Source organism: Eschrichtius robustus, chromosome 7 (genome assembly GCF_028021215.1).
Source record: "Eschrichtius robustus isolate mEscRob2 chromosome 7, mEscRob2.pri, whole genome shotgun sequence".
NCBI classification, from domain to species: domain Eukaryota; kingdom Metazoa; phylum Chordata; class Mammalia; order Artiodactyla; family Eschrichtiidae; genus Eschrichtius; species Eschrichtius robustus.
The window spans coordinates 127,864,502-127,928,555 of NC_090830.1; the positions used below are offsets into that span (position 1 = coordinate 127,864,502).

At 41.0% G+C, this 64,054-nt stretch overlaps 1 protein-coding gene across 6 annotated transcripts; it reads right to left on the reverse strand.

The window, feature by feature from the left end:
• Window positions 1-780: 780 nt before the first annotated feature.
• TIAL1 (TIA1 cytotoxic granule associated RNA binding protein like 1) lies at window positions 781-21,169 on the reverse strand. Of its 6 annotated transcripts, none has more exons than XM_068548657.1 (13): window positions 20,968-21,169; window positions 18,237-18,298; window positions 13,854-13,950; window positions 8,330-8,428; window positions 8,036-8,090; window positions 7,791-7,878; window positions 5,816-5,891; window positions 3,792-3,900; window positions 3,025-3,120; window positions 2,832-2,916; window positions 2,475-2,598; window positions 1,998-2,137; window positions 781-1,158 (listed from the first exon to the last, which is right to left on the reverse strand). In XM_068548657.1, exons 3-13 carry the CDS (start codon window positions 13,863-13,865, stop codon window positions 1,032-1,034), a joined length of 1,011 nt encoding a protein of 336 aa, XP_068404758.1. In that variant the 5' UTR covers window positions 13,866-13,950; window positions 18,237-18,298; window positions 20,968-21,169; the 3' UTR covers window positions 781-1,031. The 6 variants fall into 6 exon arrangements, with proteins under 6 accessions (XP_068404758.1, XP_068404757.1, XP_068404756.1 ...); XM_068548656.1 differs by having other exon boundaries at window positions 8,330-8,479; XM_068548655.1 differs by lacking the exon at window positions 18,237-18,298.
• Window positions 21,170-64,054: the final 42,885 nt, after the last annotated feature.

Genomic DNA, 64,054 nt, shown 5'->3' on the forward strand with positions numbered 1-64,054 from the left:
TTTAAAATGTACTAATGCATCAAAGATTTGTATGAAATTAAAATTAAGGCTTTTTCTGTATAGTAATTTGTATAATTTTAATTTTACATAGTAGCCAACCTTAGAAATGTCAGTCTTAAACATTCTTATTCATCCACTGCATTCAATGCAGTGGAATGTGTTAAGTGTTACTTCAAATAATTACATTGCTGCTACTTCTATGTTGAAGCATGCTTTTTAAACACTGTATTCAATATTTACAATGTATATCATTTAAACTTCATGTAAAAGCATAAGTATGACTGTCTGACTTTAATACAAACACCATACTTGGAATTTTCCCCCCAAAATGAAATGTAATTTACTACAGTTTTAATAATCAACACTTTTTAAAGTTTTAAAAATATGTCTTAATCTGGATCACCAATATTTGCTCAAGTAAGTCAGACAATGCTGTTCCTTATTTAGGTTGCAAAATTTCTTTTATCAGTCTGGCTTCAGTTTCTTTAGGCACAGAGAAAGTATTTCCTCCAAAGCGACTCCAAAATCATGCATTTCTTCTCAATATCACACTTTTTTTCTGCTGACTTCAAATGTGTTCCACCTTGGGGGAGGGGAGGGGAGTATCAAGGTTCAAGATGAACTTATTTGTGATTCCCAGTTTTCCATGATCCTCCCTTTTTTGCTCTTTTAAAAACACAGTGAGTTAAAATACTGAACAGCAAGATAAAAATGGAATAGTATCTAAGAATCAAAATGTATTACCCATTTCTCCTATTATATCAAAATTTGTAGTCAGAATTGTCTTAATTGACTTTATTGTAGTTTTTGTACACAAAGAAAAATCATGTTCATATCCATCATGAACAAAAACTTAAAAAGGCAGAACTAGAAGACATGTGTCCTTCACCAAAGCAAAGCTGTGCTAAAGGTTCCAAACATTTCAATTTTTAAAATAAATATTTTCATTTTCCGATGTCTACTTTCATGTCTTCAGAGTGTCACAAGGAAATTGAAGCTATCATGAATTACATTTTGTTTAGAGTCCCAGCTCACTGTGTTTGGTAACTGGCCATGCCATATCCAGCCTGGTTGGGAGGAGGTATTACAGGGGGAGGGGCTTGTCCTTGGGGAGGCTGAGCACCAAATCCACCCATCCAAGCAGCTGAAGGTGATTGACTTGGAAGAAAAAAAAAAAAAAAAAACTTCAGCAAATGCAAAGAAAAAATTATCTATACAGTTATACAAAAGTCAAGCAGAGCCTAATCATAAACAAGAAATCAACATACTTACAACAGAGAGCAAAGAAATAAATGATACATATCCACATATGCAAAATATATATTCCAATATTAGTCTTAAATTTTTGCTAAGATAACATATGACTTCTCTGAAAAGTATCTCAAAACTGATTTTTTAAAAAATGACAAATGATTCAACTCATCATCTACCCATCATATACTGCACACATGGTATATCAATTTATAAACAATTTTAAATACACAAGTTTACTTTGTAAACAGGAAGAAGAACTGGTGAAAATAATAAAGGTTTGGGCTGGCTAGAAAAAGCACAAGGGACCAACACAATCTAACAATAAAGGAAAAAAAGTGAGCTACTTTATATTAGATAAATTTCAGAGACTTCTCACACAAGCCAACAGGCATAAATCATTAAATTTCTGAACATATCCAGACAAAGATCTTTTCCATGCAAAAATAAACAAGTAGATAAAACAGTATATTAGAAATGTAAATCAAATTCTACCAACTGCTCATAGAGATAGGAGGACACATCAAATGTTACCCCAAACTCCCTTTCCACCTAGATAATAAAAAGCAAATTTTTAGCATTACAAATCATTTTTCATAACGTTTCTACAATGCTTATAATGCCACATAGTTAATGCCATAGTTCAATGTATTTAGTTTAAATAGATTCTCCCTAGGAAAACACACTTTTTAATTCCTTTTGTCGGAACTATATGTTTCTATACTGGAAAAACTCAAACAACTTACTCTACTCCAAATCCTTGTTGATTCCATGGTTGCCCATATACTCCATAAGGTGGTACTTGCCACCCATTTGCCATATACTGTCCATACTGTTGTGGGTTTCCATAAACTTGGCTCCACTGGCCCCACTGACTATAGTCGACCTAGGAAAAAGCAAATTACTGTTTTAGGGAACAAGAAAGAAACACAGTATTTGAAGAAAGTGGGAGACAAGGAAGAGAAAAACTAAGCACCCTTATGTGAATAGGACTCTGTTATTTATCATTGTCTAAGTTTATTGGGGTGGTGACACCTGTGAAAAGAAAGTATTAAGATTCAGTTAATACCGCAAAATAATCACTTTTGAAATAGCATTAATAAAATCAACTGAAAGCAGCTATATGCTTTACTTTTTTGTTTGCTTTCTTTTACAGTTTCTAAAGCTTTTATGTAGATATGTAAGAAGGAAACCTTAAAAAGCGCTATGAAAAATTGAATTACCTGTTGGAAGTTTTTAGTCATATCAGGAGATTCTTTACCCCAATAGCATTTAACAACATGTCCTTCAATTGTAGTACCATTCACCGAAACAATGGCGTGGGCCGCACTTTCATGGGTAGAAAATCTAAGAGAGGATGAGAATGAAGTTTTTTGTTTTTTATTTTTTTAAGTACTTAGTAAGTAATACAGAAACTCCTTAATTTATAACTATCAACTTGGTATTTTCCTAAAGTACATCATGTAGGAGTTTAAAGTTCTACATTGCAAAGAAGTACTAAAATAACAAACTCTGATACCTGAGGGGATATCAATTAATATAACTGAAAGGAATGGATCAAACGTAAGGTAGGATTTTACCTGACAAATGAGTAGCCCTTCTCTGGAAAAACTCTGATTTCCATAATTTGCCCAAATGGTGAGAATGTCTGTCTCATAAGCTGATCTGAAAAACAAACATACAAATAAAATATTTAAGGTTCATGTTATCATGAAATTGCTGCTAATAATGATGAAGCTCCAGAGAAGGGGATTAGAAAACCAGACACTATACCTGTTAACCCAGAAGCAATTCCTCCACAGTACACAGTACAATTTTTTGGACTTGATTGGTTTACTACATCTTCAAATCTCAACTGCTTAGTGTTATCTATATGCAGAAAGAAAACAAAAATGTTGATGGGGCCTCCCTGGTGGCACAGTGGTTAAGAATCTGCCTGCCAATGCAGGGGACACAGGTTCGAGCCCTGGTCCGGGAAGATCCCACATGCCGTGGAGCAACTAAGCCCATGCGCCACAACTACTGAGCCTGCGATCTAGAGCCCAGGAGCCACAAGTACTGAGCCTGCGTGCCACAACTACTGAAGCCCACACGCCTAGAGCCCGTGCTCTGCAACAAGAGAAGCCACCGCAGTGAGAAGCCCGCACACCACAACAAAGAGCAGCCCCCGCTCGCCGCAACTAGAGAAAGCCTGCGCGCAGCAACGAAGACCCAACACAGCCAAAAAAAAACACAAAAAACAAAAAAAGTTGATGGTTATACAGCATTATAAAACTGATTACCATATACTATTAAGATATGCCTCATTGTGGGGAGAAATAGAATTTTTTCTCCTTAACACTATGATTTGACCTATAAAATCACCTGGTTCACAGCTCCAAATATACTCGCATCAAAGCTCAGTTATTTTCCCACAATTATATTGAAGATAAAATGAGTCTTGAAATGCTAATAAAATTTCAATTTTAAGAAATTAAGACTAAACTAATACATGATTTTGTGAAGTATCCATAAAAACATATAAAGGAGACATATCTTACTTTCTTGTGTACTTTTAGGTGCAGGTGGTTTACGTGTGGCCCAATTGGTTCTGATTTGACGACCACCCAACCACTGACCTCCCATATGCACAATTGCATTTTCTGCATCCTATGGAGAAAAAGGAAAAAAAACAGCAATTACAAACACAGAGAAGAGTGGTTCATAAGACTCATTAAGATGAAATAAAACGTTGGCACTTCTGGATCCAATAAATCTTATCAGTAAGTGACTCATTAAAGCAATATTTATTTATAGATTTTAAAATACCAGGATAGGGACTTCCCTGGTGGTCCAGTGGCTAAAACTCCGCTCTCCCAATGCAGGGGGCCCAGGTTCAATCTCGGGTCAGGGAACTAGATCCCACATGCCGCAACTAAGATTTCGCACGCTACAACTAAAGATCCTGCATGCTGCAATGAAGATCGAAGATCCCGCGTGCAGCCAAATAAATAAATTAAAATATTAAAAAAAAACCCCAAAAAACCAGGATAGCATTTAAGCATCAAGGGGAATTATAATTCAAACATAAAAGGAGAAAATTACAATCCCACTGATCACCAAAAAAAAGGACAAAGTTGTTTTCAAATATCTTAATTTTATGGTTGATTTGTAATATGACTTTTACTGAAGAATATCTAAAAACTCTTGATACTATGGTCTAAATATCACCTAACCCCCCCAATCTACATTCTAATAGCAATGGACTATGACACAAGATTTAAAACTTAAGACGGAAGACTTCTGCATTATGATTTAGAATGCTGTAAAACTGAGTTCTACAATAAAAACTGAGTAAGGTATGGAACACATGCCGCCTACAGTGGAAGTGAGGAGTTGTAACCACTGGACTGCCAGGGAATTCCCAAAAAATGAATTTAGGAAGTAATGTGAATTTGCAATGAATCTAAGCAAAAAAAGGATACAACTCCTGCCCTTTATCTTACTGCTTCAATAAAATATAAATAATTTAAGTTGTTGAAACTGTTCCAAAACATTAATACCAAAGCCCATTTTATTATCTGATGTTACAGTTAATGCAAATGCTTAGATATTTGGTACCTCGTTCTTAAATACATGCAAAAATCAAGACGAATTGCTTAAAATTTCATTTACATAACTTGCTGTAGTCATTAACGTCCCAGCTACAAAAATATGGATAATAATTAAAAAGTTAAGGGACATCCCTGGTGGTCCAGTGGTTAAGAATCCGCCTTCCAATGCAGGGGATGCGGGTTCGATCCCTGGTCGGGGAAACTAAGATCCCACATGCTGCGGGGCAACTAAGCCCACGCACCACAACTAGAGAGCCCACGTGCCCCAGGTACAGAGCCCCCGTGATGCGTTACAACTGGAGAGAAGCCCATGCGCCACAACTAGAGAGAAGCCCACAAGCCACAACTAGAGAAGCCTGCATGCTGCAACAAAAGATCCTGCATGCTGCAACTAAGACCCAACGCAGCCATAAATAAATAAATAAAAGCATTTAAAGAAAGTTAAAATTGAGATTTTCATGGTTAAGACAAATATAATTTTTAAGAACATTTATTTATTTTATTATTTATTTGGTTGTGCCGGGTCTTAGTTACGGCAGGTGAGCTCCTTAGTTGCGGCATGCGAATTCTTAGTTGCAGCGTGCATGTGGGATCTAGTTCCCTGACCAGGGATTGAACCCAGGCCCCCTGCGTTGGGAGTGCGGAGTCTTAACCACTGTGCCACCGGGGAAGTCCCAAGACAAATATAATTTAACTTCCCTTCAAATTCTGAGATTAGCTCACTTGTCCTAGTTGTGAGTTCTACTTCTAACACATCTTACCCTTACCAAGTCACAAATGCAAGCTTTAATATACTTCATTATAATCAGCCTATTTTTCCCAGTTATTTCCAAGCTTATGAAAAAAAAGAACGAACTACACCCTATTATTAAAACAAAATTACACAATAGTTGTGTTTGTAGTCAACATCCAAAAATATTCATTAATAACTAAATTTTGCATTAAATTCAAATTGAGTTGAAAGAACATACCAGTTTATTATAAAAAGATACAAAGCCATAGCCTTTGGATTTTCCAGTTGCCATGTCTTTAACTACTCGGGCATCCCTGTGAAAAGAAGCACAGCTAAATGAGGGAAGTAAAAGTCATCCTCAAAATAAAAACTAAAAGGAACCACACACACTGTATTGTGAGCATTTTTTTAAATAAAATTCCAGTTAGCCCTAATTAACTACAGCCATTCCTGAACTCTCCCTAACGCTTCTTTACCTGTTAGAAAAAAGCAGTAGGACAAAAACATGTAATAAACATGCAACCTAATCAAATAGCCTGTGCTTTCTAAACTAAATGCTCAAATTTGAAGATTAATAGGAACAATAGTTTCCTTTTCTAATATTCTATTCGCTAGTGTCCTCTAAGGTTTACTGGTTCTATAAATTACTGTAACAATGCTAACTACTTTACCATGCAATCTCTAAATAGCTAAATGTCTTCTGCCTAGTGATACAAAATATATGAAATATTAAAAAATTGAAAAAGAGGAAAAAATAGGAATTAAAAAGGCATACATGGCCTGTTAACAGATTTCTTTATTTTTCTTGGTCAATTCTCTACCATCATTTTGGAGTTTGGGCAGCTGTAAATTTTGAAAAATTGACATTTTCAGAAATTTAAGAAAGAATAAAAAACTAACAACAATGCTAAGCACACCAGTACGAAAACAACAAATTTACACAGAAATTTTAGTGAGTAAGTTAAAATGATTGGAAATATAGAACTCCACTGAATATAGAATGTTAAAATGTAAATACTAAAATATGTATATATAAATAATGTATAATAAGAATAAATAGAAATGAGAAAAAAATCTACAACTGAGTTCCAGTGTGCACAGTTCCTTGCAGTTAGCCTTCAAGATCCTGTCCATTCTTATGAGCAATTCTGCAAAATAACCAGAATGCTATTACTTTTAATTGTGACTTGGACTTTAGAAAAACTGCAGGTCTCAGGTATAAATATAGATTGAAAAACAGCAACCTGTATTATTTTTTATACTGATTTTTAAAACAGTACTACTTACCACATCTAGATTAAAAAGCAAAGTAAATATCAAAATAGAAAATTAAGAATTAAATCTATCAAATAAATTAAATCTATAGAACAACAAATTGTAGAGAGAAATACTGTTGTTCTTAGGCGAAACGTATTTTTGTAAAGTAGTACTAAAACATTTAACTTCAATCTATAGGAAATAAATACATAAAATAAAGTGATTTTAAGCAGATAGATAAATTGTGATTCACATTTTATAGAACTTGTAACACTTTAAATTTTCCAATATATTTGATCAAGTAACATACAGCAAAATCTGAGCACCAACTTTGTTTAAAAAAAAAAAAAAAAAAAAATCAAACCACAATTGGGCCCTACCCTAGCAGAATCAAATACCACTAACAAAAAAAATCTACTAATTAATCCCACATTTATGGCTCAGACATTGAAACATTTTACTACTATAATAATGCTACTTTTCAGCTAAAATATCAAAACACATTTATCATTATAATTAAACATGTACATTTCTAATTTCACAATATATCCAAGGATTTACCTACTTTCCCCATTTATAAATTCCTCCCATAGAAGTTTAACACACAGTATAAATCATTTATTTTTGGTTAACCCGTATCTTTAACCACCAAATTTTGAAAACATTTGACAAAAAGCTGGACTTTATAATAAGTTTTACCACCCAAACATCTGCTTTAAAGATAACAAACAGAATCACTTAATTTTTAACATGTTATACACAGGATTAGATGAAAACAAGACCCCAAAACACTGAAATGACATTAACATTTTCAACAACATCTACTAATCAAAAAAACAAAACAAACAAACAAAAAATCACACTAACTAGGGAAAGAAAATCTTAATTCTGATGCAAGTTAATCAAGTACAATTTTGCCTATCACTATTGAATATAGTATTGATTATGATACTTACGATATTTTACCAAAGGGGGCAAATGCTGATTTGATATCTTCTGTTGTAATTTCTGGACTCAAATCCCCAACAAACACGTGGAAATGATCTGAAATCAAAGCATTTGGTAATCAAATACTTAAGAAGTCAGGTAGTAAACCTTTTTTAGGCAACACTAAAGGAAGAAAAAAACCTATTTGAGCTGGTAATGCTGCCAAGGATAATTTCAGAACTCTTCCACAGTAAAATGCAGCAGGAGTACTTACTGGAAGTATCTTTTTTCTGGCTACTTGGTGTTGTTGCCCAGTTTACTTTGACCTCCTAAAAATAAAGATTATATTTAATAAAATTATTAGGCATGTCATTATGAGTCACAACACTTACCACTTATTAAATCATTTTATCAAGCAGGATCATTTTGGTAAAAGCACTAGGCTGAATAAAGCAAAACCATCACTTGGCAGAGCTGAATATTTGTTAAAAACTTGCTAAGAAAGAATACAAACTAATCTGACATGCAAATATATGTACTCATAAGATGCCATCATTTATTATCTTACCTTTCCCAAAATTTTTCTCCCATTCATAGCAGCTAATGCAGCAGCTGCATCTCTGTGTTCATAAAATTCCACAAAGCAATATGGGTCATTGCTTGTATGCTGCAAAACAGAAAATCCAACAGAAGAGTTGACCCTTCTGCTATCGGGTTGCTGAGAAGAAAATCCAGGAAAAAACATTACTGATAGCTAGGCATGTACGAGGTGAGATTGCATAAGCTTATGAAAGCCTAACACTTTAAAAATAAGATTTACACCTATACCTGACTTTGCACCTCAGAATACTGTTGTACTCAAACAGAACTACAAAGCAGTACAGAATCATGACTACCAGCATTAAATCAAAATATAGAATTCTGGTGAAGTATGTTAAATATAAAACAGAAGTTTATATTAGACCAAACAAAACCTCAAGTTCAGATTTGAGAGATAAGGACCACTCCTTACCACTGCTCTTCTCTCCCAACATTATTTTCAAAGGGATGAATTCTATTTATGCATCATAATCCTTCATAAACTGTATCCCATGACTATAAAAAAAATACAGAAATGAACCAACTTTACAAACTTTACTCCTGATCGAAACTAGGATTAGTACTATTGATACATATAATAAGACGAGATTATGTATTTCTTTTCTGTACAAGGAAGGAATAAGAATAAAAAAGAAAAATTTCAGATTTATAACCAGCTGTTGAAATGAAATCCCTACCTTTCAAAATCTTCTGAAGCTCTGGAGATTCTATACACTTTGAATTGGTCTTCCAAAGACCAGAAAAATATACTAGTGATTAAGAAAAAATTTTCTGAAAATGTGTCTGAATAAAATATTCCACAACAAAGCTAAAATTTTATATCACAAAACACCAATATAAGAGAGTGAATACCTAAAGAGTGGATATAAGTATATGTATAACTGATTCACTTTCCTGTACACCTGAAACTAACACAACATTGTAAATCAACAATACTCCAATAAAAATTAAAAAAAAAAGTGAGTACCTAATATGACACCAATAAATATAAAACACCAACATAAGATGAGAAACTACCTAAGATATAACAACTGTAACACCTATGAACCAAAATGGAAATGAATTTTATAAGATTGCAACCTATATTGAACAGCTATACAGTTGTACAAATATATTTTTTACATAAGGTTAAAAATATCACTATTCAATGTAAAATATCTAAAAATAATGTTTAAAATGTGGAATTCCAGTTGCACTTACAAGGGATTAAAAATACCAGATAAAATAAAGCTCTTTTCAACAACCACTGTTTTTCATTCCAGGAAAGTTTTAGAAGAAAAATCCAAAATAAGACGTCTAAAACAATAGTGGTGAAGCAACCAGAAGGCATTTCCTTGAGGGGAAAAAAGCGTAATCATTAATACTGACAAGAAAACTACTACGGGCTCTCATACAAAATCCTATTGTTGTAGCCAAGTGAATGCTGTTCTTACGAGGCAGAAAAGGAAATAGGGAAACGACTCCAAACAGAAATACGCACTCAAATTCCTCCTGTAGAAGAGTTAACGTTTACCAGTAACACTCACTGAAGAAAAGGTTTAAAGGTAAATAAGAAGCTAAAACTGTGCTAGTCATCAACTTTTCCTTTTACTCCTACCTCTTCTGCCCTGATGGTCTCTAAGGAAAACACTGTTAACCGCAGCAAAACATACAGGAGTCCAATGGTAGAACTATGATAACAACGGGCTTCAGTAAACTAGTCTACTCATGCATACTGACTTCAAATTTATCTAACCAGTAGTAGGCCAGATCCCATTCAATGTATGTACATACATGTACACACACACACACATATATATTCACATCACACTGCATTTCATCTAAGACACCATTTTTTGTCACTGTCAGAGATGTTAAAATTTTTTAACATTTGCCTTAGAATTGATAATATACATTTATTATAGTATACAGAGAAAGCTAGAATCTACGATAAACAGTATCTAAAGTAAAACATCGTAAAACTAAGGGGAGGAAAGGGATTTCATATGCTAAAATGAAATTTATGAAAGGAAACTAATAGTCTGTACTAGAGTTCATGAGTTCATGCCCTTTGAAAGCTTCCCATTTACACCACCACCAAGTGACACTCTGAAATCAACTGTGTCCTTACCATGGTGTTGTCACCAGTTTTTGCTGGATGACATAAATGTCGAGACAAAGAAATATGAGATTTTACAACTATTTACAAGTTCAAATGTAGGAGTTGTAGAATATGGATAAATTATGAAAGTTCATTTCAAACTCCTCTACCCCTTCATATGGCTGACTGTGCACACAGGTTTTAAAAAATATATGTATCAAATGTTTCTCAAAAATTTTCTAGCGACTCTCCACTTTCTCACATTTCATTCTTTCCTAAACCCACTCCAGTCAGTTTCCAAACCAACCATGGCAAGGAAACTTCATGTTGAGCTCACCAATGACCTCCCTGCCATCTCTGTGATCCCTTTTCTGTTCTCACCTTGACTTTGAAGCAGAATTCAAAACTGTTGACAACTCTCCTTCTCTTCTAAATATTCTCCTGTAGATTCCACCATACTCTCTTGGTTTTCCTGTTTCCTCACTGGAGGATCTTTCAGAAAGTATTTCTTCCTCCTTAACTCAAACTATAAATGTCACTTAAGTGTTGATATGCTCCCGGGCTCGAACCTAGGCCCCCTCTACTCTCTTCTCTCTCAGCGCTCTCTCTAGATCTAGGAGCTAGATCTTATCCAGTCCCATGGCTTCAAATTATCACTGCAAGCTAGTATCATCAACACTGGTCTCTCTAGAGTTCCAAAACAGTTTATCCAACTGCCTACATATAATGTCCATTTATATGTTTAATGCACATCTTAAAATTAACATTGCCAAAACAGAGCTCGATTCCCACCACTCCCCACCCCCCAATCAATCCTGTGCCTCCCTCAGTCATGCCATGCCCATTTTAGCAAATAGCATTACCATACACACAACTGCAAACAAGAATCTAAGGGGTCTTTCTTGATGTCTTCTTTTATGTCCCACGGCCAATCCAGTCCTACTGATTCTACCTCCAAAATGTATCCCAAACTTATCTACCTCTATTTCTATGGCTACAACTCTAAAGAACAAGCTCCCCCCACCCCACATCATCTCCTACCTAGGCTAGTGAAATAAACACAGCTGGTTTCCCTATCCTTCCACTCCTGCCCCCTACAATCCATTCTGCATACAATAATCATTTTCCAAATAAAGTGACGTTAAAAATGCAAATAAGAATACTTCATCAAGAGGACTTCCCTGGCGGCATAGTGGTTAAGAATCCGCCCGCCAATGCAGGGGACACAGGTTCGAGCCCTGCTCCGGGAAGACTCCACGTGCAGCAACAAAGCCCGTGCGCTACAACTACTGATCCTGCGCTCCAGAGCCCGCGAGCCACAACTACTAAAGCCTGCGTGCCTAGAGCCTGTGCCCCGCAACAAGAAGCCCGCGCATTGCAACGAGGAGTAGCCCCCGCTCGCCGCAACTAGAGAAAGCCCGCGCGCAGCAATGAAGACCCAATGCAGCCAAAAACAAACAAACAAATAAATTAATAAAAAAGAATACTTCATCGCCCTACTTAAGACCCCCACTGCAACCAGAGTAAAATCCAAACACTCTGTCACAGCTCATACTGCCATATGTGATTCGAAACCCCGACTGCCTACTCCATTATACTCATTTCCCACCATTCACCAGGTTCCAGCCACCTTGGTCTTTGGTTCCACAAATGCACCAAGTTCATTACCAACTCAAGGCCTTTGTATGGACTGTTCCCTCTGCCTCCAGCTCTTAATGTAGATGGCACCATCTTGTTATTCCTATCTCAGCTCAAAGAGGTGATTTCTGATAGTAGTCATTACCATGTTGATCCCATACCAAACATCCATAGTCTAAAAAAGACTCATTTGATCTTTTAAAATTTGGTTGAGTCAACTGCCCACTGATCAGAGATTTCTAGATCACAGAGCATAACCAAAAAGCCTCAACATTCAATTAGGCAACTTCAGTTCCCATCTCCTTAAGAACCTACATTATTACTTTCACAAAATAGATGCCAACTGCAGCAAGACGTCATCCCTCACCACCTAGCCTATACAGCACCAACACTGCAATCATCATCACAGAACTGTTATATTCTCTTCAAAGCTCTTATTCCTATCCGGAATTATCTTGTTTACTTGTTATTTACAATACTCTCACTAACATGTAAACTCTTGTGAACCTCACTGGTCTAGCTCTGCATTATATCCCCAATGCTCTGAACAGTGCCTAGTACAAAGTAGATTTTTGATTAATTAAAGAAAGAATGAATAAATAATCAAAGACAGGAAGGAAAGAAGAGATAATATACCAGAACAGAGTGATAATTATCCTTATTAGTTAAGAATGAAGATCAAAAGGCCACTCTGCTTTACATATTTTTAACAGTTCCCCTCCGTCTCAGAATATAACACAAACCCCTTAGCACAGCTCTGACCCCTGCTGAACACTCCTGCCTCATCTCCTAAGACTAATCCCTTTCGAAACTCCAACCATGTTATGGTTTCTATCTTTCCCTCTATCTCACAAGTACTCCCGCTCTCTGTCTACCAGGCTTGATCAACATTCTTCTCTCTACCTGGATTCCCTTCTTTCTCAAATTCCTGTCTAGCCAGTTTCCATTACTATCCTTTTTGGTTTCAGCCTAGACACTGAATCCTCCCCTGACTGAAGACTGTATGGACCTATAAGCTCCTACAGCACTTGAAACTGTCAACTTCCACAGTATTTATTATCCTATATCATTAGTGCCTATTAATTCCTCTGTCTCTCTCATAGACTGGAAAATTCTATCGGGCTAGGAACCGTTTTATTCACCACTGTATCCCTAGCACTTACCGTGGTATCTGGTACATACTAAATAGTTGAAAAAAAAAAAAAAGTGTTAATAAATAAACTGAAACCCGAGTCATTGGGCACTGCTACAGAGTCTTAACCAGGAAAGTATAAAAAGTAAGATTTTTTTGAAAAAAAGGAAAACAAATTATCCTAACAATTTAAATTCCTATCTACATAAAGTTGTTCAGTCAGCATTTACTAAAATTGCTGAAGATGCTTGGGTGGCCCTATGCTCATGATAACCTAATGTTCTTCTACACACACCAATTATTATTGGAAATATTTGAAATATAACATTCTTATTGGAAATATATGAAATATAACCTAGTTTTTCAACATTCTGAGATAAGCTCTAACAACTTTTTACAAGTAGAATCACTTGAAGATAACTACATCATGAAGGACCCTTTGAAAATAACAGCACAGAAACTTTGTCCTCTCAAATAAAACTCCATTCTAAACCTAGTTTGTCAGTCAAATCAAATAAGTCAACACAACATGAATCTCTCCATCTAGTAACTTGAAACTTAAAATGATACTAATCAACTCATGTATCTCAAAATGTCAAACATTATGCTAATTGTCAGCACAGGGAACTGGGAAGATCTTACCTCTGTTATCATTTTACAGCTTTTACAGGGTCCAATCTGACTGAATAACTGAAGAATAAGAACTTCTGTCACATCTCTGGAGAGGTTACCTACGTATCTGTACAGAAAGAAAAAAAAATCAGCAATTTCCCTTCAGCTCTGGCTCTAAAGCATTATCATCTACTCATCACCTTTTATTTCATTTTAACTTCCTCTGTCTTCAATAAAATTTTTCCAATTAAGCCTGATCCTTTGAGTGTAAGATTAACTCTCATTTAGGAAAGTAATAATTGTTCTTAGGTCACTAAAATATCACTTCAAAAGACTCTATTAAAAACAAATCAATATGACCTTGTTTACCCCCCAAAGCATATTATCCTGTACCTATATATCATTTTCTCATCTTATTTGTTAGAATAAAAATAATAAAAATTTAAATCAGTCTCAAGACAACTACAATTTTTAGATATGAAACACAATTCAAAATAATGTATAACACACACACATAATACCACAAATATTGATTCATTAAAACACCTGATCATAGAAGGATATCAGACACAAGGTGAGTTTATCTTAGACCTCCAACCAAAGCAATTACATGAACAAAGAAAAAAATTAAAGTTATAGCAAAACACAAAGATTGAAGGATTTTGTTCTTTCTGTCTTGCTAGTAAGATTGTTATCGATGGTAGGTCTTCTTAGTTTTGTTTTAGGAGAGCAGGGTAAAATAAAATTCATACTCAAAAATGCATCAGAATCAACAAAATACATCTTTATGTAGATAACAAAGCAAATATAAAGATTTCTCTAGAAATTCAGAGAAAATTTAAGACAAATCCAGGTATACTTTTGACTATAACATATCTAAAGATTCGGGATTTTTTAAAAAATTACAAATTGAATGTATGTATTTTGTATAAGAAACTTAAAATACACATTAAGTTTAAAAGAAAAGAACACCACCACCCAGAGATGACCACCTTGTATCATGGATCTTTTTTTTTTTATTGGAGTATAATTGCTTTAAAATGTTGTTAGTTTCTGCTGTACAGTGAAGTGAATCAGCTCTATGTATACACATATCCCCTCCCTCTCCCCCATCCCACCCATCTAGGTCTTCACAGAGCACAGAGCTGAGCTCCCTGTGCTATATAGCAGGTTCCCACTAGCTATCCATTTTACACATGGTAGTGTATTTATGTCAAACCTAATCTCCCAATTCATCCCACCCTCCCCTCCCCCCCCACCCTGTCCAAACATCCGTTCTCTACGTCTACCTTTCTATTCCTGCCCTGCAAATAGCTTCATCTGTACCGCTTTTCTAGATTCCACATATATGTGCTAATATACGATATTTGTTTTTCTCTTTCTGACTTTCTTCACTCTGTATGACAGACTCTAGGTCCATCCACATCTCTACAAATGACCCAATTTCATTTCTTTTTACGGCTAATATTCCATTATATATATGTACCACATCTTCTTTACCATGGATCTATCTTAATTTAGCTTAATAAACTTTAAGTCTTTCTCGCACTCAGCATATAGTTCCTAAAACTCACATCTGTTATGATCCTCATAAACCAAACAACATTTATAAAATTTAACACATTTTCTTCTGGAAAGTAAAAGGACATAAGTTTTATTTTCCTAACTATAATATATAACATCTGGAAACAATGTACTGAGACCAATATAAGCCTTGAATCTACGGTTGCCATAGTTTAAGATAGGATACTCTGAAAGGGAAAAATAAGACTGAGAAAGGTAAGGTTAAGTGTTAAAAAGAAAAAAAATTTTGATTAAGAATGAATAGCAATTTTCTTTTCACCTAAGAATTTCACTGCAATGGGTGCTAATAATTTTAACACACTCTAAAAATGAAACACAAGTCCAATGTTACTTAAATGGAAGACTAAACCAGTGACAAACTGGTTTAGGTCCACTATGCCACCTTTTTGTTATATTTAAAGTAGAGCAGACCCATCAGTAGGCTGTGCAGTGACATACTTTTCCCAGCAGTAGTGAAAGGTTATAGGCTTCTGAGCTAGCCAGACAATTGCCTTTTTTTTTTTTTTTTAAACTCATAGGGGTTTGTGAACCTGTATCCATGGAATTTCTTTTTGTACAAGGTAGACCTATATGTAAAGAAAATGAACAGTGACCTTGGTCTCTGAAGTGTTAACACTCAACTAACCTAAAATGCTAATAGTTAGCTCATTTCTAAGAGAATAGGAGTGGATAAAACTGATTTTCACATATCAAAGCTAACTAGTAACAAAGTTAAAATTATCACTTGAATGTAACAAATTGTAAATGATTTAAATAATTTTAATTTGTATGACTGTTTAATGATTTTTCCAGGAAAAAACTGCACGGGCATTAATTACCTTACATCCCTAACAGTCACAATTAAAGCTGTTAACTGTTTCACAGGATTTTTATTCCAAGTCAACCTATTTCTAATCAATTACAGATTTTGAAGAATTTCTAGAGGCACATTTAGATATATTAATTTATATTTCAAGCACTGATAACAAAGAGCAAAAGGTTAATGTAAGTTTAGAATGTCAGGAAATACTCAGAGGAAAACTTTAGTTTTAAGGTTTCCTATTTTTCAAATATCTCCACGAAAAGTTCAGTTGGTAAAGCAGCAAACTCCAAAAACTAATATAAAAATGGCCTTCCATAACAACATGTAGAACATCTTAATTTGCCAGGATAAAAAGGATATAATTCACCATATAGTTTCACCTAAATTATACCCAAACCTGAGACTGCCTTTTCCTTTACTCAGAGTTCTGTAATTCATTCACCTACATTTGCCTTCATCCATCATAACACTTAATACAGAAACATTTTATAGCTTTTAAAATACTACACAGCTTAAGTACCTTTACGTTATCATAAAATTATCTGTCCCAAAATAAACACTAACAAAAATATTCAACTCTTGACCTGGTAAAAACATCATCTCTTGGTAGCATATAGAAATATTTCCTTTTTCTTTCTAAATCATCTACGCTTCACTTTCTTTCTGCTTTAGTTATAAAATCATCAATATATTCTAAAGTTCCAAGGGTTTAAATATAAAATTTCTACTTGAAGAACATATACAAAATAACAGAAAAAGACAAATGGCTCAAATTCTTGTATTGAGATCAATTCAAAGAGTAAACACTTAGGAAATTCCAAAACGATTTTTAACTCAAGGGGGGAAAAAAAGCAAACCTTAGGTCCATTTTGTCTTCTAAGAACAGGAACTGTAGGAACTAACGCATTAAAAACGGAAAATGATGTCTTTATCCCTAAAGTCAGGGTTAAAATCAAATTTGAGACTAGAACTTGGCAGTTTCACAGTAGGCAAAAGTTCACATTGCCAAACTACTTCCTATGTACAACCGGGCAGAATTTTAAGTTAAGAACATCATGCCTTTCAGAAGACTAATCACACTTTTCAATATTGAATGTGCTCTCACTCTGAAAACATTAGCCCTACGAAGGCTGAAATTACCAGCACTTTTACACAAGACACTATGGCTAAGTAATATTTTTACTTTTGTTCTTGCAAATTCCTATATAAGAGAAGATTTTGCAACAATATCCTTCAATGGGCCTCTAATGTGCTGATCAATTTGTTGATATTTCATTTTAGGAAGGAGGCAGGGTGGAGGAAAGGTGCAGGAGGTACAAGTGAACTGACCAACTATATAAGGAATATCAACACACATACACATACATTTTAAAGAAACAGAGAATATGATTAAATTGAATGAGAGGCTTAATTACAGCCACAATATAGCCAAATCTATGGTACAGCTAATCAATTTTATAATGGGATTTAACAGTATTTACTGCTATTGCCCTTAGATGTTCAGATTATACTCTAAATCAATGGTTTATTTCCTCCTTTTGACTGAGTCTCTATCGGGAAGAAAACAGCCTTAAAGATGGCATTGCATTAACATGGTATAATTCCAGATCCACAATTCCTACTCATTTTGGTGCGAGTAGATGAAGAAAAAAAAACTACAATAGAACACCATTACAATTTAATGTTGTATAACAGATTCAGATATACCATGGATCAAATCACTGCACTCAAAGCTACACACAACACAAACCTGAAATGTGGGTCCTACAAGGTAGGTGTCATGCAGTTCACTTCCAACACCAGTGTTATACAGCATGATCTCATTTGTTTTTTTGGATCCCAAGATACCCAATACATTTACCCCCCAATACAAAAAATGTCAAATGGGAACAAAGAACATCAGAAAACAGACCTTCAAAGAAACTATATGACAAATTTTAGGCTCAACATCAAAGCAATTCTATATCACTTTAAATACCATCAAATAAATTAGTAATACTGTAGGTAATGAATATTTAAAGACCTACCTAGGCTATAAACACCATATTGTTTTCTGATGATAGAACCATATGTCTTAGCTTGTGTGTGTCTGCAGGAAAAAAACCTCACTAGTAACACACAGGCATATTAAGGAAACAGTTTAAGATAAGCTTTGTTAAGAGTACATTCTTTTAAAACATACGAGGCACTTGAAAGCCTAATCCAAAGATCACGATGTAAAATAAAAGAAGGATCTCCATAAATAAACAAAAAAACCCTACTAGGTATCAACCTCTAAAGTCACCTTCAAAGTTTTTATCATGTTACTTGTATCTAAAAGATCCTTTTGAGAAGAAATATGTAAAATGAACACTTTAAAAAAATATGCATTTTTATTAAAATCTGACAAAAATCCAATTGTGAAACATTTGCTTTTATCTCAAAATTTTACATTTCAAATTTTAAAAAAATATATAAAAATCAAGACCGCACCACATATGACCATCATGTCTGCTTATATAATTTTAAATCAACCAGGACTTTTTAAAAAAACGGACTTAATATTAATTTAATGAAAGGAAGTATACAGTAATCATTGTAAAATATTTGAGTACCTCTTACGTTCCAGGCAGTGAACTAAGTGCTGCAGGGGTAAGACCTAGGAAGATGTAGCAGTCCTTGTCTAAAAAAAAAAAAAAAAATCCTTCCCATGGAGAAGAGTGGGAGAAGGAAAAAGGAAGACAGAATAGTAAACATGTACTGACATACAGGTACAACGAAGCTCAAGATATTTCTTTACTTATATGTATACATGTCCCACTTTTAGATAACTGTAAACATAGACAACTTAATTGTGTTTCTGAGAAAGAACAGGAGACTGGAGAAGGTAGAGGTAAGAAATAAGTGACAAAGAAGTTAGCTTACTAGTCTATGGGTCTAAGATCTGATGGAGATGAGAAGGCAGATGCAAAGTGCTTATATGAATTAAAGGTACTGCAATAGCATTTTGTTTAGCATGACAAAACAGGAATTCTTCATAAGGAACAGATAGATACAGTTAATGAGAAATATGCCTTGAGGATTTACCAATTATTCAGTAGCTATTATGATGCGATGACATTTCAGATTTTTAAATACAATGTAACTGTTATCGTTGTTAAATACATGCTTGCTAGGCCTAAATCCAGCTTTCCCAGATGCTTCCATCAAAGAACACATTGCTAACTAAATACCAAGTCTTGGCTTCAACAGATGTTAAGAGGACAAATTTCAAGTTTGTCCCAATTCTCTTTTCTGGGAAAAGAGAGCAGAAATGGAAGACAGCACAAAACATAAATACTGATACAAAACTTCCTACTAAGCAGACTTCCCATTCAAGCATTTGATGTACTTAAGTTGACCTCAAATTCTCAAAAGGGATAGCAGATACTTTAGTGAGACATTAGAGAAGTAGGAATAAAAAAGTGTAAGCCCCCCCCCACCAGCCAAAAAAACAAACTTGTATCAATATTGAACATAGACATCTACCTTCTTTACTGAGCAAACTTTCTTTGGTAGGACTAGAGATGAGAAACTAGTCAAACTTCCTAAGTACCCATTCACCTTCATCTGTTCCCCAAAAAGTAATTTCCCCATCAGACAGCAGAGCCAAGTGAACTATGATCATATCAATACCAGGCAGAGGCAAGAGAAAACAAAGCAGCGACCTGACTGACTCCTTGCACCCGAGGCAGGTGTGCTGAGCTTCGAGAGGCTAGGAAAACCCAAGGGGCCCAACTTAAACATTTAATTAGAAATCACACTTAAAAAAAAAAATGCAGGAGAAAAGAAAGGAGTGCCACACTATTTGGAAAGGAATGCAAATGCTGAGTCATCACTCTTCATTAGGAAGGAAAGGAAACTCGAATAAGCGGTTCAAAGACGAAATTCATTCATTACACTGGGCTTCAGAGTCAAGAGCAACAGCAAGATAGAAGAAAAAGCGCTCAAAAGACACATCGAAGAGCTGATAAAAACATCATTTTATCCAACCCTGAAGGTCTCGACCCACAGATGAGGAGGAGGTAACACCACTTTAACAACTGGTTGTCAGTTTAGCGCAGGTAGCGCTCAAAGTAAACTTCTTCATCCAAGAAGGGAAAGATGCTCCGGCGGCAAGAGGGATCCCTTTTGCACTTTGAAAGTAGCGGGCGCTGGGCGAGTGTTTCTGACAGCGTGGGCGGGGGCACGTGGGGCAGAAAGACAGTAGGGGCTTGAGTGGTGTTAGAATGTCCGGCTTCCTCGGAGAGCTCAACTTGGGATAAGAGCCGGGAGCGACTGGAGACTTGGAGGGCGCGAGTGCTAATTCCTCGCGGCCCGCAGGGGAAGTGGCTGCGGTCCCACCCCCAGTCCCACCCCCACCAGGCCCAGCCCCCGTGGGGGACCGGCAGCTCCCGGCCCAGCCCAGGGCCCCCAGAGCAGAGGGAGAGCAGGAGCTCTCCTGGGCCTGACAGGCTCTGCCGTGCAGAAACCCGGCTTAGAAGGAGGATGCAAAGAAGGGCGCGAGAGGAAAAGGTCGAAATAAGCCCCGGACCCCAGGAAGTGACTGTGTTTGGGGGAAGGGAGGGCTTCCTTTCTAAGGAAAAATGGACAGATGAGGAATGCACTTCGCGTCCGCGCCACCGCGGCCAGGGAGCCGCCGAGAGTCCCGCCTTCGGCCCCGCTCTGCTGCTCCCTCCCACAGCGTCCCGCGGTGCCCGGGCCTCTCGGCGCCTGGCACCCCTCGTCTCGGGTACTCACAGAGTCCGGGGCTGCCCGTCGTCTTCCATCATGGTGGGTGCGACGGAGCGATCCCGGGACAAGGGGGAGGGCAGGGCCGGGGAGGGGAGGGGGTGGGGAAGAAGGGGAGGGGGGCTACGGGCACCGGCTGGGGACAGAGGAAAAGGCACCGAACCCCGCTCTCGGGCTCTCTCCCCCCAGCCCGCTCCGGACACTGCGCTCCAACCAGGAGGAGCAGGAGGAGGAGGAGGATGAACAAAATGGCCGCCGCCACCAGCCAGGCAGGAAACGGGGCAGAGCGCAGGCGCGGCCCGCCAGGTCACCGCTCAGGCCAGCCGCGACAGCCTGAAAAGGGGATAACTGAGTGAGGAGGAAAACGAGCCACTGAGGAAACCCTGTGCCGGGTCACGACGGGTCACGTCGTGGCTGTGCGCCGGCTGGTCGGCGAAGCCCAGCCAGCTCAAGAAGAGATAGAGTAAAAAGAGAACCGCCAGGAAGCTGAAGTCTCTGGGAATTGTGGTCCTGGAAATGAGAGAGGGAAGCACTTCCCCAGAGGGCTTCTGGGAACTGCAGTCCAAAGAAGACGGCCGGCGCCCGCTGCGTGCTGGGACGCGAAGAAGAGACTTCTGGGGAGTGTAGTCGTACGTGGGATGTGCGGCAACCAGGAAGCCGGCGTGCTGGGAGGGGAGGGGAAGAATCAAAGCGACGTTAAAAGGCGGGGAAACGAGACGAGAAAAACTGCTGTCCGGGAGGTAGACTACGAGTCCCAGAGTGCCTCGCGCTGGGGGCTGTCCTAGGGCTGTTCCAGGCATTTTAGGGCTCTTCTGTTGGCTCAACCCAAGCTGCTGCTCCGCCTCCGTCCAGCCCGAGAGCGGTTTCTTCAACTGCGGCTAAGGCAGTGCTTTGGCTCCGCGTGGTGTCCGAGCCCTCAGGCCCTTGCGGCCCTCCTGTATTAATCAAAACGGTCGGCCCGCGGTCATCAACCGCCGCCCCGCGCGAAGGGCGGAGGGGCTGGGGTGGATCTCAGGCCCGCGCTGAGCTGCAGGCTGCGCTCGCCGGGCCTCCTCCCGCTTTCCCAACGGCCGGCAGCGTCCTGTGGGCGCTTTTTCCCGCAAATAGGTATTCTAGCCTGGGTAGGCGGCTTGTAGATTGCTTTACAAGTTTCAAAGGTTTCCCCATCCGTTAACTCATAGGATAAGAGGGTAAGAAGGGCAGCCCTCAATTAAAATGACTCTTCGAGTCAGTGTACAGGGGGTGATAATGCTCTCCTACCCCCTTATTTAGTTCTTAGAGAGGAAGTCTTTGGGCAGAGACGTGCACAGACTTAAGATTATGTTTACAGACATCCATCATGTGGACGGGGAACGAAGTCTTGTTCGAACATGTGGGAAACAATGTTCAAACTGGCTACGTAACACTGTAGAATTTGCTTTGTCGCCCGCAGCAGTTCATGGTATGCTTCCATCCCCACCCCACCTCCCTCTCTAAGCATCTTTAGGAAAACGTGATTGAGTTCGTACCCGCTCTTGTAGCCTAGTGAAGGGTAATGGTGAAGAAAGATTTTTCAGCCTGTTGCCGGAGCTTGAGGGTCCCAGTTAAACAGTGCCTTGAGAGCTGGTTTTACAAACACTACCAGTGAATCCTAATCCTGTAAGGGGAGTGAACCGTGCAAGAAAAGCGTTGTAAAGTCAATATGGGGAGGAGGGGGGATTTCGCTCTGGGAGGCTTCATAGAGACCGTGAGGAGAGAGTTGAGCCCCATGAATCAATAGGAACAGCAAAAGGGCACAGAGGCCAGGACCCATGGCTAAAATGTATGGATTTTGGGGGAGGGAGGTGTGGGGGAAGACATGGAGTAGGGATATTGAGAGCTAAGTTAGAGAAGTGGACAGGGGCTTTATAGAACCGTGTTGTTAAGGATTGATACCAGGCTGAGGAGTTTGGGCTTTGTCTTCCAGTCAATGAGGAGCTATTCAAGGGTTTTATTTTTTTAACTGGACCTGGGTATAGAACTGTATTTATCATAATCCAGTTCATCATTGATCCATGCCTGGCCCGCTGTATTAATTTCCTATTGTTGCTGTAACAAACTTAGTGGCTTAAAACAACAGGAATGCATTATCTTAGTGTTCTGGAGGTCAGAAGTCCGAAATCAGTTTCACTGGACTAAATCCAAGGTGTTGGCCGGGCTGGTTTCTTCTGAAGTCTAGGGGAGAATGGTTTTCTTGCCTTTTCCAGCTTCTAGAAGCTGCCTGCATTCCTTTGCTTTTGGACCCTTTATCTTCAAAAACAGCAGCATAACGTCCTCTTTCCTCTCTGACCGCCTCTCTCCTTACCTCTCTTTCTGACTGATCATCCTTCCTCCCTCTTTGACTTACAAGGACCCTTTGTGATTTCATTGGGCCAGGATAATCTCCCCACTTTAAGACCCTTAAACACATTAGCAAAATCCCTTTTACCATAACATAATAAATTCACTGGTTCTGAGGATTAGGACATAGGCATCTGTGGTGGGTCATTATTCAGCCTACTTTTAAAAATGTAATAATAACTGTGAGCCCTCCACCCTAAAAAAAAGTTATTAAGGCAGCAATTTACATCTAACTCTTCGGTTTGCCTCACACACACACTAACTCATCCTCCTGCCTCCCCTCACCTGGGTTAACCATCATCCTGCATCCTGAATTTACCATTTCTTGTTTTCCTTTTTACAAAATTTTATTATATATATACGTATATACTTATACATACATATATATTTCCAAAAAGTGTGTGTGTATACACATACATTTTTGAATTGTTTTTAAAGATGTTATAAAAAAAGAATATGCCTATTAGAATGGCTAGAATGCCAAACACTGACACCACCAAATGCTGGTGAGGATGTAAAGCAATAGGTACTCTCATTCAGTGCTGGTGGGTGTGCAAAGTGATACAACCACTTTGGAAGACATTTTGGCAATTTCTTACAAAGCTAAACGTAGCTCCTAGGTATCTCAATGAGTTGAAACCTTATGTCCGCACAAAAACCTGCACGTGAATGTTTACAGCAGGTTTACTTGTTATTGTCAAAACTTGGAAGCAACCAAGATGTCTTTCAATAAGTGAATGGGACAACTGTAGTACATCCAGACAATGGAGTGTTATTCGGTGACAGAAAGAAATGAGCTATCAAGCCACAGAAAGACATGGAGGAAAAGCCAGTCAGAAAAGGCTACATACTGTATGATTCCAGCTGTGTGACGTGCTGGGAAAGGCAAAAAATATGGAGATGGTAAAAAGATGAATGGTTGCGGGAGATGGGGATAAATAGGTGGAGCACAGGGCATTTTTACAGTGGTGAAACTATTCTGTGTGGTACTGTAATGATGGATCCCATAGAATGTACAGCACAAAGAGTGAATCCTAATGTAAACTATGGACTTTGGTTAATAATAATCTGTCAACATTGGTCCATCATTTGCAACAAACGTACCCATAAATGCAACATAGTAATAATAGGGGAAACTGTATGCTGGTAGAGAGAGGATGTATTGGAACTTTGTAATTTCTTCACAATTTTTCTGTAAACTTAAAACTGCTCTAAAAATAAATTCCATTACAAAGGGAAAAGAACAATGCCTTTGTATCCTTTTGGACTTTTTTCACCCACTGTAACATGGGAAGAGTCAGCCACATTTTATGTATTTAGTTCATTCCTTTTCACTATTGTATGATATTCCAGTGTGTGAATGTAGCACATTTTGTCTGATTTCTCGTTAATGGACATCTGGGTTGCTTCCAGGTTTTTACTGTTGTGAGCAGTGCTACTATGACTATGCCTGTACCCTCCTGTTATAGATGTACAAGAGCTTTCTTTTGTTTATTCGAGTCTATACCTAAAAGTAGAATTGTTGAGTCACGGGGTATGTGAGTATTCAATTTTAGAAGATAATGTCAAATATTTTTTCCAAAGTGGATACATGGATTTGTACTCCCATTAGCATTATGTAGGAGGGCTTCTGAGTGGATCCACAACCTCTTCAACACTTGTGTTTGTCAGACTTTTTACATTTTTATCTGTCGAAGTGGTAGCTCAGTGTGGTCTTAATTTGCATTTACCTAATCAACAAGATCGAGCATCTCTTCGTATTTAATAGCCATATGTGTTTCCTCTTCTGAAAACTGCCTATTGATATATTTTGCCTATTTTTCTATTGGGTTAAATGTGCTTTTTTTCATTGATTTTAAGGAATTCTCTTTTTTTAAAATAAATTTACTTATTTATTTATTTATTTATTTATTTATTTATTTTTGGCTGTGTTGGGTCTTCGTTGCTGCGCCTGGGCTTTCTCTGGTTGTGGCGAGCGGGGGCTACTCTTCGTTGCGGTGTGCGGGCTTCTCACTGCGGTGGCTTCTCTTGTTGTGGAGCATGGGCTCTAGGCGCGTGGGCTTCAGTAGTTGCGGCACGTGGGCTCAGTAGTTGTGGTTCATGGGCTCTAGAGCGCAGGACCAGTAGTTGTGGTGCACGGGCTTAGTTGCTCCGCGGCATGTGGGATCTTCCCAGACCAGGGCTTGAACCCGTGTGCCCTGCATTGGCAGGCGGATTCTTAACCACTGCGCCACCAGGGAAGTCCCTTAAGGAATTCTTGATGCTAATCCTTTCGCAGTTATGTATATTGCAAATATCTTCTCCCAGTTTACAACCTCTCTCCCTCTTTAAATGTCTTTAATGAACAAAAGTGCTTAATTAATTAATTAATTTTTTGGCCACACCGTGTGGCTTGCAGGATCTTAGTTCCCCGACCAGGGGTGAACCCGCACCCTTGGCAGTGAAAGTGCAGAGTCCTAACCACCAGACCATCAGGGAATTCCCAAAGGTGCTTAATTTTAAAGTGGTCACATTTATTTGGGGTGTATGTGTGTGTGTGTATGTGTATGTCTGTGTCTTGTTTAAGAAATATTTCCCTACCTCGAGGTCTAAATTATAGACTCTGAAAGATACTCATCCATAGAGTCTACTAAAAGTTTTTAAACTTAGTATTTGAAATTTAAGTCATTAATCTACCTGGAGTTAAATTTTATACAAATGTGGGGTAGGGATCCAATTTCATATTTTTCCATGTGGATAATCATTATTTTAAAATTCCATTCATTGAACAGCTCCATGCAACCTTTCCCAATGGATCTGACATGCTCCTTATGTCATCGTGTAATTTGGGTCCTCTGAGAAGGTAACAAGATGGAATTAGATGTGCAAGAGATGCATTGAGGGGAAACTCTTGTGAAGGATGAAAGGAGAGAATGGGAATAGGCAAGAGTCTCACAATACAGCTTGGACACTTATGAAAAGAGAAGGGAGGAAGGAGGATTGCCTAGGAATTGCCTTCAACTTGTTGCAGCTGTAAGAAAGGCTTGGCTAGGCCATTGGGGACCCTCAGAGAAAAGTTTGCCTCTTAGAGGAGACCCATGTCAGACAGAAATGGCCCATCTTCTGTACCCCCGCTGTCTCAGTCACTGGCTGAAAGCAGCCTTGGGAGAGAGTGTGGTCTCTTAAGTGAATGCTACAGTGGATATAAAGTTGCTGTCTTCTAACCTGGGCAAGCCCTGGAGGCTGTCCACTAACTATGCTCCTTGCCCCAGGTTCTCTTGGAGGGAGGTCTTAGTAGGGTACCTTCACGGTCACCAGAGTCCTATGCCAGAGTTTCAGATATGCACAGGTTTTTTTCTGGGCTCTCTATTCTATGCTTGTGCCAATACAAAACTATTATCTTCATAATAACCTTGAATCGTGGTAGGCTTAGTCTCCTCCTTCCTGCTTTTCTCTAGAAGTGTCCTGGCTACTCTTGGTCCTTTACCCTTCCGTGTATATTCGGAGGTTTTAAGCAGAGGAGTAATATCAGACCTGTACTATAGCAGGATGACTCAAGCAGTTGTGTAGATTATCATACAGATGAAAGATTTCCGGTTGAGAGAGCTTCTGAGACATAATTTCAGTAGTCCAGGTAAGAGAACAGGAGTTACAAATTGAGTGGATTTAGGCAGTAGCAATGAAGAAGACAAAGTTATGGATACAAGATAACAGGGAGGCAGTAAGGTGGGAGAAAGGAAAAACCAAGTTAAGTCCCATGTTAATGGCTTGGCCATCTGCCCAGGTTGTGGGGTCTTTCACTGAGTCAGGAAATACAGGAAGAAGAACAGGTTTTAGGGAAAGTTAGTTTGGCTTTGCACTTGCTGATTGCACGTGTACTTAAAGCTGCCCAACGTTCAAATGGATATGGTAGTCTAGAGCTCACGTAGGGACCAAGACTGGCTATGGGAGTAATTAATCTGTAGGTATAATTGAAGTCTTAGGCGAGAGAAAGTGTCACCTGGGGAGGGTATGGAAGGTAGGAGGGCTGAGAATATGAGAGGACACTAACACATAAGGAGAAATCAGAGGAAGAGGAACTATACCTTAAAAATTGATAAGGAACAATCAAAAGGAAAGGCTACTACCCAAAACCCATTAGGATGGCTACTATCGAAAACGCCAAAAAACAAAAACAAAAAATAACAAGTGTTGGTGAGGATGTGGAGAAATTGGAACCCTTGTGCACTGTCGATGGGAATGTAAAATGGTACAGCCACTGTGGAAAACAGTATGGCAGTTCCTCAAAATTAAAAATAGAAATAGCCATATGATCCAGCAATTCCACTTTTGAATGTATACCGCAAGGAATTGAAAGCAGGATCTCAAAGAGAAACCATACACCCACGTGGATAGCAGTATTATTCACAATAGCCAAAAGGTGGAGGCAACCCAAGTGTCCATTGATGGATGGATAAACAAAATGTGATATACACATGCAATGGAATATTATTCAGCTTTAAAAAGGAAGGAAATTCTGACACATGCTACAACATGGATGAACCTTGAAGACATTCTGCTAAGTGGAATAAGCCAGTCACAAAGGACAAATATTGTATGGTTCCACTTATATGAGATACCTAGCATAGTCAAATTCAGAGAGAAAGGAAGTAGAAGGGTGGTAGCTGGGGGCTGGGGGAGGGAGGGATGGGGAGCTAGTATTTGATGGGCAGAGTTTCCGTTTGGGATGATGAAAAAGCTCTGGTGATAGGTGGTGCTGATGGTCGCACAATATGAATGCACTTAATGCCACTGAACAGTACACTTAAAAATGGTTAAGATGGTAAGTTTTGTTATGTATATTTTACCACAATCTTTTAAAAAGAGTCTGAGAGAGATTTCTTCAAGAAGATGAAATGTAATGAATACCTAATTTGCTTGATCTTATTGAAAGGAGAGCAAACAACTGGGGGAAAATTGGAGGATAAGTTAATAAGTACATGGATGGACAACCTGGAAGAAATGGACAGATTCTTAGAAATGCACAAACTGCTGAGACTGAACCAGGAAGAAATAGAAAATATGAACAGACCAATCACAAGCACTGAAATTGAAACTGTGATTAAAAACCTTCCAACAAACAAAAGCCCAGGACCAGATGGCTTCACAGGTGAATTCTATCAAACATTTAGAGAAGAGCTAACACCTATCCTTCTCAAACTCTTCCAAAATATTGCAGAGGGAGGAACACTCCCAAACTCCTTCTACGAGGCCACCATCACCCTGATACCAAAACCAGACAAAGATGTCACAAAGAAAGAAAACTACAGGCCAATATCACTGATGAACATAGATGCAAAAATCCTCAACAAAATACTAGCAAACAGAATCCAACAGCACATTAAAAGGATCATACACCATGATCAAGTGGGGTTTATCCCAGGAATGCAAGGATTCTTCAATATACGCAAATCAATCAATGTGATACACCATATTAACAAATTGAAGGAGAAAAACCATATGATCATCTCAATAGATGCAGAGAAAGCTTTTGACAAAATTCAACACCCATTTATGATAAAAGCCCTGCAGAAAGTAGGCATAGAGGGAACTTTCCTCAACATAATAAAGGCCATATATGACAAACCCACAGCCAACATTGTCCTCAATGGTGAAAAACTGAAACCATTTCCACTAAGATCAGGAACAAGACAAGGTTGCCCACTCTCACCACTATTATTCAACATAGTTTTGGAAGTGTTAGCCACAGCAATCAGAGAAGACAAAGAAATAAAAGGAATCCAAATCGGAAAAGAAGAAGTGAAGCTGTCACTATTTGCAGATGACATGATACTATACATAGAGAATCCTAAAGATGCTACCAGAAAACTCCTAGAGCTAATCAATGAATTTGGTAAAGTAGCAGGATACAAAATTAATGCAAAGAAATCTCTTGCATTTCTATACACTAATGACGAAAAATCTGAAAGTGAAATTAAGAAAACACTCCCGTTTACCATTGCAACAAAAAGAATAAAATATCTAGGAATACACCTACCTAAGGAGACAAAAGACCTGTATGCAGAAAATTATAAGACACTGATGAAAGAAATTAAAGATGATACAAATAGATGGAGAGATATACCATGTTCCTGGATTGGAAGAATCAACATTGTGAAAATGACTCTACTACCCAAAGCAATCTACAGATTCAATGCAATCCCTATCAAACTACCACTGGCATTTTTCACAGAACTAGAACAAAAAATTTCACAATTTGTATGGAAACACAAAAGACCCCGAATAGCCAAAGCAATCTTGAGAACGAAAAATGGAGCTGGGGGAATCAGGCTCCCTGACTTCAGACTATATTACAAAGCTACAGTAATCAAGACAGTTTGGTACTGGCACAAAAACAGAAATATAGATCAATGGAACAGGATAGAAAGCCCAGAGATAAACCCACGCACATATGGTCACCTTATCTTTGATAAAGGAGGCAAGCATATACAGTGGAGAAAAGACAGCCTCTTCAATAAGTGGTGCTGGGAAAATTGGACAGATACATGTAAAAGTATGAAATTAGAACACTCCCTGACACCATAAACAAAAATAAACTCAAAATGGATTAAAGACCTAAGTGTAAGGCCAGACACTATCAAACTCTTAGAGGAAAACATAGGCAGAACACTCTATGACATACATCACAGCAAGATTCTTTTTGACCCAGCTCCCAGAGAAATGGAAATAAGAACACAAATAAACAAATGGGACCTAATGAAACTTAAAAGCTTTTGCACAGCAAAGGAAACCATAAACAAGACCAAAAGACAACCATCAGAATGGGAGAAAATATTTGCAAATGAAGCAAATGACAAAGGATTAATCTCCAAAATTTACAAGCAGCTCATGCAGCTCAATAACAAAAAAACGAACAACCCAATCCAAAAATGGGCAGAAGACCTAAATAGACATTTCTCCAAAGAAGATATACAGATTGCCAACAGACACATGAAAGAATGCTCAACATCATTAATCATTAGAGAAATGCAAATCAAAACTACAATGAGATATCATCTCACACCGGTCAGAATGGCCATCATCAAAAAATCTAGAAACAATAAATGCTGGAGAGGGTGTGGAGGAAAGGGAACACTCTTGCACTGTTGGTGGGAATGTAAATTGATACAGCCACTATGGAGAACAGTATGGAGGTTCCTTAAAAAACTACAAATAGAACTACCATACGACCCAGCAATCCCACTACTGGGCATATACCCTGAGAAAACCATAGTTCAAAAAGAGTCATGTACCAAAATGTTCATTGCAGCTCTATTTACAATAGCCAGGACATGGAAGCAACCTAAATGTCCATCGACAGATGAATGGATAAAGAAGATGTGGCACATATATACAATGGAATATTACTCAGCCATAAAAAGAAATGAAATGGAGGTATTTGTAATGAGGTGGATGGAGTTAGAGTCTGTCATACAGAGTGAAGTAAGTCAGAAAGAGAAAAACAAATACAGTATGCTAACACATATATACGGAATCTAAGGAAAAAAAAAAAAAAAGGCCATGGAGAACCTAGTGGCAAGACGGGAATAAAGACACAGACCTACTAAAGAATGGACTTCAGGATATGGGGAGGGGGTGGGGTGAGATGTGACAGGGTGAGAGAGTGTCATGGACATATATACACTACCAAATGTAAAATAGATAGCTAGTGGGAAGCAGCCGCATAGCACAGGGAGATCAGCTCCGGTGCTTTGTGACCACCTAGAGGGGTGGGATGGGGAGGATGGGAGGGAGGGAGATGCAAGAGGGAAGAGATATGGGAACATATTGTATATGTATAACTGATTCACTTTGTTATAAAGCAGAAGCTAACACACCATTGTAAGGCAATTATACTTCAATAAAGATGTTTAAAAAAAAAAATAAGTACATGGAAAACCGAGTGAACAGGAAATAAGACATTTACCAACTCCTTAAAAAGAAAATTATATAGGAAAGGAGAAGTATTGATAATTATATTGTATTATTTGGCTGAGCTGTGCATAGCATTTACATGGTCATGATAATAAAGACACTGAATATTGATTTAACCAAAATTATGATATGGTACATACTGGAGGATGAGAGGACAGAAAATATGCATTTGTGTGGTAGATGAGGGGTGAAAGAGAGATAAATTCATATCTTTTATAGTGGGAAGTCAATAGATAATACCTAAAATTGAGGAACCGGGAAATGGCAATATAGTCAAGCTATTGAAAGATAGGGACGTAAATACTAAAAATGCAGTTGAGTTGAAAATGGATGATTCTGGGAATAGGAAATGAGAGAGATTCCAGGAGAGAATTTCTGGTTTTCCTAACAAGCCTGAGAGATTCTGATTCTTTAAACGATGTATATAGATCTGACAAAAATTAGAATTAATCTAAAAAGAAAAGAAAGCATCAATATGGTTGCACCAGTGGAAAAACTAACCCTCCCCTCCCCAATACTAAGCTTCAGACCTGAGAGTGCCCTGTAGATGATGAAAGGCCCTACTTTTGGTAAAAATCAAGCAACTAAAACATATATAGCGAAAGGCTGATCTAAATTTGAAATCAGACAAATGAGGAACGCAGACACACTGAAAACCTAGCCCGTAGCAATCTCATCCTCTACTGCATGTAAAGTCATTTAGAAACAATTTCAAAAAATCACAAACCTCTGATCTGATGAAAGGTAAAGGGTTCTCAAATCTGTGGTCGGTTACAGTTGGGGACTGGGATCCATTGCGTTCTCCAGAGGCCTTAACGTGCTCCTTCCTGTGGTGCTTTAACTCCCTGATCTCAAGTCTGTTCGATCAGGACCCTAACGTGGACACAGTCATCAGTTAAGAGACTCTACCTTAAGTTCTCACCCCCTTAACCGCTTTGAAAAACAGTTTGACAGTTATCTATAAAATTAAACATAAAAATTACTATATGATCCAGCTGTCCCACTCTAAGTTATTTACTCGAGTGAAATGAAAACTTATACTCACACAAAACCCACACCAGGAATGTTTATAGCAGCTTTATTCGTGTTCACCAAAAACTGGAAGTATCTTGTGACAATTAATTTTACATGCCAACTTGGCTAGACTGTGGTGCCCAGTTGTTTGGTCAGACATTAGTCCAGATATTGCTGTGGGGGTGTTTTGTAGATGTGAGTAACATTTACAATCAGTTGACTTTAAGTGCTGGAGATTACCTTCATTAATGTGGGTGGGCCTTGTCAAATCAGTTGAAGGTCTTAAGAGCAATCACTGAGGTTTCCCAGAGAAGAAGAAATTCTGCCTTGAAAATGTAACATAGAAGTCCTGCCTGAGTGTGCAGCCTGCTGGCCTACCCTTCAGATTTTGGACTTACTAGCCTCACAATCACATGGGCCTCAAAATAATTTTTTTGTCTCAATAGATAGATAGACATAGATACAGATATTGATACGGATGATGTAGATAGGTATAGAGGTATATATGTATAGGTGTATGTATACATATATGTACCTATATACATATATGTATATCCTACTGGATCTGTTTCTCTGGAGAACCCTGACTGGTACATATCCTACATGTCCTTAAACTTCTGAGTAGATAAACTGGTACACCATTCATACAATGGATCACACTTAACAATGAAAAGGAATGAAACAGCAAGCATGCAACAACAGCAATGAACCTCAAATGCATAATGCTAAATGAAAGAAGTCAGGTTCCAAAGTCTACGTACTGTGTGACTCCATTTATGTGAAATTCTGAAAAAGGCAAAACTGTAGGGACGGAAAACAGATCAGTGGTTGCCAGAGGTCGAGGGCTGGAAGAGGAGTTGACTGCAGAAGGGTTTGGGGAGATCTTTGGGGTGTGATGGAACTGTTTTATAGCTTGATTTTCTGATAGTTACTTGACTGCATATAAATTATACCTTCATAAAAATATTCTAAGAAATGAATAGGAGGCAATCATGTAAAGAAAATTATTCTACTGAGAAGAAACTGTATGGTAACACAAAACTGCCTACTTAAATATATTAATGATACATAGAAATTGAGACTAAATCTGCAATATAGTAATTATCTTAAAAATAACGTCGGGACTTCCCTGGCGATCCACAGGTTAAGACTCTGTGCTTCCACTGCAGGGGGGCACAGGTTCAATCCTTGGTCGGGGAACTAAGATCCTGCATGCGGTGTAGCCAAACAAACAAACAAACAAACAAACAAAAAACTATAGAGCCACACAAGGCAGTTAATAAAAATATTTTTTAAAATAATATGTCATGTACATTAAATTTAATTGAGATATGTACCCTACATAAATTATACTTTTTTTATTGAAATAGTGTTACTTAAGAAATTTATATAAAAAAACCCAAACACCAATAAACTGAGACTGTTAAAAACAAAAAATCCATGTTGTTGCATGTGGCTTTAGTTTATTTTCTCTGCTGTGTTACATTACATTGTGTGACCATTGCAGTGTATTCATTCTTTCATTAATGTGCACTTTATGCTATCATGAGTAGTGTTGCTATGAATATTAAATAAAGTATTATTTAGTAATAATAATTACCTTTTCCTGAAAATTTACCATTATCCCTATTGCCTACAGATAAAACCCAAAGGGACTCTTATGGCTGCATCAGTAGCTTGTCCTGGGCTCTGGCTTCTGCCTGGGTTCAGCCAATGGGGAGTACGGGCTAGGTTTGCCAGATAAAATACAGGACACCCAGTTAAATATGAATTTCAGTTAAACAACAATACTTTAGCATAGGTATTTCCCATGTAATCTGGCAACCCTCGTATTAGCACGTAGGAGGAAAGAGAAGACAGTATTTATTTCCTCAACTTCCTGCCCACTGGGTCGCTACGCTACAATAGGCTGGCTGTGACACACCCCCGCCTCGGCCATCGGCCCTCAACATACAGCTCACCAGGTTCTAGTAACTGGTCCTTCTTCTTGCTCTGTCAAGCCTAAAGTGGTAGTTGATAGCTCCCAGCTATTATTAGTACCAGGGTACTGTACCAACTCCTTGTTGCTGTTACTAAACCCTGCCCACACTTTTGAAAATAGATCCCTGATTCATTTCCTTTCAGTTCCCCAGTTCGAGTGTGTTGTCTGTGTCCTGCAGAGGTGAGGCGTTCCCAGCTTTTTGAGGCAGAATACGTACATCTTTCCTTTCTTGGCCCTCCCACAGCAATTTGTGTATACCCTTCTAACTCCTGGAGAGGCCAGAGAATAGGGCCCCTCCCACAGGCCCAATGTAACAGATCCAGCTAAGACCCTCTGATTCTTTCTCTCCTGCTGGTTTGTCACTATCATCTCCTTTAGGGCAGGAAAAAAAACAAAAAACTGTTCCAGGGACCTCACGGCTTCCTTTCCTCTCTGTGCTTTTGGTATGAGCTCTGTATTCTGAACCCTCCAGGCTCTTGGTCTCTGAAACCTCAGGAAACCTTTTCTCTCTCAATAAGCCTAGCTCTTGCAATTGAAGAGTATAGCTTTCAAGACCATTGTCTGGGTTAAATGTTTGAAAAATCCACTCAGAAGCTCTGTGAACTTCTGTGACAGGCCTAGCCCTGACACACTCCCCCCTGAGATGATAAATGTCACTGCCTTTATGGATGAGGGCCAGAGAGCAGTAAGAAGATATTGGGATAGAATAAAGCCTGTTATCTCCAAATTTTATCTCATTGCATGGTACCTAGTATAGTGAGAGTTCAGTGCAATTGTGCTTAAGAAAGATGAAAAAAGAGTTAATAACATAAAAATAGTTATCCCTTATTGAACATTTCATCTGGGCTGTGCAAACAATACCAGTCTTCACCACGCCTGCAAGGCAAGAGAGATTTCGTTTCAGCTCTCACCCGTCTACCCTGTGCTCTGTGATTCATGCCAGGGCTGGGAGTCTGCAAGGTACATTTCTCCTTTGTCAGCTGGCCAAAAGAGGGCCACTAGGGGGAGTTTGGAAGGCAGAAGGGACTTGTTCCTTCTTATTTGCTTGCCAGGAACAGCAGATGGTTCCAATTTCCAACTTCTTTCCACATTCCCGGCATTGCTGGGTGGCGCCCACTTTTCAGCTCTCTGTGCCCCAGCTCCGTGAGACCCCTCCTCCAAGGTCCTGAGGTAGCAGCAGTAGCTGGAGCCCCCTCCTCTAAACTTGTAGGTTCTTGTGATCAACTGTTACACCAGTGACCCTTGATGGATGATGCCTCTTGAAGTCAATGCCCTTGTGGAGTCCCCGCCAACGTAACTTGGGCTAGGCCAGGTGATCTGCTGTGGCCAGTGGGATATCAGCTAACAGGAAGCAGAGCCTGGATCAGAACTTATGCTTTGGGACTCATTTTCTTGGACTGTTGCTGCCACCATCACATGAGGGAGCCCTGTTTAGTTTCCTTGAGGATGAAAGAGGCAGAGAGAGAGGCCAACCACCAGGATGTCCCAACCTACTTCCCAGCAGAAGACTGCAGCATGAATGAGCCCAGGTGAGACCTGTAGAAGAACTGTCCAGCCAACCCAGACAAGGTGAAGCCTCTAAGATTTGGGGTAATTTGTTGAGCAGCAACAGATGGCTGAAGCAGTTCTAATAAGCCCAACCTCTTCTCTCCACCAAAGGAATGGTAGCTGCTGCTTGTGGTTATTATCTGTAGCTTCAAAATACCTGTTTTGTTTCTTCAGTCTTCCAACACATGTTTAACAACTTCCCCATGTTCTCTCTGTTAAATCAACTAGTGTAATTTCTTTTGCTGACTGATACAGTATTATTATACCCATTGTACAGATGAGAAAACTGAGGCTCAGAAATTAAGAAATATGCCAAAGGTCACTGCTAATAAGGGTCCCAGGCTGACTCCAGAGCCCTTGCTATACTTCATAGTAACATTATTAATCTATAGCAATAGATAATTGTACTAGATAGTAAGCAAATTGTTATAGATTGTTATGATGACAATTATTTGAAGTTGATGTCACATAGGAAGGGTTTTGTTGAACATCCAGAAGTCTCCAGCTTGTGAGCCAGCAGAGGGAGCTCTGTCCCCAAGGACCCAGCCAGCCACTGGCTGACCCAGTGGGGAGTAAGGGTAACATACCTCTCACCATCAAAGGTTTGGGCAGAGGAGACTGTGGGCTCCTTGAGGAGAAGGGAAAGGAAGCAATGTAACATTTATTAAGCCTCAAGAACTGTGTCAATTTAAATTTTAAAATATTAAACTAGAGCCGCTTGTTTGGAGTGGATTGTCCTCCAGGAGAAGGAATCCAGGGTCCCTTCCTCTCCTCCTCCCGGCCTACGCCCGATTCCACCCTGAGGTCAAGAGGAGTTTCTCTGGAACTCAATATGGGCCACACTTGCCAGTGGACAGATTTACTGAGTTAAAGGGACCTCGGGTACAGTGTGGCTCTTTCCTCAGTCTCTTCCAGTAAAATGATAGCAGGAGTAGGAAAAGGCAGGCCTGCTCCCTCCCCAAGAACATGTGACCAAACTGCCTCTCATCCCTCCCCCCTTCTTTTCCCGACCTGCACCAGCTCTGTACTTGGCTCCTTCGCTCTTGCCCTCTGGCTACATTTCTCCCTGATGATGAAGGGTCTGTGTGAAGCCAACTTTTCCTCTCATCACGGTGGCAAAATCTGAGACTCAAGTCTGAGTTCTGGGGTAGGAAGTACTAGACCTCAGAACCTGTAAGCAGGCCTCACAGCCCAACCAACCCGGGCAAGAGGGGGAATACCGGTCCAGCCCAGCTTACCTCCTCTCCCTGCATTGGGGTTTAGAGCAAACAATCAATGACCCCTTGGCCTCCCAGTTGCAGGCCATTCCCTCCTATTTTGGAACTAGGTCTAGCTAGAGCTGATAGGCCAAAGGTAGAATTTGGGCATTCCGGACTTCCCCTAGCTAAATGCTATTTTAAAACATGACGTAATATGTAACACATACTAAAGAATATATATAACATATGACAGTGTCAAGGATAATAAAGTGAATTCTTAGGAACCCACCACCCAACCTAAGAATTAGTACATAACCCACCCCCAGGTTTCTGTCTATATGCTCCCCCTCCTCTCATCTAATCTCTACTCCTTTAAGTTAAGGGTTAACTTAAACTAGGCTGAATCTTTTTCCATTCCCTTCTTCTTTCAAATACTAATTTATCACTGTTGTATTTCTTCTTTAATTACAGACACTATTTAAAGTTTCAGGCCCTCGATTTGGATTTGTCTCATTGTTTTCTCATAATCATATTCAGGCTAAATATTTTTGGTAGGAACACCTTATAGGTGATGCTGTGTCCTCAATACATCCCATTAGAAGCTACATGGTGTTGATTTGTCCCATTACTGATCATATTAAAGAAGATGTGAAGAAGATAACTGGTGAAGATGTCCACCAGATTTTTCCTTTGGAAAGGAAATTACTGTTTGTAATTAATAAGTAATCTGTGAAGTAATCATTCGAGTTGATGTAAATATCCTTTTCCCCAACATTTTTTCAGCAGTGGTTTTAGCACTTAACTGATGATTCTTCCCTGAAACAATTAGTACTACAGTGCTTCCAAAATTTTCTAGTAAACCCTTTTTCACCAACCCTCGCACTCTCTCAATATTTGATTTGAAGTCATATCCTTTTGTTCCCAGTTAAGAGCCATAAAGTAATCAAAAAGCTTATTCTCTTATTTCACCTTCATTCTTTAGTTTATTTTCTCCCAGTGTTTTGAAGGTATTGTCTACTCTTTGCTGGCTTCTATTATTGGAAGTGAGATGTCTCTTGGCACCTCGGGCTGCCCTAACAAAGTACCACAAACTGGGTGGCTTAAACAACAGAAAATTTTCTTCTCCCAATTCTGGAGGCTAGAAGTCTGAGATCAAGGTATTGGCAGCATTGGTTTCTGCTGAACCTCTCTCTGTGGTTTGCAGGTGGCTGTCTTCTCCCTGTGTTTTCACGTGGTCTTTCCTCTGTGCGTATCTACATCCTAATCTCCTCTCTCATAAGGACATCAGGGCCTATGTGCTCAGGGCCCTAATGACCTCATTTAGCTTAATTACTTCTTTAGAGACCCTATCTCCAAACACAGTCACATTCTAAGGTACTGGGGCTTAGGACTTCAACACGTGTACTTTGCGGGAGAGGGGGGGTGGGGACATTTCAGTTCATAGCAATAAGAATTACAGTATGTATCAGGTATGGTAAAAAAAAAAAAAGAAATCCACACCCAACACAATATAGTGCAATTGCTGAACACCGAAGACAAAGAGACGATTGTAAAAGCAACCAGAGGAAAAGTCACGCCTCATTTAACAGTAGAATGGCTCCCTGCCAGGCATCCTGGAATCCAGCTTCTAAAAGCTGTCAAAGCTCAGCTGCGCCCCCCCCTGCCGCACCCCCGCCGGATGTCTCGTCCTGAGGTTTGCCTTCTCTGAACTTACTCAGCACTAGTTTAGTCCCAAGCCTGTAATGTGGCCTTTCTGCTCACCTGCAGCAGAGGGGTTCTGGCAAAAGTCCCCAGGTGGAGCCAGACCTTAAATCTCTCTCCCACCCAGACCAAAAATGAAAAATCCACCTGGGTTACAGCACCGCTTTAAAAAGCAGATTGGGGGACTTCCCTGGCAGTCCAGTGGTTACAGCTCCGCGCTTCCAATGCAGGGGGTGCGGGTTCGATCCCTGGTCGGGGAGCTAGGATCTCCCATGCCGTGTGGCGCAGCCAAAACAATTTTAAAAATAAAAAAATAAAAAGCAGATCCGTGTTGGGGCCACGAAAGCTGGCAGGTGGGGTCTGAGTAGAGGGTCAGTGTGGGAGATGAGGTGGGTCTGTATTCCTGGCTGGGGAAATGAAGGTGGCACAGACATTACAGAGTTCACAGTTTTGCCAAGGGTCCCAAAGGCAGATGTCTGTGCAGCTAATTAAATCGTCCCTGCTGCCCCTGACTTTCGTGCCCACAGTCACCAGTGCCTGAGGCCTGGCATCTTATGATTAAATTCGTCAGGTGGGGATGTTTGGTCTACCCATGAGACAGGTGTCTGTCTTAGCATTTCCTATAACCCCTATTGCACCAGACATCTGTGTCTGTGCCAGGCAAGTGCTCAGCAGAGGACTGATGAGTGGGTTGATTGGAAACCCTGGAGGATCTTTGTATCCTGGAACCTGCAGGGGTTCTGACCTGTTGGAGGAATTTATAACTAAGCTGTGCATCTGCTGCTGTAACAACTGTCTCCACCACTCTTGCCTGGAATACGGGCACCACCTTCTCCGCGGCGTTCCTTCCCTTCAATGAATTCTCCACATAGCAGTCACGTGGTCTTTGTGAAAAAATAGGAATCAGACTACATCACTGTTTTGCTTAACATCTTCTATGGCTTCCCATGGCACTGAGAATAAAATCCAAGCTCCTTGCTATGGTTTATACGACCCTGCAAGATCTAGGCCCCCTTGGCAGAGTTTCTTCTCCTTCTCTTTGTCACTATGGTCCAGCCACCTGGGCTTTCTCAGTTCACCAAACATACCGAGCCCTTCCCCACCCCCAGGACCTTGGCCCTTGTTCATCCTTTCGCCTAGAATGGTCTCTCTCAGCTCTCCCCGGATCCAGGCCCTTCTCATCTATCAAGTCTCAGTTCACATGTCCCCTCCCTAACCTCCTATGGAAAGTGGACTCTCCCAGTTACTCTCTATTTCATCACTTTATTTCCTTCTGGGTGCTAACCGTAAGCTCTATCCATTTTGTTTTCTTGCTTGTTTACGTCTGTCTCCACATCTAGAACCTTACAGGACAGGGACCCTCTCTCATTCTGTTGTCCATTGCATCTCTAGCTCCCAGCACAGTGCCTGGTGCATTCAGTAGGCTTCATGTGCCAGGTGAGGTCTGCCCTGCGTCCTGGACCCTGTAGCAGAACTCTTTTCTTACATTCCAAGGGAACCCAAAGCTCAGCAGAATCACCAGAGCTGCAGCTCTGGCTCAGTCCAGCTCCTGAGCATCCAGTCTACCATCAGAATTTAAATGGACCCCAGGAGCCAAAAAGAGTTGAAATGCAGAGCTAGCAACTGTTTACCTCCATAAATTCGCCTCCCCATTGCTCACAGTATTAACTCTGGTTTCAGGCACTTCCACTTCAATTAAGACTTGGCACAATTCAAAATACCTCTGAACAGCAGGACACTGACTGAATTCCAGGTGCCAGGAAGCCAAATTGAAAAATAACAGTAAAACCACTGGTCCTTTGACATTATAGTTAAAAGCTTGAAAAAACAACTATTACACTTCCTTTAATGTTGATTCTGTTCCAGATTAATCTGGACTAAGTGTAGTAACTTACACTGTTTTTAACAGGCCCCATTAGGCACGTCCAGTCCGGTCCACAGTGCTCTTGATCTGAGGTTCTAGTTTGTCTCTCTGCACCACTGTTGGTACACAGTGCCAGTCAAGTCTATAAGATTTGTAAATGTTGTAAAGGATGTTTGAATTATTCCAATGGTTGTTTGCATGTATGTTCAAATATAGAACCTCTGGACAAGTTTGTAATTATATATTTTAAGTGCTCTCCTTTCGTCATATAAATTATGGTACCTATTCAATGAAATACTGCCCAGTTATTTAAAAAGAACGGGGGAAATCAATATGCATTAATATGGAAACAGGCCCAAACTATTGTTAAGTGAAAACAGCAAGTCGCAGAGCGTTAAGTATAACACCTCTCTGTGAGCATGTGTATGTAGATAAATTTTGTTGTAAGCATGGAGTATTTCTGGAAAGAGACCCTACATCATCTCTGGAAGTACAATGGCTGTGATGGCTGTCATGGCTGTCATTAACATATGTGAGGTGCTTGCTCTCCGCCGGGCATTGCACCAAGCATTTTTCAACGCCTTCATTTAATCTCCACAATAATCCTAAGAGGAAGATATTACTGTTATCTCTCAATTACAGATTAGGAAACTGAGGCCAGGAGAAGTAACGTAGCTCAGTTTCAGTGTCCTAGATTTTTTTTTTTTAACTTTGAATCTACATTACTTCTCTCATAAAATCTTTCCCTCTTGGATTTTGAAACTGAGAGGGGCAGTAGAAATGTTCAGTCCCAACAGGTTCTATTATGACAGTGAATGAAAATCCAGGTTGCATCACTTCTCGCTGGATGCACTTTCTTCCGGCAGGCTTGCATGGAGAAGGTGATCGGGAGCCCCTGGAGTCATAGCAGAGCTCAGTGGAAGCAGGAAGGAGGAGAGGCCAGTGGGAGGCGCTTCAGGAGCCCCCGACTCTGGTTTCCTAAGCGTGTGATTATGGACGAGCTGACCCCACTGCCACTAGGGCGACATTAAGGAGGCCTCAGAACTGAAGAGTAGGGGCTTCCCTGGTGGCGCAGTGGTTAAGAATCCACCTGCCAACTCAGGGGACACGGGTTCGAGCCCTGGTCCGGGAAGATCCCACATGCCGCGGAGCAACTAAGCCCATGCGCCACAACTACTGGGCCTGCACTCTAGAGCCCATGCGCCACAACTACTGAAGCCCGCACGCCTAGAGCCCGTGCTCTGCAACAAGAGAAGCCACCGCAATGAGAAGCCCTCGCACCACAACAAAGAGTAGCCCCCGCTCTCTGCAACTAGAGAAAGCCCGCGTGCAGCAACGAAGACCCAATGCAGCCAAAAATAAATAAATAAATAAAATACTTTAAAAAAACACAACAAAAACTGAAGGGTAGCACTGTCCCCCAGTAGCCTACATAATTTAAGATTACCCACTGACTGCAGCCTTTTATCCAGTGGTACCTGGATAAAACCCATTACCATTCAACACTCATCGTGATGCCAGGCCTTACATTAACAATTCATTTGACACCCACAATTACCCATGAGCCTCTTATCCCCATTTTAACAGCAAGGAATCTGGCACTTTGTGCAACTCAATAATTTAAGGCCCACAGCAAACTGCAAGATTCGGACTTGAACTCAGGTCTGTCTGATTCCCTGTGAACTTCCACTGTGGGCTTCCCGTGGGTGACCTGATGGTGGACAGGTGTCACAAATTTCATAGGTTCAGCCCCCCCTTACTAAGCATCCTTCACCCAAACTGTGTAGGATACAAAAAGTGAACAAGTGCAAGGCTCCTGACTCTTGAGCCAGCCTCTGTCTGCTCTCAAGTCTTCTTCGCTGGAGGAACATTGAGCAAAGTGGCCATCTGCTACCAGATTGCCCAATGGCCACCTGCCTAATGACCTCTGAAACTGCCCTGAATCTTGTTCCTGTGGTCTACAGCTGAGATTTTCCTGGACTGATTGTTGTGTCCTGGAATTTTCACCTGGGCTCTGGTGCCTCAGCCTCCGTGGACTGGCCACTCTGCCACCCATGGACCTTAATTTTAATCACTCAGGCCCCATTGCACTCTAGAGATCCAGCTTGGAAATGCAATTGCTTGGCCTCTGCAGAACTTGGGAGGGTTCATTGTGCTCTGAATCTCATGCGCTAGAAATCTGGTGTCTTGGAGATAAGATACTGGGGCAGGATACTGGGGAAGGATTTTCTGAGGCTAAAAATGATGGTGATGGGCAAACCTAGTCTTCCACCACTCCCACTTGAACACGGGGCTGCCTGGAGGCACAGCCACACACACGCGTGTGCATACACACACACACAGCCACGCTCACACACCACGTTTCATACCTCTGGGTTCTGGCTTGCTCTTCCCTCTGCCTGAAATGCCCTCTCTTCGCATGGCTGACTGTTATTTAATCTTGGAGATTCAGCTCGGATGTCACACCCTCAACCCCCAAGCTGAGCTAATGCTTTCACAGCACCAGGGTTTACCGCCATGCCAGCCGCCTACAGTGAAACACACCTTCCTCTTTGGACTGCAAGTATTTAAGGATGGAGCCCAGGTTCAGGTCCCCTGCGGTTGCTCAGGGTCTCACCTGATGTCTGGCCCGCGCGGGCGCTCAGAGCAGGGAGGTGGCTCTGTCCAGCAGTTGTGTTCTGAGCCTCCAGGTGGCCTCTTCATTGTGCTGCCACAGGTTCCCATTGTGCGGACACGTTACATAAGTGCAGGGCTTGTAAGTTTGCGGCTTATCTGAGGTTCCTCTGCAGAAGCCGCAATTAAAACAGCTTCCACGATGGAAAAATCACTTCTAGAATTCGATTTCCAAGCTTGTGGCCTGGATCGTTCAAGCTGATTACCGGAAACGGTTGGAGTGCTAATGCTCCCTGTGCTGAACCCAAATGGGTGTTTACTAGGTTGAGAAATGTTAATCCTATCTTTGGCCCCAGAAATGTCTGGCCTTCACTTTGGAGGAAAATAGAAAAATACAGTAGTATAGCCAGCTAGGCTCAATTATATTCCTCTTAAGGAATGTTTTTTCAAAACAAAGCTGGCAGGGGGTGGGAGTGGGGTCCTGCCAATTCTAACCTGGGGCTGCTGGGGGACCTTTGCTGTTCAGGAGATAGTGTGTTACTGACATTGATTTTAAAAATTCAGAAAAACAGTTGTGAGTAATCAGCCTTTAGCACCATCACAAGACTGGCCAAACATCAAGAGGGTCTGAATGCTGAAGGAGGAGTGCGCCTAGGGGAAGGAGCAGAGGTCTGAATCCGCTCTCCTTATGTAAGTAAGAGGGTGCATGCGATCAAATGACAACAAGAAGAATTGACTGAGCCCTGGCTTCTTGCCAAGCATCATGCGAAAAACTCTACATCCCTTACATCATTTGATCCAATAACTCTTGGAGGTAGATGCTAATACTAACTCCATTACAGCCAGGGAAACCAAGGTTCAGAGTGGCCTGTCCGAAGCAGCAGGTGTCCTACATGCTTTGCAAACACTTTTTACAACTTTAAACAATTTTTTCATCCCCCACATATGGTAGCAACGCAACCGGCCCTGCTTCTGCATGGCCACCCCTGTGCTGTGTAGTGAGAATTCAAGTTGTTCTGACTGAAAGATCGGCAGGTGCTCCCCAGCTGGTAGGGCAGCAGGTGCCCTTTTCTCCCCAGGATTCTTCCACGCTGAGCTCAAGACAGCAGAGACAACAGATTCATTAACTAAATGAGTGACCCGCCACCTGCTTGCCCCATCCAAGCTCTGCGAGAGTCTGTCTTGGGTTACGAGTGCAGGGAGCAGCCATGGAGAGGAATAGACCTTTTGAAGCCCCATGGCCCTGGCATGGAAGTATTTCTGGGACTCCCCTACCACCTTCCCACCAATGCTAGGGAGACAGAAAGGAGGGAAGAGTCCCTCTTTGTCAATCAGGAAAGCCACCTCCTGGTGCTGGCACCAGAGAGAGTGCTGAGCCTCTCTCCGGCCCCTGAGCTCAGCCCTGTGACCCAGCCCCAGAGCCCCTGCCTTGCATGCACGGTTTGTGGAGCGCTGTAATTAGTTAATGAACCACCTGAATGATTTTTCTCTAGTCGTTCAACCAGCCCCTCTCCTCAGGGTGGTAATTGTATTTGAGGTTATTTTTAAATGTTTCTGTATCCAAATAGAGTTTACATCAGCAGACAGCGTGATTAGTAATCCTGCTCTCCCTTGGTGTTTCTAAGCTGTGCTATGAACTGCCTGGTGGTGAGTCGTGCAAAACTGGCTTCTCCAGCCAAGGGACCCTCTTCCTAACCCCAGGGGGGCTTCTCTGCCAGAAATAACCGACCGTCTGAGAGGGGAAGTAGTAAAAGTAACTTCTGGCCAGAATCCAGTTGACCTTGGTTTAGAACAGGTGTTTTCAGAAGAGGTGTTCTGCTAATTTGATCATCGTCTTGAGATGTGAACTCACTCTCCTTTATCTTTACAAGAAAATGTTCTGACACTAATCTCAGACTACCTTCCTTTACCACCTTTTATGGAATTATTAGAGTGATACAGTTAAAAGCATGTACCCCTGCTTACTAAACATCTCCAAGCCTCCATTTCTTTGTCTGTAAAATGGGGATCATGGCAGTGACAGTAACAGGAGTTAACATTTTAGAGCTTATCATGTGTCAGGCACTGTTCCAAGTATTTTACATGAATTGTCGCACATGAGCCTCAGGATAACTCCGTGAGATAATATGATTAGGTAATATAACCAGATACCTATGATTACCCTCACTCTTCCTGTCAGGGAACTGAGTAGTGGAGAGGGTCAGTAACTTCTCCAAGATCACTCCCCTGCAAGTAGGAGTGACCAAATTCTGGAGACTGATTCTAGAACCTACGCACTAACCACTCTGCTACTCTGCCTTTTTCATAAGGTTGTGAGGACTCAGTGACATTCAGGAAAGAAATATTTACTCTGTGCCAAATACTGTCACGGATGTTAGAGTTAAGGACAAATTCCCCCACACACCCCCATAGATATCACATCCAAGTAGGGAAGATTATCCATTTAAAGCTTTTAGTGTAACACTCAGGAGAAGGCCAGTGCTCAGTTCCAGGTGTTAGGGCTTTAGAAGTTTCTACATGGTATTTTAGTTATTTATATACACGTTTTAATGCTCCTGCTAGATTGTAAATTCCCTGAAGGCAAGATTAAATTCTGATTCCTTTCTATATGTTTTCTAACTCCTTCCACATAGTAGGAAGTCAGTAAATATTTGTTGGATTAACAAACCTATAGATCCTGAATGTATGTGAAAGAATTGCAAAAAGTGATTTATCCATGTATTAATGCAAACGTTTTCAATGAAAAGTTAATCTATAGAGGTAGTTATATCTGAAATGTGTTCAATAGAATTACACACCCATGTCAATTGCTAAGAGGATCAGATGAGAGGTATATAAAATGCTCTTTGAAAACTAACACACCAAACCTAAGTAACATGTCATTGGTATAAACAATACAGAGATGTATTATATCTTTTCTAGGCTTTCAGTGGAGCAGATGCTAATCCTAGGGCATAAAATGTCCCTAGAATGTGGATGAGAACCTACCAACCACACAAGGTAGCAGTGAGTAAATAGTGAGAGTTTACACACAAGCCAATACAAGGGATTTTTAAAATTATTTATTTATTTTTTTGGCTGTGTCGGGTCTTAGTTGTGGCATGCGGGATCTTTTGTTGCAGCGCGTGGGCTTCTCTCTAGTTGTGGTGCATGGGCTCCAGAACACGTGGCCTCAGTAGTTGCGGCACTTGGGCTCTTTAGTTGTGGCACACGGGCTTAGTTGCCCCATGGCATGTGGGATCTTAGTTCCCCAACCAGGGATCCAACCTGCGTTCCCTGCATTGGAACTCAAGATTCTTAACCACTGGACCACCAGGGAAGTCCCTACAAGGAATTTTTATTGTAAGAAACAAAAAGCTGTATTAGTTGTCTATCACTGTATAACATATTACCACATTTTGTGGCTTAAAACAACAGCAAACACTTATTATCTCACACAGTGTCTGTGGGTCAGAAATTTGGGAGCAGCTTAGCTGGAGGTTTCAGCTCAGTGTTTCATGAAGTCAAAATGTCTGCCAAGGGCTTGACTGGGGCAGGAGGATACACTTCCAGGTGACTCACTCACAGGTTGGTGCTGGTTGCTGGTGGGAGGCCTCAGGTCCTCTCCATAAGGGCCTCTCCACAAAGCTGCTTGAGTGTCTTCTCAACATGGTGACTGGCTTCCCCCAGGGGGAGTGATTTAAGAGACTAAGGCAGAATCATCAATGTCTTTTATGTTTTATCTTGAAAGTCACACACCCTCTCTTTTGCAATATCCTATTGGTCACATGAGTCAGCCTTATTCAATGTGGGAGGGGACTATACAAATGCAAGTACCAGGAGGGGATGGTCATGGGGCCATCTTGGAGGCTGGCTACCACGAAGGGAAACTGGAGCTCAGAAATCAAGAACAGTGGCCACAGCCAGGCCTCCCTGAGACAAGAGCTAGAGGGTATCCTGGAGCCAAGGCAGCTCTGGACACTTAGGTAGCAGGCATCCCTAAGTCTTCACTCTTGTTCTCTGCCCTTCATGTGATTCAGTCACACCTCTGTCTTCTGCCAGTTCTTTCTTTTTTTTTTTTTAATTAATAGTAATCTTTTATTTATTTATTTATTTTTATATTTATTTTTGGCTGTGTTGGGTCTTCATTTCTGTGCGAGGGCTTTCTCTAGTTGCGGCAAGCGGGGGCCACTCTTCATCACGGTGTGTGGGCCTCTTCACTACCGCGGCCTCTCTTGTTGCGGAGCACAGGCTCCAGACGCGCAGGCTCAGTGGTTGTGGCTCACGGGCCTAGTTGCTCCGCGGCATGTGGGATCTTCCCAGACCAGGGCTCGAACCCGTGTCCCCTGCATTAGCAGGCAGATTCTCAACCACTGCACCACCAGGGAAGCCCTGCCAGTTATTTCTATGTTTCTTACTTCACGTTCCTAAAAGCAAAGCTTGAGGGTTCAGTTCATCTTTTTTTCCCAGGTCATTGCAGGTCACATACCAGCCACTGAGTTGGCTTCTGGGGACCCACTCCTAGCCCAGACATTTAGGGGAGTTAAGGTTCACATGGTCCAAAACATAGACACTTTAGCATAGAGTTTAGTCTGTGATCAGGATAGTCTTGCTAAGATGAGACTGGGGGGAGGTGGGGTCAGAGCTCAAGAAGCATAGTCTGCCCAGTATGACTATTGCTCACCAGACACTGTGCTGGACAGATGGGCCACAGATGGGGAGAAAGAAGAAAAATAAATACAAATAAGTTGATCCTTGGCCTCTCTGTTTAAAGAGGAAGATGCCCATAACCAAATAATTATAATTTGTGTATAATAAAGTATACTAGTAGTACCTGGGTCAGGTGGGGAAAGTTTTCTAAGAAGACCCTTCTGCCAGGGTCTTGAAGGATGAGATGGATAGGATCCAGATGAAGAGAAGGGAGAAGGGCATTTCTGTCAGGAAGGAACCCGTATAGGATATTTTGTGGGGAGGTGAGACTCTGTAGTGGGGCTGGCCGGTGGGATGGATGGGAGGAAAGCTGGCAAGGTCGGCTGGGGTGACACTGCGATGGGTTTGGCGGCTCAGTGAAGAGTTTGGGTTGCTCCCCGAGAGTGGTGGGAAGTTCTTGAAGGTTCTGAAACAGGAATGAGGACTCCTGTGGGTGGCTCCAGGGGCTGAGGCTTCCTTTGAAGGCTTGTTTAAACACACGCGCATCCACCCCCTTCAGGTTCTAGATCACAGGGGGTTGTGTATGATTTGAGGAAAGCTGTAGTCTCCATTACGCAGAGACATCCGTTCTTGTGAGGAACTAATGACTGCCCCTCCGCTGGTTTCCTTTAATAGCAGCCAAATATAATTCCACAGGCGTCCAAGTTAAGCAAAGCTTTTTCAGCACCAAGAAGGCCACATCTACATAATGAAAAGATGTCATCAGAAGTCTGCGAAAAGTCTCCCTGTGGACTCCTCATCAAATAACTTGTCATCCTCCTACCAAAAAACCTCCCAACCAATTCAGAAAATAATATTTGGAAAATAACCCTTTTTAGCAGTTCAGGCCCTACCAATAAGCAGCTTACAGCAGACTCACAATTCCTACGTAAGTGAGCAAAGTCCAGAGATGCTAGTCGCAGGTTTTATTAGTTAAATGTCCATGGGCCAATTTGACGTCTGGGCTTTCACTCTGTGGTTGCTTTGGTGAAGCCTGGTCCTGCGTAGGGGAACCATTATGCTGCAGAAGCTCCTGGAAGCTGCATGGCCCATGGTTAAGAGCCCGCCTCGGCAGCCAGCCTGCCTGGGCTTATGTCCTGGCTCTGACACTTTCTACTCTGTGACCTTGGGTAAGTTACTTGAGGTCTCGGCACCTCTGTTTCTCATCTGTGAAATAAGAATTGTCTTAGTCTGTTTGGGCTGCTCTAACAAAATAACAGATTGGGTAGCTTATATGAACAGAAATTTATTTCTCACAGTTCTGGAGGCTGCAGTCCAACATGAAGGCGCCAGTATGATCCATTCTGGGGAAAGCCCTCTCCATTGTTCACAGCTGGTGCCTTCTCACTTTGTCCTCACGTGGTGGAAGATGGTCAGGGATCTCTCTGGAATCTCTTTCATAAGGCACTGATCCCATTCATGAGGGCTCCACCCTCATGACTTAAGCACCTCCCAAAGACCCCACCTACTACTACCATCATCTTTGGGGGTTAAGATTTCAACATATGAATTTTTTTGGGGGGACACAAACATTCAAACAGAATGAATTAATCCTCATGGAAGATTATAAGCATCTGTCATACAACTCCATATAAGTATATGCTGTCATTATTACCCTAGTATAAATTAATTGATCTGCAACTTTTCTCCCATTAAGCTGTACCTATAAATTTTTTTTGTTTTGAGTTAGCTGTCCCAATCATAATAAATGGCACCAATCGTCTGGTTGGGTTCATGGAAGAAACCATCCAATCAATCACCAAGTTCTGTTATTTCTTACTCCTAAGTATATTTTGAGTCTTATCTATTTCTTTCTAGCACATATGCTACATGTGGTAATTAAGCCTACAGGCTTTGGACCCAAAGTGCCCAGGTTCAAATCCTGACTCTCCATTCACCAACTGTGTGACCTTGAGCTAATTTCTTAAACTCTCTGAGCCTCGGCATTCTCTATAAAACAACAAAAATAATGATACCTACTTCATAGGTGTTTGTGAGGATTGAATGAAATCATGCAGGTGCCTGGCACTTAGTTATACATTCAATAAAACCTAATCTTCATTAATATTATCCCCATTCTAGTCCCAGCCATACCATCTCTCACTTAAATGTTCATGTTGGCCTCTTAACTAGTCCCCTGACCTCCAATCTTGCTTTCCTACGAGGCATTCTCCACATAGCAGCTAAACGATTTCCTATAAACACAAATCTGATCGTGTCACCCATGGCTTAAAATTCTGCAAATGACTCCCATTGCCCTTGGGATAAGATCCCACACCCTAGAGAGGCCTTGCTGGTTAACACAGACCTTCACACATACTGCGGAACGGCTCCTCTGTCCAGCTAACTCCTATTCATTCAACAAGGGCCAGCTGATGTGTGACTTCCTCAAAGATGCCTTCCCAACTTTCTGGCTAGAATGGCTGTTCCTTCTTGGTGTTAACAATTGTGACTAAATTCTTATCTGTACAACTTTCATGCCCATGGTCTAGAGTTTGTGTTGTTCACGGAACATCCCCCGAGCTTGGTGTGGTGCCCTGTCCATAGTAACCACTCAATAAATATTTACAGAGTTGTGAATGAATGAACGGACAGATGCGGCATTCCCAGGGAACTAACCCTCTTCTGCAAGTGCCTCTCTGCAGAGCCTTGATTCACTTTGCCTTCTTTTGCTCTGTGGGGCAGTGGTGGGGAAAAGGGACCCACTGTTTAAAACCCAGCAGGCTGAGGACAGGTTGTCCTGTCACAGAATCAGAGCAGGAAGGCCCTTTAGAGGCTGGTCATTCAGTCCCCTTCCTTGTTAACACTGCCAGTGACCAAGAGCTCACTCCTAACTGTTAGCACGTTCTTCCCCATCTCAATCTTAATCCCGTCTCCTTAAAAGTTCCCATCCAGGGACTTCCCTGGTGGTCCAGTGGGTAAGACTCTGCGCTCCCAATGCAGGGGGCCCGGGTTCCATACCTGGTCAGGGAACTAGATCCCGCACGCTGCAGTGAAGATCCTGCGTGCTGCAACTAAGACCCAGTGCAGCCTAAATAAATAAATATTAAGGGAAAAAAAAAGTTCCCATGCATGCGTGAGACTTTCATTTTCTTCTGTGACTTCTGTATTTTGCAACTTTTATAGAGTGTATATAAATCGCTTGTGTAATTGCAGAGAAAACAATAAAAATCTTTAAATTCTAATCACAAAATCTAGTTCTGCTTTTTACACGGACAAGAAAGAAAAAGAGAAAGAAACCTAACTGCTGGCCTCCTCTCCCACATGAGGTTGGTAACTGAGTCCAGCGTGAGCACAGCTTGGCCTCCCTTGTCTTTGGGACCTGCCTGCTATTGGCACGGGCAGTGAGCTGTTAATAACTAGCATATGCTGTTTCCAACTTTCAAATGCACATTTACCAGCCTAGCGCTGTGGGCAAGGAATGCTGTATGGACTCCCAGGGTGCTACCAGGCCTGTCCCAGAGGGTGCAGGCTGCCTCACCATGTTGTAGATGCCATGAAGGCCAACACTGCCTGCTCTAGTTCCCAAGTAGGTCTTGGAACCTTGTGGCCGATCAACAGTACAGGATAGCTGGGTGGGTAAAATGAATAAAATTAATCTGGGAAACAGAGACATTTTGGAAAATCATAACAGATTTTCCCCAGGTACAAGTGGGTTAAGCTCTAGCCTCCACTGTGTAAGAACAACCCTAAAGAATGCAGAGAAAGAACAGATTAAGACATTGGATGAAATGCTTCATTTATACTTGAGTTTAAAATTTAAAACACATTTTCAAACAATGGTATATCTTGTATATTATTTATGTACTTAAAAAATACACTAAAAAATCTAAACATAAGCAAAGGAAATGCTGCTAATTCTTCCTCTCTATTTACTGAGAATAATGCTTCTTTTTGTGAGTGAAGAGTGATAAAAACTAAACCAGTTTGGCCTGTCAGGGTAAAGAATGTGATCTTTAAACACAAACAATAACCCCAAAAATCATAAAACTAAAGAGGCTGAGTTGCCAGAGGGATCCACGGAAAAAATGAAAAGGGCCCTTCAAATTTAACAACCTATTTTGTATAAAATGGGAATGGTTCCAGAGAAATGCCCTGAGAGATTTGTTCTCCACAGCCTCAGAAAGGGAAAGGAAAATGTGTATTTCAAGCACAGCAACAACTAAAGACCGTGTGTCCAGCGGCCAAGAGGTGGTACAGAAACACCCAAGTCAGGAAAAGCTTTGATTCTGTGAGACTCTCTCGAATCTGCTCAACCCTCCCGGAAGGCAGGGAAACCCTGTGTCTCTCTACTTTACCTTTGTATTTCAATCCCTAGCACACAGCAGTAGGTGCTTAATAAATGTGACAGTCCTGGTTCAAGAGCAAGGAGAGATTTGACAACGTGGCAATAATAACGTATCACATTCTACAGTTAACGATGATGTTTTTTAAAAAAACTTATTGGTGTTTAGTTGATTTACAATGCTGTGTTAGTTTCAGGTGTACAGCAAAGTGAATCAGTTATACATATACATATATCCACTCTTTTATAGATTCTTTTCCCATATAGGCCATTACAGAGTATTGAGTAGAGTTCCCTGTGCTATAAAGTAGGTCCTTATTAGTTATTTATTTTATATCTAGTAGTGTGTATATGTCAATCCCAATTTCCCAATTTATCCCTCCCCCACTTTCGCCCCTGGTAACCACAAGTTTGTTTTCTGCATCTGTGATTCTATTTCTCTTTTGTAAATAAGTCCATCTGTACCATTTTTTATATTCCACATATAAGCAATAGCACATGATATTTGTCTTTCTCTGTCTGACTTACTTCACTCAGTATGACAATCTCCAGGTCCATCCATGTTGCTGCAAATGGCATTATTTTGGCAGTTAACGATGATTTAATGTTATTTCATTTCCATCTCATCTCTGGGCAGGACTACAGATGTTCTATTTTCTATTTTTCTGCATTGTCTGAATTGTTTATGAGTATGTTTTTTGAAAAGAAAGTAATAAAATTATTTCCCTATTGGGAAAAAGTAATTCTCTTAACCATCATTGCCAATTTCTTGACCCCTTTTGGAACAAGGTTGGGAATTCATTCTTCCATAGATTATAATTCAATACAAGGACAAAGTGAATACATTCACTCCATAAATAAATTTATTCAGCACCAACTTGTGTAACAATTTAGGTAGGCACGGGGAATGTGTATGCTTAAAAAACACCAGTTTATGGCCTAAGAAGGAGTCAGACATTAAACACATACTTCTACTAACAAGGTCCAGTTGCAACTCTGACAACTGCAGTGTGGAAGGTACCTGGAGCCAGGAGCACCTGTGTCTCCAGGATCATTCCCCTGCTTAGGCCCAGCTCTACAGCTTTCCTCTGGCTCTTTCCCCTCCCAGAAGGCCCTTCCTCCCTCTTCCACCTATTCAAACTTGTCCTTGCTTCAGAATCCTGCTCAACTCTCCAGGTCCTGCTCAAGGCCTCCCTGACGGCTGAGGCCCACCTTCCTCCCTCCCCTCAGCATCTCTCTCAGCTTGTGCTAAGTCAGATACTGCCTTGAGGGTCACACAACTCACTAGTAGTTGTATTAGTCAGGGTTCTCCAGAGAAAGAGAAACAACAGAGTCTGTCTGTCTATCTATCTATCTATCACAAGACAGAGGAGAGATGGAGAGAGAAAGAGATATTTATTTTAAGGAATTGATTCACACAATTGCGGAAGGGCAAGTCCAAAAGCTTCAGGGTAGGCCAGCAGGCTGGGGACCCAGGAAAGAGTTTTAGTCCAAGTCCAAAGGCAGTCTGCTGGCAGAACTCCCTTTTGCTCAGAGGACATCAGTTTTTGTTCTGATTAAGGCATTCAAGGATTAGATGAGGTCCACTCACATTATGGAGGGCAATCTGCTTAACTCAAAGTCCACTATTTTTAAACCTTCATCTCATTCAAAATACATCTTTACATAAACATCCAAAATAATGTTTGACCAAGTATCTGGGCACCATGGCCCAGCCAAGTTGACACATACAATTAACCATCACAGTAGCCTTATTTCCCTAACTAGAGTCTACCATCTTGGAAGGCACAGGTCAGCTCTTGCACGTCTGTATCTTCCCACAGGGCCAAGCTCAGGGATTATTGTCAGGAGGTGTTCCATAAATCCCCAAAGAATGGAAGAACAGAACAGCAAGACTTGATAGACCCTCTGGAAGCAACCCTATGCACCTTCTGGAAACAATAGGGATGTGTGACCAACATCTGCTTAATCCCCAGAGTGCAAAACACGTGGCTGCAGAGAAACCAGAAGCATAACCCGGATCCTTTCTCTGTTCTGAAAACAGCTCTTCAGACATACTCAGTTATACCTTCCAAGATAATAACAGATTGAGACAGAACTGGCTGTTCGTTTGAGTTTGAACTCAGCACAGCCCTAGCCGGTGAAGAAAGAACAAAAGAACAACACAAAAGCATGCTGTGGCCTAGGGAGGAATTTCTGAACCTGGTCTCTGACTGTCTTTTTAGGACTTATGTACCTGTTTCAAGCCTTACCTTTCTCCTAAACCTGTTCCGAATTCAAGCAACAAGCTCCCACCTCTTATGCCCTCTCCTGGCCCCCACCAACTTTGATCAGCCCCCTGGAGATAAACCAGGCTCAGCGGAGGGGCCCAGTGCTTTCTCAGACAACTCCCAGTCCAAGCTCAAATGTGCAATTCTAAACCCAGAATCCAGTTTCCAGGCTTCCCCTTGGCTCCTGAGCAGCCTCTTGCTTAGGCTGGAGAAGGAAGAAATCTCAAACAGCTGGAGAGGTGGTAGTTCTTCAAGCCATCCTTCAGGGCCAGTCCTTATCTTCGTGTGCCCCACAATTAACTGATGCCCCTTTAAAATTCCATCTTTCTGCTTCTGTAAAAACCCTTTTCATTCCTCCTCAGTTTCAGCAGAAAAATGGGCAAAGGATAGCTACAGGCTTTTCAAAGAAAAGGAATACCAAATGTCTCTTAAACAGATGAAAAGATGCTCAATAATGCTCATAATAATAGACATGCAAATTAAAAATACAAAGTGAATATATCAGATTGGCAAAGATCAGAAAGTTAAGTACAGAGTCTGGTAAGGTTATGGGGAAACAGGCACTGTGAACACGGCTGGTGCAAGGCTGACCTTTTCTGACCTCTTTGGAGAGCAATTTGGTAAAACATCTCAAATTTTAAAAATGCACTGGTTCGATGACCAAGCACTTTCACCTCCAGGTATTAATAGATGTACTTGTACATTCATGCAAAATGATGTGTGCCAGAGAATATACATTGTGGCGTTGTTTGTAATAACAGAAGGCTGGGAACTATCTAAATGTTTATTAAGAGAGGACCAGTTAAATAAATTATAGACTATTGTACAGCCACTTAAGGGAATAAAGAGGGTCTGTGCGGACTGATATGGAAAATTTCACAGGGTATTAAGTGAAAAGAGTAAGGAGGATGCCAGTGCACGTGATGTGCTAGTATTTGTGTGTGGGAAGAATGCACATACATGCTGAGAAATGCATGGCAGAATACCCAGTAATCTGGGATTACTGGTTGCAGGCACCTGGGAGCAGGGACTTGGGAGGCTTGGGAACGTTAGAGGAAAGGAGATTTATTTTTTTCTGAGTACTGTTACGGGTTGAATTGTGACCCACAAAATTCATTTGTTGAAGTCCTTACCCTCAGTATCTCAAAATGAGACCTTATTTGGTAATAGGGTCATTGCAGAGGTAATTAGTTAACATGAAGTCATACAGGAGTAGTGTGGGCCCCTAATCCGATGAGCCATGTATCCTCATACAAAGGGGAAATTTGGAAACAGACAGGCACACAGGGAGAACACTGTGAAGATGAAGGCAGAGATTGAAATGATTCTCAGAAAACCGCTAGAAGCCAGGAGAGAGGCATGGGAACAGATTTTTTTCCCTTGCAGTTCTTAGAAGGTACCACACCTGCAGACACCTTGAACTTGGACTTCTAGCTTCCAAAACTATGAGACAATGCATTTCCATTGTTTTAAACCAACCAGTTTGTGGTACTTTGTTACAGCAGCCCTGGCAAATGAATACAGTATCCTTCGGTACATTTTGAGTTCTGTATCATGCATGTATATTACTGATCAAATTTTTTTTTTTCCAACATAAATATCCTTTCCTCCCCAAAGCTTTCCCAGACTCATCAGTCTGGGGTGATTTCTCTGTCTTTTGACCTCTGAGAACATCTTATTCTCTGCAATAACATTTACCATTTTGTGATATGATTTAAGTATTTCATGGGGTTCTCACCTCCACAAAAGGGGCTGAGCTGACATTTCATCCATCATTATAGTCCTAGAGACTGGCCCTCAAATGTTTGCTGGAGTGAATGAATAAATAGGTAACTAGTCATTTTTCACTCCCTTCCTCCATTTATATTACTATTCATTGATTTTTGGCTTGATAAACTATCAATTCATTGATGATTAGTCAGGGTGACATCACTGAAAGATTTGGAGGATTTTGATAGGTGAAAGGAAGAAAACCTCATTTAAAAACATATCCAAATGAGTTGAGAGTTTAGTACTTTTCAGGGAAGACAATTCCAATTGGTTCTGACATCTGTCTACCGTTGAGGACCATTTGTGTTGGGGAAGTGTTTGTTTGGGACTCCATACCGCTCATCCTCTGAAGAGGATTTGTGATAGATCTGTCTTTTGGGGTGTGTGTATTCCATCTGTGTGATCAGTCTCTTTGTTGTCTTGTGTAAAATGGGAAATTCAGGTTCAATTCATTAAAAAAATTTTAGCTATGAAATTATGACTAAAGAAAAAGAAAGATGATTTTTTTTAAACCAATGCGTGGCAACAGTGTTCTTTAGACTCCTGAGAAAACTGCTCAAGATAAAAACTCTTTGAAGTTTCAAAACTGATTCTTTTTGTATATGCAGTTAGAGAAAGCTAGCTTGATAAAATGCTGTTTTCAGAATTCTGACCCTGAGAGAACAAAAATATGCCTAGGAAAAAGCTTGAGGTTAACTCTTATCGTGTCCTTGAAATACAAACACAGGCCACTTTGCCTGGGACTTCAGTCTTGGGTTAATTAGTAAAACTTCAAGCCAAAAAAAGGGGGGAAGAAAAAGAAGCCTTTTAAAATTGAGTTTGTAAATTTGACTATTCTGACTGTTATTCATAAACTAATAAGTTTAATTGCAATGCCTAATTCATGAAATGTAAAAAGATAAAACAATGAGATATCTGTTTGTCTGGTTGTATGTATGTCTCAATATGTGTCTTTGTCTGTGGTTAATTTGTAAAGAGCTCTATTTAATTGGCTTTAAAAAAAAATTAGCGGTTACGTATCAAACAAATCTAAATTTGCCTACTTTTTGTCTTCTTGCAAGACCAAGAGGAAAACTAAAGATGTTTGGGTTTCTTAAACACACGTCTTGTACCACATTAAAGAGAAATTGTGCTATGAAAAAATGTATGCTTTTTTTTTAAAATTTTTACTTATTTATTGATTGATTTTTGGCTGCGTTGGGTCTTCATCACTGCGTGCGGGCTTTTCTTTAGTTGTGGCGAGCGGGGGCTACTCTTCGTTGTGGTGCACGGGCTTCTCATTACAGTGGCTTCTCTTGTTGTGGAGCACAGGCTCTAGGCACGTGGGCTTCAGAAGTTGTGGCACGTGGGCTCCAGTAGTTGTGGCACGTGGGCTCAGTAGTTGTGGCACACAGGCTTAGTTGCTCCACAGCATGTGAGATCTTCCTGGACCAGGGCTCGAACCCATGTCCCCTGCATTGGAAAGTGGTTTCTTAACCACTGCACCACCAGGGAAGCCCAAAATGTATGCTTTTAGAGGTTATGGAATATGTTCTTAAGTTTGCCAATCAGAAAATACTGATATAACAAATAGTTCAATTACCTGTTTCTTGGTTTTGTTAAGGTTTTTAAGGGCTAAAATTGTAATATGTAAAAATGATAAGGGAAACATTTCATTGTATAAAGCAAGTAGGATATGTGTTGTCAGTGAAGAGAACGTATAAAGAATGGAGATATTTTTGTTGAGGAAAAATGAGGATAAAAATTTTGTCCTACAGTTGGTTGGGTGGGAAACAAAGGACAAATTTGTATGGATCCAAAAAGTGATAAAAGTTTTGCGAAAAAGGATCTTTGAGAAAAGAATTTTGTATGTTGTCAGGATTAAGTTTAGACTGAATTTAATTAGGTAAATGAATTTTGTTATTAACAGTAAATTGGTAAAAGACTAAATTTGGTTTTCTCTCTCTGTTAAGAAAAAAAATTTTTTCTAAACCAATTAGGATTATTTGGTATGTTTAATTATATGGAAAACATTTGATAACTTTCAGATCATACTGTTGAACTGGGTAAGAAATTTTAAAAAAATTCTGACCGAACGCTATTGTTTTGTTTCTAACCATACTTTTGACCCTGATGTTCAGGATGGAAAAAATTGTCCAGTGAAGTTGTCACAGAGAATAACTACTCATGATGTGTATCACTGCTGGCTCTAAGTTTACTGCTTAAAGCACATGTACAATGTTTGTGTGAGAATTGGATATAAATGGTGAAGTGTATGGTCTATAAAGCATTTCCCGATTAACATACCTCTGAGTCTGTTCATGATATCTGATTAGTTTTCCCTCAACGCGGACAAATAGGCAAATATACAAACAAAAAGAGGCCTAGCACCGAAGGACATGAATGGACCCAGAGCAGGCAACTGAGCCATTCTGGCAACGTGGGAAAAATATATTGTGTATCAGTGCTTTCTATGGAAGGAGTTACAATTAAAAGGGGGAAATGATGGAGGAAATTTTCACATATTTAGGTATGGGGAAGTCATTCTGGCTTATACATGATTTAATTTGAACTTCAGGCAAACCAAAACAGCCTGTTTATGGCCTATTAAACAAACACTGTACATCTGCTTTAACCATTAAGAAAAAAATACATAATACAAAGATGCATCTTGATTATTATCTTCATTGTAAAATGTCTACAGATTTTCAAGTGTTTGTCCAGGTACTATGAAAAGGAATTAAGGAGAGAGGTAATGTTCTCATAATACAAAATATGGATGCTAAGCATGGAACTCGAGATTATTTCTAATTCTGTCCATTCTCCAAATTAGGCAGGACTACGCCCCACTTCAGCAAGAAGTAGCCAAGAGCGGTCGTCGCCCCATTCCCTCAAACAGTTGGGGAAAATTGAAACAGAAATGGAACTAAACCCGAGCTCCTCTACCAAGTTGATGACTAACCCTCTACCCAAAACCTTCTTCCCCTCTTGTTCTGTACCCGTCCCTCCTGAAGATTGAGGAGTATCAAAGAAAAGAGGGCATTGAAACGGAGCAGGACCCTATGGTCCTTGCCGCCCCATGTCCTCAGCCTGCCTTTTGTCTGCGGAAAAACTTTAGCCAAAGAATAAGTTTAATCAGAGAAGTGAAAAAATGCAGAAACAGAGGAAAACAGTCAAAGGAGACCAAATAATAATAGTTTAGTCACTAAACATAGTCAAGGACTTTTAGTTCCTCCTTAAGGGCTATAGATAATATTCTGAGCCACATCCTGCGAGCTGTCTTATAGATACTGAAACCCCGCCAGGTGGAAGAAGTGAACTACATGGTGACCAGACTGTAGCCACGACATAGCTGCCACAATTCTGAGAACTGGCCTCAAAGAAATGGAAACGAACCGACCCTGGAACTGAAGATTAACTGTACCTAAAACAATTGAGATGACGCTGGTCAGACCACCGATGACCAATTTTCAAGATGACTGTCAGAGCTGGCTGTGCTGTTTCTGCATGCAGCCCCCTCCCTCTGTCTATAAAAGCTCTTGCCCCCTGATTGTCGGGGGAGGGGGGAGTCGGTCTTTGGACAGGCGTCCACCCTCCCCCACTGGTTGCCGGCATCCAAAATGAAGCAAACTTTCCTTTCCACCAACCTGGCCTCTTTATTGGCTTTTGAGTAGTGAGCAGCCGGACCCCACTTTCGGTTACAGGTTGATTTCTGCCTGGTGGGGAGATGAGGAATCAAGAAAGTCTACCTCCCTGCATGGCTGTGCGTGATGAGGGACAAATGAAACAATCTGTCAATCATGCTCCAAAGGGTGGTTCTTATTATGGATTACAGAAGCAACATTTGGGTTAGACAATAAAGACTGATAGTATGGCTGCTGTACTGGTTTCCTAGGGCTGCCTTAACAAAGTATTACAAACTGGGCAGCTTAAAACAACAGAAATTTATTGTCTCTGGGGAGGATCCTTCCTTGCCTCTCCCAGTTCTGGTGTTTGCTGGCAATCCTTGGCTTGTCGGTGCATCACTCCAATCTGTGCATCACATGGCGTTTTCCCTGCATGTGTGTGTGTCTGTGTGTGTGGCCACATTTTCCTCCTCTTATAAGGACACCTGTCATCGGATTAGGGTCCTCCCTAATCAAGTATGACCTCATCTTAACTTGAATATATCTGCAAAGTAAGGTCACATTCTGAGGTTCTGGGTAGATATGAATTTGTGGGGAACACTATCCAACCTGGCACAGCTGCTCAGCTGGGACTCACTGAGGATGGAGAAGCAGCAAAAGGCAAAGGCATGTTTAACCTTGTAGTTAAGCACAGGCCATGGAATCAGATTTAATTTCAGATCCTTTTTCTACCTGCTGATCAGCCATGTGAACTTGGGCAAGTTACTCAATATCTCTAAACCCGTTTCCTCCTCTGTGCAATGGGCTTAATGCATCCTAGAACTGCTGAGTGAAATAAATAAGATCAGGTCCTGGTGTGCTTAGCATTATGCCTGATACTTTTTAAAAATTGGCTTTTGGGACTTCCCTGGTGGTCCAGTGGTTAAGACTTCGCTTTCCAATGCAGCGGGTGCGGGTTCGATCCCTGGTCAGGCAGCTAAGAGCCCAGTTGGCTTGCGTCCAAAAAACCAAAACATAAAATAGAAGCAATATTGTAACAAATTCAATAAGAACTTTAAAAATTGTCCACATCAAAAAACAATCTTTAAAATAAAGTTAGCTTTTAACACTAGCGTCCCCATTTCCATGGCTCCTGCCATCCTTTCAGGGAAGAACATAGACCGTTAAATAGCAAAGCAGAGTAGTTTATGATTAAAGGCCCAGATGCCTGGAACAGGATGTGCCTGGAACAGGATGTACCTGCCACAGGAGGTCAGAGAGCACAGGGCGGCAGGGCTGGAGCAGGCACAGTCTATAACTTTTAATAACAAACAGATGCATAGTTAGTGCTGAAATCTGAAACTTTGAGCTAAGCCATATTGGTTTTCCCCTCCCCCTCCACAGGGTGTATATCTAGAGCTTATCACTGAGGTCTACACAGCATAACCAGACCAGACATCTCCTATTCATCTCTCTGCTCTACCACCTACTGCCTGTGGCCCCTCCCAATGAACCTGACCATCAAGACATTCAAAAGAGGCCAGAGCTTCCATCCAGGTGGCCCTGGATGCATGTGTTGTTGTTCTCTGATCACATCTCAAAGCAAACAGAAACAACTTGGGATGATCAGCATTTTGCACAGATTGGGGAGAGCTGGCTGTCCTTCTATGCCAGCTCATGAGTTCCATTAGAAATGGATTAAATCATCCAGACACTGAGATCTTTCAGGTGCCATTTTCATTTAGAACTCTCCATTATGGCTGGGCTTGAGTCCCGTCTCTGTGACCTGAGCTATGAGTCAGCCAGGCCCGTCCACACCATTGACAGGACAGACTGTGATCGTCCACAGCTGTCTGCTGCTGCCCTTGTTTCTCAGCATTGAGAAAATTACGTGCACAGAGCTTCGTTTCTCAATAGTAGCTTTAAATTTTTTTTCCTTGGTGACTAGTGGGACGAAGCCATTGATTCACTTATTGTATTTATTGAGTGCCTGGTTAAAAGCGTAGGCTCTAGAATCAATTGCCTGAATTTAAATCCCACTGCTATAAATCATGAACTTTGTGACACTGAGCAAGTTACTAAACCTTAATTGCTTCATCTGTAAAGGGAGAATCTTAGTAACACTTACCCATTAGGCTGCAGAGAGGATTGTTCCAGGTTTGGTTCCTCGGGAAGCAGATTGTGAGACAGAAGTTAGCCAGCAGGATTTTATGAAGGGATTCTCTTAAGAGCAACAGGGGTAAGAGGGAGAGCAGAGGGAGAAGCAGAGCTGGGATGCAGTCCCAAGAAAGCAGCAGCCAAACCCAGAGGGCGCTCTGGAGCTGGGAGAGCACGTTAGCCCCTACCCCGAATTGGACCCAAAGGACAGGGCAGTGAAGCCCCTCTGTTGACCAGTTACTGGATCCAGGCTACCCCTAGAAGGAGGCGTGACCATGTGCAAGGCAGTTTTCTTCAGCTGAGCCAATCCCCAAAGGACACCTGAGATTGGGTTTCCTGCAGTGTTCCCAGCATCTAGGTCTTTCATCCCTGAAAGGGGATCACAGGCTCCATCACAAAGATTAAATGAGATTATCCACATGAAGCTCGTAACACAGTACCTGGCACGCAGTAAATGCTTAATAAGTGGTCGCCATTACAATTGTTGTTGTTTTTATAACTGTTATTTGCCAGGCGCTGTGCTACAGGCTGGGGACTCAGTGTTGATCAAGATTCTGCTCCTGCCCTTAAGAAACTCAATCCATAGCAAATCAGACCATCAAGCAAGCAATTGTAATGCAGTGCACTTGATAGGGTGTCACAGGATTTGTATGGGAGCATCCAGAAGGGACACATGACCCAGACTAGGAAGGCGAAGGAAAGTGATACCAAAGGTGATACCTGGAGATGGAGAGGAAGGAGTCAGTCAGGCAAAGGGAGTGGGAGGCATCGGGGGTGGGGAAGAAGGTTGAGGAAGCAGTGTGCGCATGATGTAGTCCAGCAGGGCCAGCACGGAGTGGGTGCCAGAAAGAGGGGAAGAAGGGTCTGATATACACCAGGCCAAGGAGTGTTGGACTTGGATATAAAGAAGGCAATGGGGAGCCATTAAAGCATACTAACCGGAGAAAGGACATGGCCCATTTGTGCTTGAAAAAAGTCACTCTGGCATCCATCTGGGCAATGGATTGAACATGGACAACATTAGAGGCTGTTTCCAGGGTCCAGATGAGAGATAAGGATGACCTGGACCAGGGTGGTGACAGTGAAGAAAGAGAAGGGTACCCAAAGTCAAGGAATACTGAGGTGGTGAAATCTACAGACTTGGTGACGACTGGATGGTAAGAGAGAAAGGGAAATTCAGGGTCATGTTTAAGCTTCTGATCTGGGCAAGTGAATTCCAGAAGGCCTGGTGTCTCAGTCCATTCAGGCTGCTATAACAGAATAACACAGACTGGGTGGCTTATATACAACAGAAATTTATTTCTCACAGTTCTGGAGGCTGGGAATTCCAAGATCAAGGCACCAGCTGATTCGGTATCTGGTAGGAGCCAGGGGAACAGCTGTATTCTCACTGTGCCTTCACATGGTGGAAGCAAGCAGTGAGAGAGATCTCTGGGGTGTTTTTTATAACAGCACTAAACCCATTCATAAAGGCTCCATCCTCATGACCTAATCACCTCAGAAAGGACCCGCCTCCAAATAGCATCACACTGGGGATTATGTTTCAACATACGAATTTTGGAGGGACACAAACATTCAGTCTATAGCCCCTGGGGAATGCGTGTCCTAAGACCTAGAAGAAAAAAAGCCACCAAGGACAGACATGCCCCTCATTATTCAGCATGGCTCAAAGGAGCTTCTTCCAGGCAGTTCTCCAAGACTTACGGCTCCATTTTAGACAAACCCACTTGAAGCCCCCGGTGGAATATAACTCTCAGAAGCAGCTATGTTAATCCCAGAGGAACCTGCTTCCTCCCTGCTTCTGTCTAGCAAATCAAACAAACAAATAAACAAAACACCAGCAAAGAATACTCTCAGTGTTTAAATGTAGTTGTAGTGGAAAACAAATTGAGCAAAGGAAGAACACAGAGATAAAAATTCACTTTGGAATCAATCTTCAATAAACATCAATATTTATTGAATATGAACTCTGGGCCCAGCCTTGTGCTCAGGGTTTCAGACATAAGGAAGAATAAGAGAGCCACTGACTAGTGCACTTGAGGGTCCAGCTCCTTCAATAGTAATACTTCTTATGGTAAATTACTGCATTGGCATTTGGGTTTATACCTCATTCTCATATGTTTGGTGACCT

What these genes read in the sequence shown, in the direction of transcription:
- TIAL1 (XM_068548654.1), bottom strand. Translation starts at nt 20,999, where the DNA reads ATGATGGAAGACGACGGGCAGCCCCGGACTCT. An exon ending in AAGGGCTACTCATTTGTCAG is followed by an intron (nt 2,599 to 2,831) that starts GTAAAATCCTAC and finishes ATCCTCTCTTAG; the next exon opens with ATTTTCTACCCATGAAAGTG. An exon ending in TGACTAAAAACTTCCAACAG is followed by an intron (nt 2,138 to 2,474) that starts GTAATTCAATTT and finishes GCTTTTTCCTAG; the next exon opens with GTCGACTATAGTCAGTGGGG.